This window comes from Populus alba, chromosome 17, assembly GCF_005239225.2.
Source record: "Populus alba chromosome 17, ASM523922v2, whole genome shotgun sequence".
NCBI lineage: Eukaryota > Viridiplantae > Streptophyta > Magnoliopsida > Malpighiales > Salicaceae > Populus > Populus alba.
In genome coordinates this window covers 15,728,874-15,800,962 of record NC_133300.1, presented here as the reverse complement: position 1 = coordinate 15,800,962, position 72,089 = coordinate 15,728,874, and the positions used below count along the sequence as shown (strand labels likewise).

Genomic DNA, 72,089 nt, shown 5'->3' with positions numbered 1-72,089 from the left:
AATTTGCCTTCCTTTGATGAAAGCATTTTGGTGGTCACTGATGACTTCAGGCAGAACTCGTTTCACTCTGGATGCTAGCAGTTTTGAGATAATTTTGTAGAGGCTGCCTACCAAGCTGATAGGCCTAAAATCCTGCAGCTTATTGGCTCCTTTTACCTTTGGGATAAGGGTGACAAAAGAGCTGTTGATGCCTGGAGGAAGAATATTAGTCCGGTAAAATTCATCCACCATTTGAACAATGTCCCCGCCAATGATGTTCCAAGATTTCTTGATGAAGAAGAAGTTGATACCATCGGGACCTGGTGCTTTGTTTCCTTCACAATCCCACACAGCAGTTTTGACCTCATCAGCAGAGAATGACAGTTCTAAAGCAGTCGAGGATGAGGGCTGAAGCTTTAGGAAATTCAGATTATTGCAGGAGGCTCTTGGTCTATCTGTAAAAGAGTACAACTTGCTGAAAAAATTGAATACAACCATCTTCACATCACCAGGTTTCGTCAAAGTGGCTCCTTCAACATCCAGAGAAAAGATCTGATTCTTTTTCTGGCGTGTTGTAGCAGATAAATGGAAGAAACGGGTGTTCCTATCTCCAAGTTTGCACCACTGCACTCTTGACTTTTGATGCCATGCAGACTCTTGCATTCTGTATAACGTTCTAAGATTGGCAGAGATTATGTTGCTTCGAAATAATTCATCAGCTGATAAGTCTCTACTCTCTCTTAGAGAATCTAGGACGTCTGCTTCAATTTCTAGAGATGAGATCTTGCTAGAAGTGTTGCCCACAACATCTCTGCTCCATTTCTTACATCTATCTTTTAATAACTTTAAGGCTACAGCCATACTTCGTTTGCCAGAGCTTGAATTTGAGGCTGTATTCCAGTAGAGCTGAACCATCTTCACAAATTCAGAGTTTAGCCACCAACAATTCATCATCCGAACAGGCTTTGGTCCCCAGTTTGTAGAGTCTACCAGCAAATGTAATGGTCTGTGATCTGAAAAATTCTTCGGGAGTCCATACAGAGTAGATGATGGAAGATGTTGCAGCCAATCGCCCGTCACAAACATTCTATCAATACGACTTGAAGCATTTCCTCTAGACCACGTAAACTTCTTCCCATTTAAGGGGAGTTCAATCAGACCACAACTGTCAACACACATCTTGAAACTTAGCATGGAGGATGAGATTTTAGAGCTACCTTTCCTATCTGATGGGGAGAGAGTTTCATTAAAGTCCCCTGCAAGACACCATGGTTTGCTAATGTTGTTTGTAAAAGACACAAGATAATCCCAGACCTCTTTCTTTAATAAACCATCATTTGGGGCGTAAACCAAAGAGACCATACATTCCAAATTGTACCGAGACAGTACCCCTTCAATATTTAGAATACGACCATTCATAGCCACTGAACAATTAGAAACACAGAAAGATGTTGTATTCCATATGCAGAGAATACCCCCGGAAAGGCCTAGAGAAGGCACTGCAAACCAGTCCCTAGAATGTCTACCCCAGATTGAGTTGATAGTGCAATCATCAATATTTTCAAGTTTTGTCTCCAGAATACCCAAAATATCTAGATTAAATTTTCTAACCAGAGACCTCGCACAACTTTTCTTATCTCTACCTCCTATACCACAGGAATTCCAAATAATAATACTACTCATCAAAAGGAATAATAACCATACCTTGGACAAGAACTGATTAGTGAGCTCACTATTTCTTCCTTCTAATCCACTCCTCCTGCTCTTTTTCAATAAAACCTTGTAGTGTCTGTGTCATGAGATGGCTGTCCTCATGACTTTGCAATATTGCTTTTCCCACCACCCAGCAAGAGTTCGCTTCATCCCTGGGGTCAGGATGCACAGTCTCAGGTGTTTGTTTGTTAGTTGATGAGGAAAAAAGAACTTGCACACTGCTTGCATCATCCTCTCTAGCTAGGTCCCTTCCAGATCGAATAATAGCATTTCTATTCATGATTCCATTATCGGATACTGAATACTCAGTGATTCCCATCTCAGCTTGTTTAGAGCTTCGATTTTCCATTTTGCGCGATTTTCTTCTTTTGAAGGATGAAGATTTACGAGGGGCAGTGGCGGAGGTGGAGGTGGTTGCCAGCTATATTTTCCCAGTTTCATTTACTTGAAGTGGTTGATAAGTCGAGGTATAAAATAAAAGTTATGATACCTTTCCAATGATCTCGATCCAGATGAAATCTCAACTTTACTAAGACTATACATCCATCTTTGTACCTTCTCCTCGTTTCCCCTGGAATTTTCTTCATTCTTATGAAAGGAAATTGTGCAACTCACTGTTTGATCATCTATCTTTGATTGTTTGACATGATAAGAAACTGGAAACACAGTGTCCGATCTCATATCATCAATGAATCCGACAATCTTGACAAGTTCTTCAAAGCACCAAGGTAAAGAAGCAAAATCTCTTGCAAATATAATAATTGACAGCCCTGATTCTTCAATGGCCTCTAGGAGTCTTGATCTAATTGCCATCACTTTCTCTAGTTCCTTGTCGTCTGGAATAATGACTCTCAGGGCTAGAGCTGTATTTAAATGGGTGAAATCATTGCTAGTGTCTGCACCTTTGAAGCTAAGGAAAAACTCTTCCATCCATTGACGGTAAGATGAAGACACCGATAAAGAAGCTTCATATGAAGAAGATGCTTCATTGCTTGCAAACAATAAAAATGGGCAGAAGATTTGAGATGATGGAGAATATAACAAACAAACACCACAATTCTTCACCTTTACTCCTGGCTGGGAAGAATGAAGTGACAACTCAATGTTGCTAAAGGATCCATGCTTCCATTCTTTAAGCTCTTTAAGGTAATCAAAAGATAGATAGAATAGCCAAATATGATCCGACACAACTTGGATAGAGTTACAACTAATACTCATCGGTGAAGGATAATTCTCTCTTCCATTGGCTTTGAAATGACAAAAAAGAGAAGGACTTTCACCATTCGCACTGAATGCAACACACGCAACAAACCCCATGCTCCAACTAGGCACTTGCAAACTAATTGAAGATCCCTTACTTTGATGGTTAAACCAGCCTGGAATTTCATTTCCTGGAACAGCGATACCAAATCCAGGTCTTGGATTAGACAAACCCTCTACCATGAAAAACCAAAATGTTAGATAGATAGTGGGAGAGGGAGAGAGATACAAAAAGGTTGGGGTATGATTAAGAGAAGACCTTTAGGTATCTTTCAAGCATGGTCAACCCCATGCTATCATGGCCATTATGATTGTACAATTCCCAGCACTTAAGACATATGAACTCTGAGATTTTGGAACTACTTAGCTTTATCGGATCTGGAATTTCTTTTAGGCTTATACAACCATTCAACTTTACTATTTGAACTTTAGATGGAACCTCAGGCAATGATTCAAGCATCGTGCAATCCTCCAAGACAAGCATTTCCAATTCAAAAAGCTGATTTATGCTTTGAGGCAGGCTAACAAAGTTATTCTGGCTCAGATCTAAAGACCTCAAAGAAGATAAGAAGCCAATATCTTTAGGAAGTGCCCCTTCTCTTAGATTGCAAGCGCACAAATCCAGTACTTCTAAAGAACACAAACCCGACAAAGAAGGCAACCTGTGATCCGTGGGATTCACAACTATTCTCTTGCATCCATCAAAAGATAATACTTCAAGACTCTTTAAAAGAAAAATGGATGCTGGCGGTTGTCTAATTGAAGTTCTACTTACATCGAACTCCTCCAAACTTTCAACTTTCCCCAAATTCTTTGGTATATTTTTAAGTTCAGAGCAGCCATACAGATCGAGTTTCTTAAGGGATTTCAAACAACCTATGCTACTCGGAATGATTTCAAGGTTCTTGTAGTTCTTCATGCTCAATAGACCTAAGCCAATCAAATGACGAATCGATGAAGATAGTTTTGTAATACCAGTCTTGTCCAAACGAAGCACCATCAAACAGTTCATGTTTCCTACTACATCTGGAAACTTCTCAAGTTTTGAGCAGCCATCAAGAGTGAAAACTTTAAGCGATTCCATTTCAAGGTTGCTTGGGAGAATCCTAATACTTTCGCAATTCACAAGATTCACATATTGAAGATTCTTGTGATTTCCAAGTGATGGATAAACCTCTGACAAACTTGTACAACCTTCAAGAATTAGACTCTCGAGATTTGGAATTCCAGTAAGATCTGGAGTCCTGGACAGGTTTAGTGAGTTGCTGAGATTGATGATTTTCAAATTAACTGCACTCTGCAATCAGGCAGGGGAGAAGAAATGTGGATGCTACTGTCATACATATATAGGAAAACGATAAAAATAAATACAAAGGCCTTTAAATTAGTTGATCTCACCTTACACCCATACCATAATTGCTCAATGCTACTGTTAGCCATGTGAAGTTCAACTAGCTCATCCACCTGTAAACCAGCTGGCAATGATTTTGAAGGGTAAGAATGCCATTCTTAGAAAATCGTAAAACTTCTTGGAAAGATCTTCAGGTCCTTTCAGAAAGCTGCACGTTGTTGATTTTGAGCAATCTCAGTTTGCTCATTTTAGAGAAGGCTTCCATGTTCCATCGTGCCTCTCTTATTCCAGGCATGTCCACGAAAATGGCTTCTATTTTTTCTTTTCCCTGTCAACCAAAATGGAATACAAGTAAAAAACAAATACAAAGTAAAGATGGAGCATAAATTAAAATAAACTTTATGAAATCTTTTGGATAATGTTCTCTATCAGCTACTCACTGTGTTGTCTATCAGTGCAAGGCTGACATCCTCGTATGTCCACAATCTACTGCGCCTTCCAGGCTCTTCAGGGGATTCACAACGAACAATTTCCTTACCTAATATCTGTAATATATTATGCATCCAGACTTGATCCCGAGAGACGCTTATGAGAGATCTCTCTATAAGAACTGGTATTCCAATACCTGCATGGAATCCACGGCTATCAAGTATCCTTGTTATTCGATCAATTTTAAACCCCTTCAGGAAACATGCAATGTCTAAAAATATTTTCTTATCTGATTCATGGAGACCATCAAAACTAATGCGAAGCACATCAATAATTTTTCCTTCAGGAATCTCATTCATTCTATTAATTGAACTTCTCCATTCATGGACACTTCCCCAACCCCCCCCACTCCCTCTCCATTTCCAGCCTTCACTTCGTTTCCATTTCCATTTTCCTTTCCCCCACCCCACCCCACTCATCTTCAATACTTAACTCAAGAAACACTAACCTTAATTGCTCAAGCCCCTTCGAAAACATAGTCACAAGATTTTGCTATATGTAAGAGAAGTGGAGGCAACAGAGCTTTGTATCAGATTTCAAGCCATTTGTGGAAAATTCAGAAGGTTTGGATTGCAGTTTTGGTAGGAAGGAAAGAGGATGTGGACTGTAGAGTATCTCTTATGATGAAGTTGTTTAGGCTTTGAGTGGTGGTGGTTGTGGTTCTTGGCTCTGCTGCCATTTTCTTGAATTTATTTGATTACGCTTGCAAAGAACAAATCCAGAAGCAAATCATAGAAGGGTCGGTATTGGTAGACATTAGTCATTATCAAAGGGAAGCGAGTGAACAATGATTATCAATCCGGTTTTTCTGGGTTTTTTAATTAAAAAACCAACTCGAACCGAACAAAACCGGTTCGGTTTGAACCGGTTCTCGGTTCGGTCCGGGTTGTTAATATAAAAAATACTATTTTTTGGTTTGGTTGTATTTTTTAGGTTAAAACGGACCGAATCGGACCGTGAACACCCCTACCGGGCACAACATTTGTTACCCCTAAATTATTATACAAGCTCCACTCACCATTAACTCATATTCATCCATGTAGGTTATGGTGAGCTGGACTCATCTTATACAGTAATGTTAACAATAAATCTTACCAGGTTAAAATTTGCAATGGTAATTTTTTTAAAAAAATTTACATGTTTTTTTTATCTTTCAACATTTCACTTCTTAAAGATTGAGTTTTATAATTCATTATTATTTTTTTATATAAAATTATTTTAGTTTTATGACCCGTATTGCGAGTTTAGCGAGTTGACCTATAGTTTTTTTTTATTTGTATTTTTTTTTAATTTTATCCTTTAATATTAAATTAATTATGAATTAAGTTTTTTTTCAAAAATTATAGTTTATGATAACACTTTATATCCTCACTAACACATGTAAAAAAATCCTACAAAAAATATCTAATTATTTACAAAATTATTATTATTTTTTAAACTAATAACTATAAAGCTTTTATTTTAGATATTATAAATTTTTTTCATTGAATTAAATAAAAAAAAACTTAGCCACCACATTCTTAACCAAACCGAAAAACAAAGAGAAATCCATAAATCGACATTAGAATCTCAAACTTCAATATTCCTAACGCAAACAACCCAACTTTAATGTTCCGATCAGAAACACTAATTCCTCTCCCATTGTAAATATTCAATCTCAAACCTTTGACTAGGGAGTGTTTATATAGTTAGACTCAATTATATTTTGGGTCTGGCCAGCGTCAAACTTAAAATACGTTGGCCTGGCACATTACCAAGCTCAATTATGGTTAGATTTGATTAGCGCTAGACCTAGCAAGATTTGGGTCTGGCGGTGGCTAGACCTAATCATTTCTTGGGTCTAGCTAGTGCTAGATCCACCGCGTCTAGGTTTGGCTAACATTAGACTCAATATATTTGGGCATGGCGCATTGCTATTTATAAACAAAGAAAGTTCAATTTTGGTGTAAATATTGATATTGATTATATATATTAATGTTTATGTATTTATGTGTTTATATAGTTGTAAATATAAATAATAAAAATTGTTGGCGCATATAAGTGAACTTGGAGCAATCCAACCACAAAAAGAAAATGACATAGGGGGAGGGTATGTACGTGACAAGACCAAAAGCTTGATGTCTTCTCCCAAGTGCAGGAGTGTCGAAGTAATAAATAACCCGGCAAGACCGGGGTCGAACCACAAAGAGGTTAATTGTATAAATTATAAAATAACAAGACAACAACAACAACAACACAACAACAACAACAACAACAACAATAATAATACTCAGTACGTGGCGTTGTTATACCTGAGAATGATCTAAAGATCGGGTCACAGGTTTCCAACCTATATACTGACTTTATGAAAAGATCAAAGATATATATTATATAGTATAAACAGAATGTAAATAATAATAATAATAACAATGATAATAATAATAATAAACAGAAGATGAAGAAATTAATGAGAACTTTGAGATAAAAGATTAACGTAAGGATTAAACAATGATAAAAACAAATGTCAAGGTTAGAGGATCCACTTATGGTACTTCAAAACAAGTATAAATATAAACTCTTATTACTCAATTGGAAACCACACATAAAGGAGGTTCCAATCAGATTATAAATTGTTAACATGATTACATTAATTATCTTATTCGAATAAAGCTAATACTTGTAAATGTTGGCAGGCATTCATGATTATAACTTATGTTAACAACAAATCAAGTTCCTTTCATAGCTCAGGTGTCGGTTAAACCATACAGTATGGGCTATGAAAGTGCCAAGTATTTGTTGTACCAAGTGTTACACAACATAAATCTAGATTAACCATTTAACAAGCAAAGTATTAAAGTGAACAAGATAACAAATATAAAACATGTTAGTATCCAACGTTAAGGTCCATGTTAAGTTTATATTATACTTGTTCTTACACCATTAGTGTACCCTTTTCACCTTGACATAATTAACTTAGCTAGACATAATAAAAGAAAGAAACATAAATGAGCAAGACAAGAACATAAATGAGAAAGAAGTTAACTAGACAAAGGAAAGGAAATGAAGTGCATAAACTTGATATTAATGAAAGCAAGACATAAGCAATACAAAGAGAGAAAGCAAGAGCATGATCTTGATCTGAACACCAAGATGCCTCAATACATGGTAAGTGCCTCCTTTTATAGAACAAAATTTGGAACTATTGATTTGTTGACTAATTGATGAGTGGGTGGCCACATCTTGACTAGATAACAATCCTTATCTTCTTGTCTGATCAAGACGTCATTGCTAACATCATAATTTTCCTAGAATCCTCAAGAATGTTCTAGGAAATTGTCTCAGCTTTCCAACAAAAAAAAGATGAGGTCATTTGGACTTCTAGAACTCAAGATATGGGCTGAACACTAAATAGTGTTTGGGCTGCAGGACAGCTTCGGACTTCTTCGTTGTTCCTTCAATTTGGACTTCAAAACGACCTTTTCAAATCTTGGGCTCCTCATAAAAGTTGTAGGCTTTTGTTTTACCTTTCCATCCATATAAAGTGGACCTAAATCCGAAATCTAGAGCTCCAGATATGATCCAATTACCGAGCAATGTTCCGGTTTGGACTGCACCGACATCTCTTTTCTAAGTTTGGCCATCTCTTTGTCCTTTAACTTTCAATGCTTAAACTCATCAATCAATCCTTTTATTTATGTGATAGTCCTGCATTTAAAATGAGCATTTACCATAAATTAAGGTATCTTATAATATCAAACTTGTTATTATAAAACATGCTTTAGTTAAGGAGTTATTGATACTTCAAGTGCAAAATGATGATATAAAACCTTGATAAACATGCACTTTTAAGTACTAATCACACCCCCCAACCAGCTTATTACTAGTCCCTAGTAATCTAAAGCGTTAAAATAGAGAAACAATTTGCAAGTTCCACAAAGCAAGGCATTCATCATTCAACTTCCATTAATCTATCCAGATAAACAAACTCTCATTAAATTTATATTCCTGCTTCATACTTCGTAAACAAGATATTAATAAACCTTCTTTTTGTGTGCTCAATGAAAACATAGATGATGGGGCTTTTGTTGGAAGAAAACAATATTATGTTCAAATGTTTAAGGTGAACTTCCTTGGGTTGGGATTTTTTTTTTCTTTTTTTATTTATATACACATACAACTTAAAACACAATGTATCTTTAACCCATGTAACGAGTTTTAGGCTAATGACTCCCAGACCAGTTGGTCTTAGGGCATTAGGTGTTGAGACACCCCTACGAGCTTAACAACTCGGGTTGCAGATACTGATACGTAGATAGTGCAATGTTTGATTCCCTTAAGCTTTTCTCCTTAACCCATGTAACAAGCTTTGGGCTAATAGCTCCCAAGTCAGTTGACTTTAGGATATTAGGTGTTAAAACACCCCTTCGGGCTTAATTGCTTAGGTTAGGGAGGCTACGAAACCAAACTTATCCACGTTTTATTATCATCAATACTATCTTCTTTTTTTTTTTTTCTCTTTTTTTTTTCTTTGCAAATTATATACTATCCTTTTCCCTTAGTTGTTACCTTCAACAAAAGAACATAATTAATGTAATAATCCAATGTGCAACCCACAATCATATGTTAAAGTGTGTGTGTGAAAATGAAGGTTTAATAATACTTGTTAAATGAGTATAGGAGCAGAATCAAGTGATAACAATGTGAGAGTTTGTAAACCTGAATATTTCAAGAAGTATTATGATAGACCTTGGTAATGAAACTTACTAAGATGCGTCTCTAGAGTCAATAAAATTGATTCCATACTCTGCCATCCTAATAACAATTTTGTCAAATGGTTTTAATAATAGCAAAAACAGTTAGCAAGTTAGTTTTTTTTTTTGAAGTACTACCCTCTCCCCCCAACCAAAACGAGACATTGTCCTCAATGTTCGAAGGTAGAAAGATAGAGTATAGAAGACATCACCTGAAACAGCGAACAATGACAAACCTGAAATACACTTAAACAAACATAAGAAGTGACAAAACAAAATAATATGCTATTAATAAAACCAAAAGACACAAGTTTTCACAGATGAAGGCTCAAATCTAATCTAAGCTTTTTACGGCTTTCCTTAGTTGACCAATCTAGGCGACTCATGCAGGGATCAATGATAGGGATGAAAGATTGTAGTTGGTCAATCAATTGTTCAGCAGTAGCAACAGAGATTATGATTTGTCGTGCCGAAGATGTTAGAAATTCCTGTTCCACAGCTTGATCAAGGAAAGACAGCAACTTATCATAAAAACCATTAACGTTTAACAAACCTATAGGTTTATGGTGAATGTGCAGTTGGGCCCAAGATGAAATATGAAAGATCTCTTCCAATTTGCCCAGACCACCTGGTAAGGCAATGAAGGCATCAGCATGGTTAAACATGGTATTCAGTCAATCAGACATTGTTGGGACCTGTAGTTCTTCTCCAATTGTTTTTCCAATGATGTCCCCATTTGCTAAAGCTTTGGGGACAACCCCCAAAACTTGACTGCCTCCCAAAAATGCAGCCATTGACACACCTCCCATTAACCCAAGGCTACCTCCCCCATACACTAAATGAATCTTTATCTCAGCTAGTACCCGACCAAGATGATTTGTTGATTCTAAAAACTCTTTTTCTTTCCCAGGACTGGATCCACCGAAAACACAAATATTTTTTATGTGATGACTTGAGGAACCTGCCATTTCTACACACTTCTATATTTGATGAATGTATGGGATGAGTAGAAATGAAGGGAAGGAAGAGAAGAATTTATAGATGAAAATTGAAAATGCAATCATACCACCTACATGTAGGCCAGCTGTAGTCTCACAAACTCTCTCTCTCTCTCTCTCTCTTTATTAATTATTTATTTTGAAAAAGCATGTGTATGTACAGGTAGTTGTGATTGTGGCTCACATCTTCCCTTGGTTTTACGTCCAAGAACGGCTTAAACGCCCTCTATGGGTCGAGGATAGGCTTCCCATCCAGTTTTCTTAAAAACTGGCAAACAGGGTCTTTTTTAGTCAGATTCCCAAGACTAAGTCGATCATGTTCTTTATGGAATTGTGGCCATAAATCATGAATTACACGATGCACATCTCCACTAGGATGCGTCTCAAGGGTCAACAAAAGATTATCTAAAGACCCCTTACTCAGGCCATCCTTAATGAATTGTATCTTATCTTCACGGTTTACAGATACCATTCCTAAAGAACGACATGTCGTTTTACAAGTCCATCTGGCACATCGATGACAGACTTTCAGTCGTTTTGCACGACGTTTCTTTGCAAAAGTGCTTTTACCTGTTCCAGGCATGTGTGAAATGAAAGAATTGGAGGACTCACCTGATAATCGGACCTTTGCTTCAATTATCCAACGGATATCTTCAGGAATTCCATGATTCATTAACAACCTCAATCTTGCACACCTAGCACGGTAAATTTTATTAATCGCATGTGGAGGCAAAGCGGGAAAATACCTTTTCAAGTTTTCAAGAGTGGTGTCCATTTTCAAAAGAGAATTAGAGAAGCGATTCAAAGAAGGAAGAAAGAGCTAAGAATTATACAAACATATACAGATATCAGTTATTTGGGAAACTGAAAGAACCGACTTATGTCACGGAGTACCGTTATCCGCCATTTGACCGGGGTGAGAGACTAGCAAAACAAAAGTCACACTAAAAAGCAACAAAAAAAAAATGTGAGAAAAACAAAATAATCAACCTTTATCAATAAGATTATTCAAACCAATGGATTCATTTTCACTAGGAAACTCATCAAAGTAAGCTTTTAAACGATGTTCATTTACCTTCAAAACATTGTCATTCTTTGGATTCTCAATATCAAAGGCCCTATAAGGATACACATGTTTCAAAATAAATGGACCGCTCCATCTTGATCTTAGTTTTTCAGGAAATAAATGGAGTTGAGAATTATAAAGCAAAACTTTTTGACCAGTATCAACTTTTTGACAATTTTCACATGTTTTGCAGAATGCATGTGTGTCCTTGAACATGGTGGGCCAATAAAATCCATTTTGTAAGATTTTTGAAGTCGTTTCTCTTGATGAGAATTGACTCCCACATGCTTCAGAATGACAAAGTTTAATGACATTACTTACCTCATTGTCGGGAATGCATTTTTGAAATATTTGATCAGGACAATTTTTGAATAAGTAAGGGTCATCTAAGTAAAAGTTCTTCATTTCGTTCAAAAAATTTCCTTTGTCTTCGGTACTTCAGTAAGCTGGCAAATCTCCTGTTGCAAGAAAATTGATATTTTTAGCAAACCAAGGCATTGAACTGAGAGAAAGTAAGGATTCTTCAGGAAAGTAATCATCGATTGGTGGGATGTCAAATGTCAAATCTGTTGTCACTTTTGACACAAGATCAGCATCAATATTTTTGGTGCCTTTTTCATCCGTGATTTCTTCCTGAGAATAAATCATTTGCAAATCTTCAGATTCATCCAACTCAATTTTACTCAAAGTAGATTCAAGTTGGTCATGAACTAATTCTTCAATAAGATCTACTTCTTGTAAATCACTATCATCTCCAGGTTGCTTGCAAATGTTGAAAATATTCATCTCCAATGTCATGTTTCCAAAAGATAGCTTCATCAGTCCATTCCTACAATTAATCAATGCATTAGAAGTGGCAAGAAATGGACGTCCTAAAATGACAGGAATTGAATTACATGCTTCAATAGGTTGTGTATCCAAGACAACAAAATCCATAGGATAAATGAATTTATCAACTTGTACTAACACATCCTCAATTATTCCTCTAGGCACTTTTACAGATCTATCGGCAAGTAAAAGAGTTACAGAGGTTGGTTTTAACTCACCTAGATTGAGACTTTGAAAGACTGAATATGGAAGTAAATTCACACTAGCTCCAAGATCAAGTAAGGCTCTTTCAATTTTATGTTCTCCAATAAAGCAAGAAATTGTAGGACAACCAGGGTCTTTATATTTCAAAGCATTATTGTTCTGAAGAATGACACTTACTTGTTCGGCTAAAAAGGCTTTCTTTTTCACATTCAGTTTTCTCTTCACAGTGCACAAATCTTTCAAAAATTTAGCATAGGAAGGAACCTGTTTAATAGCATCCAACAAAGGTATATTGATCCTTACCTGTTTGAAAATTTCAAAGATTTCAGAGTTGTGATTGACTTTCCTTTGTTTGGTCATGGCATGAGGAAATGGAAGTGCTGGCAGGGAATCAGCCTTTTCTTTGCAATGTTCAGGTTCAACCCCTTCCTTACCCTCAGAGATAGACTCATCATCTTTCTCACAAGGTTCAAGAATGGGTTTTTCAATAACCTTACCACTACGAAGAGTGATGACTGATTTGACTTGATCCATGTGTTGGCTTCCAGAACCACTTGCATTTGCATTGTATTGCCCCTTTGGATTTTGCTGTGGTTGAGAAGGAAACTTACCTTTCTCTTGGAAACTGAGAGCAGATGTTAATTTTGCAAGAGCATCTTTAAAATCGGTCATGCTTTGAGCAAGTTGAGTATTGATTGTCTCCTGCTTTTCAATGAATGCATGCAATGTTTCCTCAAAATTTCTTCTAGGAGGTGGAGCATAAGGAGGTGCATATCCATGAGAATTTTGGAAATTATGGTGTGCTTGAAACGGTGGCTGTGAAGTTTGTGTATTATTGTTGTCACTCTTCCAACTGAAATTTGGGTGATTTCTCCAACCAGGATTGTATGTTTGCGAGTATGGGTTATGGTTGGGCCTTTGGAAACTGTTTAAAGCATGGGCTTGTTGATGGAGGCATTCCTTGAAAGAAGGCAAAGTTGGACAATCATTTGTTAAGTGCTCCTTGGTTTCACAGATTTGACACACAATGTCTTGAACAGATTTTAATTGACCACTCTTTTTTAATTCTAGTGCCTCGACTTTTCTAGCTAAAGATGCAAACTTGGCTTGGAGGTCATGATCTTCCCTAAGGTTGTGCATACCTCCACTACATGTATGAGGTTGAGTTTTACTTGGTGCCTCATAAGTACCTGTGGTGTCCCAATTTTGAGCATTTTCGGCTAGCAAGTCTAGGTACTCCATTGCTTCATTAGGGTCTTTATCTTCGACAGTTCCATTGCACATCAATTCAACCATTTGCCTATCTCTAGGTGTTAAACCCTCATAAAAATGTGAAACCAATCTCCATGTTTCAAAACCATGATGTGGGCAAGTATTAAGCAAATCTCGATACCTATCCCAACATTGGTAAAATGTTTCTCCTGGCTTTTGAGTGAAAGTGATGATTTGTCTTTTGAAAGAGTTTGTTCTGTGAGATGGAAAAAACTTCTTTAAAAATTGTTGTTGCATATCATCCCAAGCATGAATGGATCCTGGTCTCAAATTTTGTAGCCATGTTTTAGCTTTATCTTTTAATGAAAAAGGAAAAAGCTTTAATCGAATGGTGTTCATGCTACAATTTGAGTCATTATAGGTATTACAGACCTCCTCAAATTCCCTTAAATGCAAGTATGGATTTTCTAAGTCTAAGCCATGAAAAGATGGTAAAAGTTGAATAATGCCTGGCTTAAAATTAAAATGAGATGCATCAGGAGGGAAAACTATGCATGAGGGTGCACTTGTTCTTGTGGGATTCATGTGGTCTCTAAGTGTTCTCATACGGTTATTCTCATTATTCTCATTATGAAGTGATTGATTATCTTCTTCGGCCATATTTTCTGAAAATAATGAGGATACCCTACAAAGTCTACCACTTAATGTACGTGACCAAACTCTCATGCACGTGTAAGAAGAGAATAAAAGCAAGAAAAGAAAATAGAAGAAAAAAGAAACAAAACAAAACAAAGGAAACAAAAATAGATAAAATGAAAAGTGAAAAGAGAAAATAAATTAAATATTATAATTTATACAAGAATTTACCTCCCCGGCAACGGCGCCAAAAACTTGACACGACCAAAAGCTTGATGTCTTCTCCCAAGTGCAGGAGTGTCGAAGTAATAAATAACCCGGCAAGACCGGGGTCGAACCACAGAGAGGTTAATTGTATAAATTATAAATAACAAGACAACAACAACAACAACAACAACAACAACAACAACAACAATAATAATACTCAGTACGTGGCGTTGTTATACCTGAGAATGATCTAAAGATCGGGTCACAGGTTTCCAGCCTATATACTGACTTTATGAAAAGATCAAAGATATATATTATATAGTATAAACAGAATGTAAATAATAATAATAATAACAATGATAATAATAATAATAACAGAAGATGAAGAAATTAATGAGAACTTTGAGATAAAAGATTAACGTAAGGATTAAACAATGATAAAAACAAATGTCAAGGTTAGAGGATCCACTTATGGTACTTCAAACAAGTATAATATAAACTCTTATTACTCAATTGGAAACCACACATAAAGGAGGTTCCAATCAGATTATAAATTGTTAACATGATTACATTAATTATCTTATTCGAATAAAGCTAATACTTGTAAATGTTGGCAGGCATTCATGATTATAACTTATGTTAACAACAAATCAAGTTCCTTTCATAGCTCAGGTGTCGGTTAAACCATACAGTATGGGCTATGAAAGTGCCAAGTATTTGTTGTACCAAGTGTTACACAACATAAATCTAGATTAACCATTTAACAAGCAAAGTATTAAAGTGAACAAGATAACAAATATAAAACATGTTAGTATCCAACGTTAAGGTCCATGTTAAGTTTATATTATACTTGTTCTTACACCATTAGTGTACCCTTTTCACCTTGACATAATTAACTTAGCTAGACATAATAAAAGAAAGAAACATAAATGAGCAAGACAAGAACATAAATGAGAAAGAAGTTAACTAGACAAAGGAAAGGAAATGAAGTGCATAAACTTGATATTAATGAAAGCAAGACATAAGCAATACAAAGAGAGAAAGCAAGAGCATGATCTTGATCTGAACACCAAGATGCCTCAATACATGGTAAGTGCCTCCTTTTATAGAACAAAATTTGGAACTATTGATTTGTTGACTAATTGATGAGTGGGTGGCCACATCTTGACTAGATAACAATCCTTATCTTCTTGTCTGATCAAGACGTCATTTCTAACATCATAATTTGCCCAGAATCCTCAAGAATGTTCTAGGAAATTGTCTCAGCTTTCCAACAAAAAAAAGATGAGGTCATTTGGACTTCTAGAACTCAAGATATGGGCTGAACACTAAATAGTGTTTGGGCTGCAGGACAGCTTCGGACTTCTTCGTTGTTCCTTCAATTTGGACTTCAAAACGACCTTTTCAAATCTTGGGCTCCTCATGAAAGTTGTAGGCTTTTGTTTTACCTTTCCATCCATATAAAGTGGACCTAAATCCGAAATCTAGAGCTCCAGATATGATCCAATTACCGAGCAATGTTCCGGTTTGGACTGCACCGACATCTCTTTTCTAAGTTTGGCCATCTCTTTGTCCTTTAACTTTCAATGCTTAAACTCATCAATCAATCCTTTTATTTATGTGATAGTCCTGCATTTAAAATGAGCATTTACCATAAATTAAGGTATCTTATAATATCAAACTTGTTATTATAAAACATGCTTTAGTTAAGGAGTTATTGATACTTCAAGTGCAAAATGATGATATAAAACCTTGATAAACATGCACTTTTAAGTACTAATCAGTACGTAGTGGGAGAAGCAACTAAATATAGGGGAAGCAAAAAACATTCAGCTTATTTACAAATCATTTTCAAAAGAAGGAAAATTGAAAAACTCTGTTTCTGGCCTCTCAGGTAAAGGAACCTGAATGAAGAGCTTAAACGAGGAAGGTTTTTTAATTGCTATAGACATCATGATCAAATCTTGGAACACAAAGATAAAGGTAAAGGAGTTTCTAAAAAAGAAAAATGAAAGATACTCACATCACTGTGGTCTACCAAATCAACAAGACAGCCTACATTACTCCATATTCTATCAACAACACTAAGTACCCTCTTATTTACCCTCCTAAGGTATACAAAATTATCAGTATGAGATTTTGTTAAAAGAACATCACATGTTAGTACCAAAAGATGATTTAGTTCAAACAATAAAATATGCATCAGTAACCATGCAAAGCATCTAATATGTACAGACCTCAAAAACTGGTTGTAGCTGCTTCCTAGGTGCCCTCTTAACTGCTTCACGTTGCTGTTTAGCACCATGTATCCGCATGACATCGGATGGTAAGAACAAGTGAGCTCCTTTATCATAACTGCAAAGGGCATTGAGGTTTGCTCGACACGAGTACGAGAGCTATGACACAATTATCTAAGAAGAGCTTAGAGCACACCAAAAAGCTACTTAAATGCCAGGTCTTGATTTGTTACTAGAAGCAATAGTGGTGTTAAGAGTTGCTACAACTACATGGGAACCAGAATCCTGTTGAATTAAACTCAATATCCAGAAAGTCAAGGAAGGCAACCACCACTTGCAGCCACCAGCCGCCACCTGCGACCAGCCGCCAGCCACCAGCTGCCACAGCCGCCAGCCGCCTTCACACTTGGAAAGTTTGAATTTTTGTATTCTGAATTCGTGTATAAATAGAGTGCTCAGCTTATGTTATTTTGTGTGGAGAGAATTGAGAGAAACACTTGAAAGAGAATAGAGAGAGAGAGGGCGTGTATTGTGAGCTTCTTTTGTTTTAATTTTAAGCTTGTTTCTTGTAATAAAACCTTGTGTTTTATCTCCTCTGAGTGTTTCAAAGCCACCACCAGTGGTTTCTCCCACCAACAATTGGTATCAGAGCCCCGTTCGTCAGAAAACAGAAGAGTTTTGGGGTATATCCGAATTTTCAAAGTTGTCAAAAACAAGTTTTGATCATTCCACAGTGTAGATCTCATCCATACGAGTTCACTAGTGCAAAGAATAGCCTGATCGGAGCAAGAGGTAGCCCACACGCGCCACCTGAAGATTCTGCACAGAAGACCACGCGCACCCACGCGCGCCAGAGGTTGAAGACGACTGACGTGCACGCGCGCCATATTTGAGCCATTTAAGCCGCCTAAGCCGAGCGTCAGCCGAGCCACAAGCCGAGTCCAGCCGAGCCACAAGCCGAGCCGTCCTCCGCGCCGTGCCGAGCCGCTTTCCCAGAATATTCCCAGAATATTCCCGGTTCGATCCCAGTGAACCGCCCGTCGTACAGAATTGGTTTTTTGACAGGTTCACCCATTTTCTGACCCGATTTCAACAAAGTCAGACTGGTTCCCTACTATTTGGACTATTCCGGATCGATCTACAGTGTCCGTTTGTCCAAATTCAGCTCCTAGAAAGGTGATATAGTCATTCAAAGAGCAAAATGACTACAAAAGGTACACATACACTCATCCCAAAGCTGACCAAAGACAACTATGATAGTTGGTGCATCAGATTAAAGGCATTCCTTGGTTCACAAGAGTGTTTGGAGATTGTACAACATGGTTATGATGAACCAGAGTCCACAGAAGTAGAAGATGCTTTACAAGAGGCACAGAAGCAAGCCCTCAAAGTCAACAGAAAGAAAGACAACAAAGCAAAGACCATTATCTATCAAGGTCTTGATGAAGATACATTCGAGATCATAGCTTCCGCTGAAACATCGAAAGACATATGGGAGGTGAATTCGAATTACTGAGAAAATTTTGAGATCCCTAGATCCAAAATTCGATTTTGTTGTTGTCGCAATTGAAGAGTCCAAAGAAGTGGACAAGTTAACAGTTGATGAGCTTATGAGTTCTTTGCAAGCTCATGAACAGAAGATTGTAAAGCGAAATGGAGATAAGGCCATTGAGCATGCCTTACAAGCAAAGTTGTCTCTCAAGGACATATATGAGCAAGGAGAGACTTCAACAAGTGGATACACCACTCAAGCAAGAAGTCAATAATCCAGAGGAGGATTTCAGCGATTCCAAGGAAGAGGATCTTGGAATACAAGCTTTAGAGGAAGAGGTGGTAGAAACACCACCAGAGGAGGTCGAGGACAACAAGCATTCACTCCTAGAGGAAGAGGAGGCGGTTACAATAACCGTGACAAGAGGAATATACAATGTTATAGTTGCAATCAATTTGGGCACTATAGCACTGAATGCCGAAGGAAAGCTCCGTTAGAGATACGAGAGCAAGCCAACTATGCAGAGAAGGATGATAGAGAAGAAACTACATTTCTTGTCCAACAAGAACTTGGTGAGAAACAGGAGAATATATGGTATCTAGATACTGGAGCCAGCAATCACATGTGCGGCTATCGAGAGTTATTTGGTGATCTAGATGAGACCAAGCAAGGTCTAGTTACTTTTGGAGATACCACAAAGGTTCAATACAAAGGTAAAGGCAGCATCCCAGTCAAGTTGAAGAATGGCGATTCCAGCTACATCGCCAATGTGTATTATGTCCTAGCCATAAAGCAGAACCTGATCAATTTAGGTCAACTTTTGGAGAGAGGATATACTTTTTACTCGAAGAATTGTCATCTGGCAATTAGAGACAACAATGGGAGATTAATGGCTTATGTGAAAATGTCCAAGAATAGGATGTTTCCTTTGAACATCCAGTATGATGCAACAAGGTGTTTGAGTGCCATCACCAACAGTGAAGAATGGCTTTGGCACCTGAGGCTTGGACATCTGAATTTCACAAGCCTGAAGATGCTAGCAAGCAAGAAGATGGTCAAGGGTTTGCCTCACATTGATCATCTAGATGAAGTCTGTGAGAGTTGTGTCCTCAGCAAACATCACAGATCCAGTTTTGCCAAAGAAGTCAACTGGAGAGCAAAGAGGCCACTGGAGTTAGTACACACAGATGTGTGTGGCCCAATAACACCTATGTCGACTGGACAAAATAGATACTTCCTCACTTTTATTGATGATTTTAGTAGAAAGACGTGGATATACTTTCTGAAGAGGAAGTCAGAAGTATTCAATTGTTTTAAAGATTTTAAAGCAATTGTGGAGAAGCAAACTGGTTACACGATCAGAACCGTGAGATCTGATCAAGGTGGAGAATATACAGCAAACGACTTTGAAGCCTATTGTACACAACAAGGCATCAGACATCAGACAACACCAGCTTATACACCACAGCTGAACGGTGTAGCTGAAAGGAAGAATTGAACGATTCTTGACATGGCAAGAAGTCTGCTCAAAGCAAAGAAATTGCCCAAGCAATACTGGGCTGAAGCTGTATCATATGCAGTGTATCTACTGAATCGCTGCCCAACCAGAAGTTTGCAAGGTGTCATTCCAGAAGAAGCATGGAGTGGTCACAAATCAAGTGTAACTCATCTACGAGTCTTTGGTTGTGTGGCATATGCAAAGATCCCAGATGCAAGAAGGAGAAAGCTCGATGACAAAAGCGAGAAATGCATCTTTGTCGGATATGGTGAAAGAAGGATGGGATACAAGCTGTATAATCCCATCACAAAGAAGGTGATTATGAGTAGAGATGTTATCTTTGAAGAAGATAAATCTTGGCAATGGAATGATGATCAAGAAGCAGTCAGATGGATCAACACTGATTTGATCCTTGAAGGTGAAGAAGTACCAACAGTACTTATAGAAGAATCGATTGTGCCAGCAGCTGAACCACAAAGTCCGGTGTTTATATCAGCAGCTGAACCACAAAGTCCGGCACACAGTTTCCCTGTATTCAACAGGAGGAACACACCAGGAGCATCATCATCAACACCACCATCAGCATCCTCATCAGAAGGACCAAGAAGGATGCGAAACCTTGAAGAGTTATACGATGCCACTCAAGTCATGGAAGATACAACTCTGTTTTGTTTCCATGCAGATAAGGACCCACCAGAAAAGAAGGAAGCAAAAGGTGTCAAAAGGGTCTACAAGAAGAAAGCCAAATTAGTGGATAAAGGCTACAAGCAGAGAGAAGGCATTGAAGGGAGAAGTATTCATGCTTGGCATGACATCCCTCAATTGAGTTTAAGGGGGAGATTTGTTGAATTAAACTCAATATCCAGAAGGTCAAGGAAGGCAACCACCACCTGCGACCAGCCGCCAGCCACCAGCCACCAGCTGCCATAGCCGCCAGCCGCCTTCACACTTGGAAAGTTTGAATTTTTGTATTCTGAATTCGTGTATAAATAGAGTGCTCAGCTTATGTTATTTTGTGTGGAGAGAATTGAGAGAAACACTTGAAAGAGAATAAAGAGAGAGAGGGCGTGTATTGTGAGCTTCTTTTGTTTTAATTTTAAGCTTGTTTCTTGTAATAAAACCTTGTGTTTTATCCCCTCTAAGTGTTTCAAAGCCACCACCAGTGGTTTCTCCCACCAACAAATCCAACCACAAACTCATTAAATTCCAGATTAAAGTAGCGCATGTATGAAGAATTTGTATCTTCCAAATTTGTATACGAGGATCTAAAATTAATTTTAGTGGGGACTATGCTAATGTGCCTCCTGCAACTTGCATGATGATTGAGTGAAAGAGCCAAGACCCATTACAAACTTGCTAGTAAACAAAGTGCTCTTTCCCCAACACCAACTCATGAAATGGTTTTCGTCTGATGCTCAATCTGATCAAATAAAGATATTCAGAGTGCAATCACTGGTTTAAATCTTTTGTTTTTGTAGATAGAAAGTGTGTCCAGAAATCTCAGTCCTAATGGGCAATTTACAACCAAAAGCGCTAGGGAGCTTATCAGATTTAAATGCAATAGGTTGAATGGCAGAAGCTGCCATAGAGGCCTCTTCATATTCCAAAGCATGTGTAGTTTTTCCAATGAGGATTGTGATCACCTATTCAAGAAAAACTTAACCAAAGTCCATGAAAAACTAAGTTGCCAAACAATAAGGTTCAAAAATCTCAGTTTGACTGTAGAGATCCGTCTGCGCCATTTCTCCCATGTAATCATCTGTTGTCTCCTTGCACTTTTGGCACATTTGAAATTTAAAATAAATACTAGCCCTATATGAATCATCACCTAAAGAAACTAAACTACTTCAATCAAGTTCTGTATGTACTATCCTAATCCTAAATTAACTACGTGTCTGACTTCACATGAAAACACCAACATTGGCATATAAAGAATCACCATGTGCCTAGCCTGTTTGGAGAAACAATATTTTTATGACTTCTTGTGCAAGAAAAAAGAATGAAAGACAAACATCTGCAACTTAAGAGGCACCATGGAAATTGCCTACAAATCTTATCTGTTTCAGCTCTAAAATCTAGAAACTAAACTATCTGCTTTGAAAGTATATGGCACCCGACACATGTTCATGTCATAAAGGATGATAAAATATGAAAACTAGATATCACTAGAAGAACAAAATTTGACAGGGTTACTCACAGTTTTCTCTAGGCCTTTGAGGACTAGTGGGTCACAATGAATAACACCATAAGCGAATTTCTGGTAGTGATTCATCCATCTTCGTTTCTTCTCTTCATTTTCCCTGAAATTTTCTTCATTTTTATCAAAGATAATTGTGTAACTCTCTGTTTGATCATCTATCTTTGATTGGTCGATGTCATAAGAAACTGGAAACACGTGTCCGATCTCATCTCATCCATGAATCCGACAATCTTGACAAGTTCGTCAAAGCACCAAGGTAAAGAAGTACAATCTCTTGAAAATATAACAATTGACAGCCCTGATTCTTGAATGGCCTCAAAGAGTCTTGATCTAATTGCCATTACTTTCTCTGGTTCCTTCTAGGCTGGCATAATGAATCTCAGGGCTAGATCTGACTTTAAATAGCTGAAAGAATTACTAATGTCAGCAACTCTGATGACAGGGAAAACTTTGGCCATCCATTAATGGTACGACGAAGAAAAAGCTAAAGAACTTTATATGAAGAAGCTGCTTGATTGCTTGTAACAATAAAATGGGCAGAAGATGGTTGTGGTGCTTGTTTGTTATCTATATCGAGAACATAACAAACATACACCAAAATTCTTCACCTTTACTCGTCGCTCGTAAGAATGAAATGACAACTCAATGTTGCTAAAGGATTCATTCTTCCATTCTTTAAGCTCTTTAAGGTAATCAAAAGATAGATAGAATAGCCAAAGATGATCTGACAGAACTTGGATAGAGTTACAACTAATACTCATTGGCGAAGGATAATTCTCTTTTCCATTGACTTTGAAATGACAAAAAAGAGAAGGACTTTCACCATTTACACTGAATGCAACACAAGCAGCAAACCCGATGCTCCAACTAGGCACTTGCACACTGATTGAAGATCCCTTACTTTGATGGTTAAACTAGCCTGGAATTTCATTTCCTGGAACAGCGATACCAAATCCAGGTCTTGGATGAGACCAACCCTATACCATAAAGAACCAAAATGTTAGATAGATAGAGGGAGATGGAGAGAGATAGAAAAAAGTTGGGGTATGATTAAGAGAAGACCTCGAGGTAACTTTCAAGCATGGTCAACCCCATGCTGTCTTGGCCATTATGATTGTACAATTCCCAGCAGTTAAGACATATGAAATCTGATCTTTTGGAACCCCTTAAATTTATCGGATATGGAATTGTTCTTAGGCTTATACAACCATTCAAATATACTGTTTGAACTTTATATGGAACCTGAGGCAATGATTCAAGCATCGTGCAGTCCTCCAAGACAAGCATTTCCAGTTTAGAAAGCCTAATTATGTTTTTAGGCAGGCTAACGAAGTTATTCTGGCTCAAATCTAAAGACCTCAATGAAGATAACCAGCCAATATCTTCAGGAAGTGCCCCTTCTCTTAGATTGCAAGAGCGTAAACCCAGTACTTCTAAAGAACATAGACTAGACAAAAAAGGCAGCACAACTATTCTTTTGCATCCATCCAAAGATAATACTTTAAGTTTCTTTGAAAGAAAAACGGATGCTGGCAATTGTCTTATTGAAGTTCCACTTACATCAAACTACTCCAAACTTTCAACTTTCCCCAAATTCTCTGGTATATATTTAAGTTCAGAGCAGCCAGACAGATCAAGTTTTTTAAGTGATTTCAAACAACCTATGCTACTTGGAATGCTTTTAAAGTTCTTGCAGCTGTTCATGCTCAATAGACCTAAGCCAATCAAATGATGAATCGATGAAGATAGTTTTGTAATACCAGTCTCGTCCAAACGTAGCACCATCAAACAGTTCATGTTTCCTACTATATCTGGAAACTTCTCAAGTTTTGAGCAGCCATCAAGAGTGCAAACTTTAAGTGATTCCATTTCTAGATTGTTTGGGAGAATCCTAATACTTACGCAATTCACAAGATTCACATATTGAATCTTCTTGTGACGTGCAAGTGATGGATGGACCTCAGACAAACTTGTACAACCTTCAAGAATCAGGCTCTCGAGATTTGGAATTCCAGTAAGATCTGGAGTCTTGGACAAGTTTAGTGAGTTGCTGAGATTGATGATTTTCAAATTAACTGCACTCTGCAATCAGGCAGGGGAGAAGAAATATGGAAGCTACTATCATAAATATATAGGAAAACAATAAAAAAAAAATACAAAGGCCCTTAAATTAGGTGATCTCACCTTACACCCATACCATAACTGCTCAATACTACTGTTAGCCATATGAAGTTCAACTAGCTCATCCACCTGTAAGCCAACTAGCAATGATTTTGAAGTGTATGAATGCCATTCAAGAAATTGTAGCTTATTGGAAAGATCTTTAGGTCCTTCAGAAAGCTGCACGTTGTCAATTTTGAGCAATCTTAGTTTGCTCATTTTAGAGAAGGCTTCCATGTTCCATTGTGCCTCTTTTATTCCAACCATGTCTGTTGCTATCTAATTTTTGACCCATGTTTTTGATATATTTTTAAAAAAATTCCAAAAAAAATAGAGAAAAACAAAGAAAATCCAAAAAAATATGTTTTTTAATATATTCTCATCATTTTAGCATTTTCAGCGTCTTCTAAAAAGAATTTAATTTTTCAAAAGATTTTCAAACGCGTTCGACTTTTCACGCGTCATTTTTAAAATCATTGATTTTCCTCATCGAGTCGACGTTGATATTGCTCGTTTTCAAACAAATACAAAAAAACAAGAAAAATCAAATTTTACAAAAAAAAGAAAGTTAAGGGACCAATTTTGTAAACTTGGCAATATTTTTTGCCTATAAATACTGGTTTCCAACACTTGCAAGAGGGGGTGTTATTTTGTAAAGGGGGAGAAACCACAAAAAGAAAACTCTAAACCTAAACTTAACGCTAGCCCCCACACACACAGGAGGCAGCCGCCCCCTTTCCTCCTAAAAATCCCAAACAGCCGTCGTTCCCTGGCTCAATCTTCAGCTCTTGGCCATCACAGCTCCTTCCCCTTCAGCCACGATTCCCCCCTCGTTCGTTGGTCCTCCTGTCAGCCAAAAACACACCAAACAGCACCCTTTGGTTTTGATTTTTTGTGCAACCGGCCGCGAGACAAGCCCTCCTCTTACAGCCGCCGCTCCTCATCTCCTTCCCCTTGGTTCTGATTTTTCAGACCAAGCGACCATCTCTGCTCTTCTCTCTCAGCCGGCCATTTTTCCTTCTTATTTGCCCAGCCAGCCGCCGGCCAAACCTCTCCATCGTCCTCTCCTTTCTCAGTCGACCGCAAGCAGCACCACAGAAATGGCCTCCCCCAAGCCACGCAGCCGCAGGTGATCTCCTTCACTGCCTGCCGGCCAGCTCACCAAGGCCGGATCAGAGCTGCCCGATAGCAGCCCGGAAATGGCACCCACAGATCCCAAACTGGTCCGTTTTCTTCCTCCAACAGCAGCGCCGTCCACCGATTCACCATCAGCCATCAGCGTCGTCCGATCTACAACCCGAAACAGAGGAGAAGAAGACTAATCGGTCGCCGGCGACAGAGAAGGGAGGAGGCATAGCAACGAGGCAGATCAAGAAAAGAAAAGGAAAACCGATGCAGATCTGAAAAAGAACAAAAACAGATTTGAAAATCAAAGAAAAAATAAAATCGACTGCTGTGTGTGTTTATTTCCTTGTTCTGCAGGTCACCGATGGTTTAGGAAGACAGAAGAAGAAGAAGCTGTTCTGGATCGGCTGTTTGCAAGCTCCTTCTTCACGCGCCGCCAGTGGCGGAGGCGCGTGGGAAGACGCGCCGCCACTGCTTCTCTGCACCAGAAGCCTCCCAGCACTGTTCTCGTGCACTGTTCCTGCATGTTCTAGAAGCCTTAGGATGTTTTAGGGGCTGTTTTGTAATTTTAAATTGTTTGATGTATTTTTTTTTATTTAGTTTTGGATTTTTTATTTGTATATTGTAAATGTGGATGTAACAAGGAAAAGAAAAGAAAGAACAAAAAAAATAGTGAATGTGTGTGATTGTATTTGTTTTATTTTTTTATATATTTTCTATGATGAAATTGCAAGGACTAAAGAAGAATTTAATATTTTGATTGGATCACGGTATAGATTTATTAACTTATACGTAAGTTGTATTTCTAACATCCGATGAAAAGACAAAATTTTAAAACTTCTTTAACACGTCAAAAATCACGAAGCAGCTTACCTCAGGTAGGGTGCGTTAGGGGTGTTAATACCTTCGCTAACCACAACCAGTCCCTTACCCGCGAATCTCTGACAAGACCAGTACATCCGGTTTCCTAGTAGCCCGCAATCAATTACTAGGTGGCGACTCCAACAAATCAAATTCAAGCAAACACATTAACAACAACGAGAAAAATCGCCAGCCAATGCCGCGCGGGGATTTTTCCAACGTGCGACAGAATGGCGACTCCACTGGGGAAGGTATTGTTTTTGACATTATTGGACTAAGCTTTATGTATTTGATGTGTTTAAGCTTTTGCAATTTTATCTTTATTTTTTTAATATTTTTTTCATGCATTTTATAGAATTGTTTCATGCATCACTTGTTTTAATTTTGAAAGCACACACAAACTTCTAGGTTAGGTGGGGAACTAGCGATCTGCCCTAAGATTATTGGTCAGGGTTCAGATGCGTGAAACACCCAACTCATATCTGAGTGCCTGCTTGGTAATTGTGGGTATACGTGCCTTAACTATTCCATGCAACGCCCCCATACTGTCTTTACGAAGAACGTCACTGGGCAAATATGAGACCTTTTGAGACCAGATAGAAAACCAACCCATGTTCACATAATGAATAGAACATGTCCTTAAGTTGTATGTGCTACTGTTATTTGCATCAGGGCAAACCCTTCTTGAAGCATCTTGAACTCAAGACTTGTGAGTGACACATTGGCCGTCACTTCGAAAATATTCATTGTAGAGTTTGGGCAAAAATCACGATTCTTGTTCCATCATACAAGAGTTACGACCATATTGTCACCCCTCGAAGGGCGAGTTCATCATATAGATTACATGTTCATACATTTATCATGCATGTACCGGGTTGAAAGGTAGGTCCCCTGTACAAGCTGTGCTGCACGTGATTGAAGAAAGATGAGGGAAGTGAACAAAGAAGTCAGATAGAGGCTCATTATCAGATTGAGGTTGAGAGCATCAAAGGTGAAGTAGCTGGACTCAGATCTGCTCGAACAAGTGTTGAGCATCAAATGGAAAGAGAGTGTTTGCACAGTCTTCTGTGGGAACATTGCTTGTTTACGTCCAATTGAAGTTGTATCTCTCCTTTTCAATCATGAACAACAACAACAATGCCTTCAGTCATCAACTAATGACAACTCTGATTCTTGTCCAATTGCACTATTAAGTGTTCATCGCCTCCACATCATCTAATGGAACCAAACGACTACTAGCCTCCTGTACATGGTGCATTAGTCTTCTTTGAAGTTACCCCAATTATGAGCTCAATTCCAGTTCAGCAGCACAAGATGTTGGTCTGAGAAACCATGATTAGACACTGAACTTCGACGTGGTAGAGCTCTCTCTGTAGAGAATTATTGGTGGATCTGCCAATGGAAAATGCAAAAGGGGTGTATTAATTACATATGCTTTTGTAACTTTTTCCCACCAGTGGCACGAGCAAAACATTGTAGTAGACAGAGGAGTCAGGCCTGGTCTGAGAATATGAGTAGTCATCGAACTTCAACGTGGTAGAGCTCTCTCTACAAAAATCTGTTTATGATGCCGCAAGTTGAGAGTGCAAGAGGGGATTTACTAATTGCATATGCTACAAATATTTCTCTCACCAGTTTCAGCACGAAGATACTGTAGTAGGCTGAAGAGCTAGACTTGGTTTAAGAAACATGAGCAGATATCAAACTTCAACATAGCAGAGCTCTCTCAGCAGGAATCTGTTTGTGGATCCGCAAATGGGAAATCCAAGAAGGAATACAGTGGTTTCAAATCATCTATGATTTTCCTTCAACAGTGTCAGTATTAAAATGCAAAAGTAGAGAGAAGAGACATGCCTAGACTGAAAAACATGAAGAAGACTGAAACTTCCACAGAGCAGAACTCCCTCTATTGGTGCTTGTTTGTTGCACCGTTTGAGAGAAATCAAAGAAGAAATAGAGGAGATTCATGTCCATCATTTTCTCCCATAGAAGAGATAAGGCATGATTCCATTTGTCGGTAGCGGTGGTGTTGTGCGCTACCAAGATTACCTAGCTTGTGGAAGTTTTCCAACAACCCTCAACCAACCACAACAACATTGGAAGATTGACATGATGTTGTGAAGATCTTCGAAACAATTGAGCGAGCTATGAAGAAGTGAAGGATTGAAGGTTTTGTTATGGATTCCAGAACCGTGAAGAGAGTTGAATCAGAAGATGACTCTCGATTGAGAAACCTCAGTTATTTTGCCTAGTCAAGTCTCGCTCAAGCATTAATTGCTCAAATGTCTTTGCCAAGATTGACATTCCTCTGCCACTTAAGTTTGTCGACCAACATCTGCTAGATTCCAGAATTTTGCTGGACTCCGACAAATCCTATGTAACCACTATTTTCCAGGTGGTTCAATCTGGACAAGAGATGTGTTCTCATGGTGGGGGTCCTCGGCCATTTTAGTTAAACAGATGCAAGAGTTTCAAGAGTCGAGCTCAATTTGCGAAAGATGATGTCATCAATCATTTTCAGAATGACAAGTGATCGGAATTGCTTGGCAAAACATAGATATTGCCAGAGGAGCTGATCCAAGAAGGAGTTAAACTGTCAAGCATTTTTGTTATGGATTTTTTCCATCTTGCATTTTGTTTTGGGGATCATATCTCATCCTTTACTGAAACATGTCTTTTCTTTTTCTTGTTGTTGTTTTGAAATCAAGAGATACTTCTTTCAAAGGGTATTTTGAAAAAATATTTTGATCAAACTCCAACATGTAAAATTAAGGATAATCAATCCTGAAGATTAAAATTATTTTGATTGCAGAAATGACTCGATGCTTGAAAATGACATGAGGTGACCAAACAATTTTGAACTCATACCTTTTGAAACTGAACCACACATCATATAGCTAAGTTTTAGCAGTATGCATAATGACAGGTAGTGGATTCAATAGTTATGGACTCGTGAATCATGATTCTTGCAAGTCCAAATCATTACACTAGATGAGGTCAAAATTTATCGGTTCTAACCGACCTTGCTTGAAATGAGAAAAGGCCATCTTTGTTATCCTTTCACGTCTCTTGAAATATTATCCCTTGTAGTCCCATTTTGAGCCTGGTGAAATATTTTCTTTCAAAAAGAAACCCTGACTAGGATCACACCCCACACTGGGGGCAAATGAAAAATATTTTGGAGACACTGATAAAATCAATGGATCAAAGAAAAGCTTAGAACAAAAGTCCAATGTTTGAGAAAGGGCTAGAAGAAGAAAATCCATAGATTGAGGGCCATCCAAGAAAAAACTTTGAGGAAGGCTATGAAAAAGAAAAAAGAATGGGAGGAGAATGCCTATCAGTTCTAAGAGGGGCAAAAGAAGTTTCAATTAAAGAAAGACACAACAAATGCCAAAAGTCAACACTAGAAAAAAAATCGAGCTTCATATCTTTTGGTGTGTCTCGGATAGAGCCTCTAATGTCTTCAAAGTTAGATTAGTTATTCATCAAAGAAAAAGTTGGATTTGCATTATGACCTATATTAAGAGAAGTCTGATCTTTGAGGTTAACAAGGTTCTATGTCGTTTCCTCTACAAAGACAACAATAGAAAATGAGTTGATGAATAATTGATGTTGATCCTAGGTTTTTGAAACCCTCAAACACCTTTTGAGCCTTTGAAATTCTTTTCTTTCATAGCCATGAACCAAAGCCTGCATTACGTGCTTTTAAAAGCCCTTTTTAATCAAGCAAGCAACTTGAACTGATAAATGGCGCTCTCAAAATGTGAAGAGTTTTTCCATAAAGGTCGTGACTTCATGAATTAAGCTACTGGTTATTATGCATGCTGATAAAATGAATACTGAGAAAAGAAACAACCTTTCTTGATCAAGCCTGAGCATCTAGCCATTTGAAATTCACAAAAATATCACCTCATCACAAACCATCAAAAAAAGGTATACCCAAAATCAGAGTTTAAAGTGGACGGAAAGAACCATGGGAAAGACCATTTTAATCTTACGAGTCGATTTCTATTTTCAAAATACAAGACAATCGAAGGACTATATTGAATGACATGTATTGGGTCTTTGACCAAAGAAGCTTGAATTTCAAAAATACTTTTCAAACACTGATATCTCTCTGATTTCATTTCAACAATTAGACTTGAATAGACATGACCTTTGAAGTATGAGATTTGATTCTAGAACAAGAAAGATTGTCAAACAAAGAAGAACTCTCATTGAGTTTGCGGAATCCTTGACATGAAATGACATCAACTCTTCTCAAAAGTCCTTGAGACGTTGACTACCTGGGGGCAATTCAGTGGACCTTAAGAAGGAAAACATACAGTATCCAGATCAGCTGGGGGCAAAGAAAGAATCAGATGACGAGTCATCATAGTACAGGAAAGTTATGTTCAACATCTGACAATGACAAAGGAAAACCTTCTTGAGTATAAACTGATGAACGAGCATTCATATCATATTAGGGGCAATGTTTGTTCAGAGACAGTCTGTGATTTAGTGAACTTCAGCAGCAATTGATGAGCAACGCTGCACTTGAAGGGCATTTTATTATCATCAGCTTAGGTTACCCTCTGAAACATGGCTATGACTCCTGAATGATGTTATCGGGTGAGTGCATTTGAATGAACATTGAACATATGCATACCACCAAGACCGACTGTGGGACCATCTATTCTGAAGCTCAAATGCGCACTTCACCGTATGACTATGGGTGATGAAGATCATTGCTAATTCCAATACATTTCTTTGCACGATCTGATTAGACGAGTTGGAAGGAATTCATAGAGAAGAACATCAAGCTTACAATGAGGAGCTTTTTACTGCAAAGCATGAGTCCATGTCTAGATGACTTGGCAGTTTCCAAGAAGGTTGATGATAACATGTACTTGAATAGTATTTGTTTGAACTGGAGCCAAGTTCATGATTGGCTGACAATCTTTATAGGTGTTGGCATGATGCACACAATCAATCAGAGTCAAGCAGCACCACACTTGGGGGCAGAGTCAAGCTTGATGAACGATGCAAGCAGTAATTGTCGAAGACAGCCCGGGATGGGCATTGCATTTACAGCTGAGTGGATGGCTAGCACATGAATGAGCCAATGCATCGGAAGAACAAAGAAAGCTTCGGGATACAAACAAGGGCACCCTATGACGATGGAGCATCAAAGAAGGGGGGACCTATATTTCAAATCAGGTAAGGATGCATGCATATCATCTAACCTCAAAAAAAAAAAAAAAACATTTGCACATATTTTTGAATTGTTACAGGAAAATCCTTAATGAGGTCCAGCAAGATGGTGGAAAAAGAAAGAAGCATTGTGGTGATGATAATAAAGAATCGGTTTTGATCATGGAATAAAAAGATGATGGGATGAACCCTACCATTAGGAAAATCCCAAAGAAATGAATAGATCAGCCTTGCAATCGGGAAGCCTCAAGTTTTCAACCCCTGCAGTCAAGAAACACCGAGTTTTCAAATCCTATGATCGGGAATTATCAGGAAGCACCAAGTTTTCCAGCCCTTCTTCTGTCATCCCCTCAGGACTTCGCCAGGTAAGTCCTATTTTTCACACTTATCATATCACATTTTTTCCATCTGGGTAGGTCGCCCATCATAATAAGACCGTTTATCATATTTTTTCCATTTTGGGTAGGTCACCCATTACAATGAGACCGCACTTCACATTCTTTCTATTTGGGTAGGTCGCCCATCACAACGAGACCGCTTTTTCATATTCTTTCCACACGGGTAGGTCGCCCATCACAACGAGACCACACTTCATATTCTTTCCACATGGGTAGGTCACCCATCATAATGAGACCGTTTTTTTCATATTCTTTCCACCTGGGTAGGTCACCCATTACAATGAGATCATTTTTTACACATTCTTTTGTTTTGGTTAAATGAGGTCGCTAGATGGGATCTCATGTAGCTTTGGTTAAAGGGAATCGCCAGATGGGATTTCAGGTTAACCTAGTTACACATATTTCGTTCCAATTGAATGAGGTCGCCAGATGGGATCTCATGTAGCTTTGGTTAAAGGGAATCGCCAGATGGGATTTCAGGTTAACCGAGTTACACATATTTCTGTTCCAATTGAATGAGGTCGCCAGATGGGATCTCATGTAGCTTTGGTTAAAGGGAATTGCCAGATGGGATTTCAGGTTAACCGAGCTACACACAGTTTTTAGTTCCAGTTGAATGAGGTCGCCAGATGGGATCTCATGTAGCTTTGGTTAAAGGGAATCGCCAGATGGGATTTCAGGTTAACCGAGTTACACATATTTCTGTTCCAGTTGAATGAGGTCGCCAGATGGGATCTCATGTAGCTTTGGTTAAAGGGAATTACCAGATGGGATTTCAGGTTAACCGAGTTACACATATTTTCGTTCTAGTTGAATGAGGTCGCCAGATGGGATCTCATGTAGCTTTGGTTAAAGGGAATCGCCAAATGGGATTTAACCGAGCTACACACCAATTTTTGTTCTTGTTAGATCGCCAGATGGGATCTCAGGTAAACCCAATCAAAAGGGAAGGTCGCCCGTGAAAATAGACCAGTGTGAGAGTGTGGGCCGGTCGCCCCTGAAAATAGACTAGAGTGAGTATGTGTGGGTAGGTCGCTCGTGAAAACAGACCAGTGTGAGAGTGTGGGCTGGTCGCCCCTGAAAATAGACCAGTGTGAGTGTGTGGGCAGGTCGCCCGTGAAAACAGACCAGTGTGAGTGTGTGGGCAGGTCGCCCCTGAAAACAGACTAGTGTGAGTGTGTGGGCAGGTCGCCCCTGAAAACAGACCAGAGTGAGTGTGGGTGGGCCGGTCGCCCTTGAAAATAGACCAATTTGAGTATGTGTGGGCAAGTCGCCCAAGATAATGAAATCATTTTCCTTTTGTTTTTTTTTACAAAGCTTACTATGCAAAACACCGAGGATTTTTGCTTCGTAAGCATTGTAAAGAGGGGGCATCTGTTGCTACCCAATTTTTGACCCATGTTTTTGATATATTTTCAAAAAATTCCAAAAAAATAGAGAAAAACAAAGAAAATCCAAAAAATATGTTTTTTAATATATTCTCGTCATTTTAGCATTTTCAGCGTCGTCTAAAAAGAATTTAATTTTTCAAAAGATTTTCAAACGCGTTCGACTTTTCACGCGTTGTTTTTAAAATCATTGATTTTCCTCATCGAGTCGACGTTGATATTGCTCGTTTTCAAACAAATACAAAAAAATAAGAAAAATCAAATTTTACAAAAAAAAGAAAGTTAAGGGACCAATTTTGAAAACTTGGCAATATTTTTTGCCTATAAATACTGGTTTCCAACACTTGCAAGAGGGGGGGTAATTTTGTAAAGGGGGAGAAACCACAAAAAGAAAACTCTAAACCTAAACTTAACGCTAGCCCCCACACACACAGGAGGCAGCCGCCCCCTTTCCTCCTAAAAATCCCAAACACCTGCCAAACAACCGCCGTTCCCTGGCTCAATCTTCAGCTCTTGGCCATCACAACTCCTTCCCCTTCAGCCACGATTCCCCCCTCCGTTCGTTGGTCCTCCTGTCAGCCAAAAACACACCAAACAGCACCCCTCGGTCTTGATTTTTTGTGCAACCGGCCGCGAGACAAGCCATCCTCTTGCAGCCGCCGCTCCTCATCTCCTTCCCCTTGGTTCTGATTTTTCAGACCAAGCGACCATCTCTGCTCTTCTCTCTCAGCCGGCCATTTTTCCTTCTTATTTCCCCAGCCAGCCGCCGGCCAGACCTCTCCATCGTCCTCTCCTTTCTCAGCTGACCGCAAGCAGCACCACAGAAACGGCCTCCCCCAAGCCACGCAGCCGTAGGTGATCTCCTTCACTGCCAGCCGGCCAGCTCACCAAGGTCGGATCAGAGCACCCGATAGCAGCCCGGAAACGGCACCCACAGATCCCAAACTGGTCCGTTTTCTTCCTCCAGCAGCAGCGCCGTCCACCGATTCACCATCAGCCATCAGCGCCGCCCGATCTACAACCCGAAATAGAGGAGAAGAAGACTAATCGGTCGTCGGCGACAGAGAAAGGAGGAGGCAGAGCAACGGGGCAGATCAAGAAAAGAAAAGGAAAACCGATGCAGATCTGAAAAAGAACAAAAACATATTTGAAAATCAAAGAAAAAATAAAATCGACTACTGTGTGTGTTTATTTCCTTGTTCTGCAGGTCACCGATGGTTTAGGAAGACAGAAGAAGAAGAAGCTGTTCTGGATCGGCTGTTTGCAAGCTCCTTCTTCACGCGTCGCCAGTGGCGGAGGTGTGTGGGAAGACGTGCCGCCACTGCTTCTCTGCACCAGAAGCCTCCCAGCACTGTTCCCGTGCACTGTTCCTGCATGTTCTAGAAGCCTTAAGATGTTTTAAGGGCTGTTTTGTAATTTTTAATTGTTTGATGTATTTTTTTTATTTAGTTTTGGATTTTTTATTTGTATATTGTAAATGTGGATGTAACAAGGAAAAGAAAAGAAAGAACAAAAAAAATAGTGAATGTGTGTGATTGTATTTTTTTTATTTTTTTATATATTTTCTATGATGAAATTGCAAGGACTAAAGAAGAATTTAATATATTTTGATTGGATCACGGTATATAGATTTATTAACTTATACGTAAGTTGTATTTCTAACATCCGATGAAAAGACAAAATTTTAAAACTTCTTTAACACGTCAAAAATCACGAAGCAGCTTACCTCAGGTAGGGTGCGTTAGGGGTGCTAATACCTTCCCTAACCACAACCAGTCCCTTACCCGCGAATCTCTGACAAGACCAGTACATCCGGTTTCCTAGTAGCCCGCAATCAATTACTAGGTGGCGATTCCAACAAACCAAATTCAAGCAAACGCATTAACAACGCAACAACAACGAGAAAAATCGACAGCCGATGCCGCGCGGGGATTTTTCCAACGTGCGACAATGTCCAAGAATATGGCTTCTATTTTTTCTTTTCCCTGTCAACCAAAAAGGAATACAAGTAACAAAAAAATACAATGTAGAGATTTGTAGAGATGGAGCGTAAATTAAAATAAACTTCATGAAATCTCATGGATAATGTTCTCTATCAGCTACTCACTGAGTTGTCCATCAGTGCAAGGCAGACATCCTCGTATGTCCACAATCTACTACGCCTTCCAAGCTCTTCAGGGGATTCACAACGAACAATTTCCTTACCCATTATCTGTAATAAATTATGCATCCACACTTGATCCCACATTTTTTATGTTGCTAAAAATATAAAATCCGATGTTAAAATACCCGGCTTTCGTCAAAACTTTCAAAAAATATATATATAAAAAAAAAATTGTTTTTTGTGCATACGGCCAAGTATCTCAAAACTAAAAAATCATATTTGTGTTTTTTATATACACCAAAAATCAATATTTAGCATGCATTTTGGCTTTAATAACCAGTTTATTAAAGTCAAGAGAACATTGGCCAAAATTTCAAAAAAAAAAAAAAAAAAAATTATTTTGTTTATCTCTGAGTATCCGGGGCATGAAATTACACGTAATGCGTATTCTGGATATTTAATTCTTTTTTTCGGACAATAGAACCCGGGGTATGACATTACATGTAATGCATATTCTGAACAATAAGAAACCACAACATGACTTAGATTTTATTAGACAAAACAATGCAACCTACCTTAGGTAGGGCGTAGTTGGGGTGCTAACACCTTCCCTTTACGCAACCAGTCTCCGTACCTGATCTCTAAAGACCAGTAAGGGTTCCTAGTAACCAGAATACTAGGTGGCGACTCCCGGTCCATTTTTTTTACTGCTTAGAGACAAAGAATTCCTTGTCTCACTTTTTTTCCACAATAGATAGATAAATACCACACCCTCATGAAGGGTTGGTGGTGGGCGATCGCCGCAGCGTCGTACATGTGCGACAATGATGTAGTTTAGTCATTTTATCTCTATTGTTTTTTTGAAATAATAGTTTTTGATAACATTTTATGTACTTCCTATCACATGTAAAAATATCAATAAAAAAAATTAATTATTTACAAAATTATTATTGTTTTCAAACTAATAAATATAAAGCTTTTATATTAAATATTATAAATTTTTCATTGATTTTTTTTTAAAAACTTAGCTATCACCCTCTTGACCGAATCTAATTATCAAAAAAGAAAAAGAAATCCATATTAAACTGAGTTTGGAATCTCAAACTTTAATATTCCTATCACAAACAATTCAATTTTAAAGTTCCGATCACAAACACTAATTCCTCTTTCATTGTCAATATCTCATCTCAAACGTTTGATTAGGGGGTGTTTATGAGTCCAATAGTGATTATTTTTTAAAATATTTTTTTATTTGAAAATACATTAAAATAATATTTTATTTTTAAAAAAAATATTTTTGACATAAATACATCAAAAAGATAAAAAATAAACATAAAAAAAATAATCTTAAACAAAAAAAATATTCAAATTTCCAAATAGATCTAGAACTTCTTTCTCAACCAACTTACTCTATCATATCCAATAATGAACCTCCTTTTGCTTTCAAAAATTCTGTTTGTGTGGAAATAAATCTCTTTATGCACTCTGCAACACAAAACCATTAGGATTATACTTGAGATGCCAACACTACTTTTATAGAAGGGCCTTATTGAAATACTCAATTTCTTTAAAACTCATGCCTTCACAAGCTTAGTTTGTTTTATTAGTTTCAATTTGGTCCTAACTTTTTTTTATTTCTAATTTTTTTAGTTGACCCTTTTATGACAATTTTGTTTTCAATTTCAACATTCAATTCAAGTTTATTTTGTTTTATTATTTTCAATTTGATCCTCAATTTTTTTTGTTTCCTTTTGTCCTTTGCCCTTTTGTGTAAGTGTTATTTATTTTCAATTTAGTCCTTTGATTTTGATTTTTCATATATTCCTGATCAACTAGAAGGCAGAAAAGAAAGACAGACCTCCTGTTTAGATGAAGGCATGCAGCTTTTATCCTCGGAAAGATTTCTGTTAAACGCTTAATAACTTGAACGACAGAATAATTGAATGAAGAAACAAATATAGGTGGCGACTCCAAACGACCCCCTCCGCGCGTCCACGTGCGACAGCATTGGTGAGGAAAGGGCCAATGATATGGATGCACTACTAGAACAATGGTTGGGTAGATAAATCTCACAGATGAGAGACCTTATTAATACAAAATCAATAACATAAGAACTCTAAGCTCATTAACCCTGGTCCAGCTGACTGAATCCGCCAACGCCAAACTGCAAGTTTTCAACAGGTTGCACGGTCTCGGAGAAAATAGGCTGTGGACCAAGGAGATCAATTTCCAGGAAATCCATTTCATTTAATTGGGGTTCCTGCAGAACAAGGATATCAATTTCCCAGAAATCCATTTCATTTTAATTCGGTTCCTGTTCATAGTTAGGGGTGAATGCGAATGCAACGCCATGTGCCTGATGTGATTGCAATTTTGAGATAGCTGGAAGCCAAGATGATTATTAATTAGGGGTGTTTATTGTCCGGTTCCATTTCTTCAGAAAATGATCCGGAACGAACTGAAAATCAATTCAAATTGAACAGTTCAGCTCGGTTCATTCAAAATCTTAAGGTTGTGGGAGCTTTATACATTGCCTGGAGTTTTTGTTTCATTTAGGACTAGGCTGTGGGCTGTGAACAGGTTTAATAACTAAAAGTTTATGTATTCTTGAAATTTTGAATTCTCACTTTCTTTGTTGTTGTCATGGGCTTTGATCAGGTTAATGTTGCTGCAATTTGTGCCTTGATCAGGTTTATTGTGGGTTTCTTTAGCAAAACATGTGTTTCAGTTTTCTCTTTTTTGATCCACGAAAGGTTTTTTCCCTGCCTATAAGGAGTGTTTGTTGTTTCTCATTAACATTTCATTTTGGTATTACTCTTAAGGTTATATATGGTTTGCATGCAACCATGGAATTGGGTGTTGCCTTTTTACTTCTTAGGGCCAATGTTGTGTTTGTTTTTTAGGTGCATTAAGAGTGCTTGGCAGGTTTGATTGTTTGTGGCTCATGTCACAGCTTTTTCCCCTTGCAATTGGTTTGTTTGGTTTTGTCGATTGTGTTGGTTGATGGGAGGTTGCTGTGCTGTTTTCTGCAATAATCTCTGTATTTGCTAGACTTTTTTGGGTTGGAATTCCTCGGTTTTTTTTGGACAATCTGTTGCTTTTTTGGGATCCCTTCCATCCTAGGTGCAGTTGGCATGTTTGGGTTTTATTTTCAATGGCCCATGGGGTTCTGTTTTTGTTTCATGGCTTTCTAAGGTTTCTGCCTCTCTTTTTCCTGCTGCTCTTAAAAACTGATGCATGCCTTTCATCATTTTGATTAGGCCTTTTGATATTCAGGTTTTCATGCTTTCCAAGAGTTTGCCTCTTCAATTTGGGTTATTTTGTTGTCTCATTTATTGCTGACAAGCATCATGTTAATGGGTTCTTTTACAATTGAATATGTGATAGAACCGATTTTGAAATTTCTTTTCTGTTTTTTTAAAATGGGGCTTTGAAAGTTCCGTCGACACTACGATTCATTTGTTAATGTTTTTGCTTGAATGTATGGTATGCTGAAATTTTTTTAAACACTTTGAAAGTGCAATCAACTCTTAGATTTTGAAACACTGTTGCCATTTATTAAAAGCAATGAGCTTGGGTACGCAAAGTTTTGAAAATTTGCAATGTTATGGCCCGATATAATTGTTGCATCTGTCATTCAAGTGTTCTTGGGTTTGTTAATCAATTTTTATTGGTTGGGTATGTGCAGATAGACATGCAGGGCAGAATAGTTAGTCTTTAAGTTCTTTTAACTTGGAAGATTTCTGGCCTTTTTGTTTTTTGTTAATCAATTTTTCAATAATCTCTTGCATCAGCCTAGAAAATTTAAACCACCACTGCCAGTTTTTAAAAGGGGTGCTCTGCCCATTTTTTAAACTCTCCTCCACTCGTACTGTTCATAAATATATGACCATTTACATTCATGCTTTATTTTTTGTTGCAGGAACAGTGAGAGGCCAAGAAGACAATATCCTGCACAATGATCATTTTGTTAAATGTTATCTCTTTAATTAGTTTGATAGGCTTCCATGCAACGTTGTATTCTCAGAATAAAAAACGTTTTATAATATTGTTGTGGCTTGCTCTGTTTACATGGACTTGCTGCTTTATATTTAAAAATTTATTATGTTTGAATGCTTTATATATATATATATATATATATATCTGCAGAAAATAATTATCCATGTCCACCGCTGAGCGTGGGCAACAAAGCTAGTAGACAATCTATATATACAGGGATTGCAGGAACATAATTGTGAGTGTTTGGTTTTCATGGGAAAGAAATATAATAGAAAATATGCATGTCTTTTTTTCTGTTTTACTTTACTTCTTTTATTTTTTATTTTTTTAATGTGAATTGATTATATTGTTAATTTTATGCTTTTATTAGTTTAATCTCTGAAAGTATCAGTAATTACTTGTGACGGAAAAGAATCATTTTTTTGATAGTAGGACTTAATTTGTGAAATTTTACATTTTTTTCCACTTTTTTTGGTTAACCGAATAGACTGTGGACCAAGGATATCAATTTCCACTTTCTCTATAAAGGTTGTAAAGCTCATCTGAAGAGTTATAACCTTTAACGGTTATTGTCAGGATGTAACTTTTTATCTTTTCTTCTTATATTACTTTATTAATATAAATAATATTACCCAAATCCATTTTTTCCTTCATTTACACTGACAAGAGTTTTAGTATTAATTAAGAGTTTTATTGTGACTTTTTAGCATTTATTAGGAATTATTTTGCAGGACACTCTTACCACCTAGCATATCATGTTTTAGAAAGGCTTTTGACAATCGACATTTAAAATCTGAATATCAACTCCTACTGCTCTCCTCCCCACATTCTTCAACACTATTCTCCTCCTTCATCTATTATCTCCCTCGTCTTCTTTCCTATTCTACATCAATAGAAAAACTGACTAGTTCAAACACAAATATGAAAAATTGCAGCCTCAGTGGAGAAGCGTAATCTCTTGAAAATATAATGACAGAAAACCTTGATTCTTCGATTGCCTTCCAGAGAGCAGGTTCGATGCTCTTTCCTCTCTCGAGCTCCCTATCATCCATGTATACATCGATGCCTCTCTGTTTCAGATTAGAATATAGATGACTAGTAAAGTTGTCCCGGGTGTCTTTGCCTCTAAAACTAAGGAACACATCATGCATATATAGTGGAGGAGGAGAAGATGAAGATGAAGATGAGGTTATTCCTTGCACGCTGGTGGAAGCCATGAAAATCCCTATAGCGATAAACTAGAACCGATCCCTTCTGGCCTCAACTAGCTCGCTTGGTTTAGCAATTGCTTTCCACGCTATTTTGTATAAGGCCTGCTCCTGTGATCAAACACGAAACAGAAGGTAAGATCAAGAAATTTGGCAATTAAATCTACCAAATAGCAATTTCAAGCTTGGACATGTACAATTCTACTTATAAATCAGAAAACACCAAATTTCTACGAGTATTTCACGAATCTAGACGAAACAAACCGTGTGGTAAGTGTTGGCTAAAGGGCACAATATCCAGCCAAGCCCAATATTTTTTCTTGTTCTGGTATCTTAGTAACCAACTTCCAAAGCCCTTTTCTTTCTTTTTATTCCAATGACTTCGAACTTTTTCCGGTTTCTTGAGGTCAAGAACTCGTACTGGTAAGTTTCCAATGATTTTCTTACACTGTAAAGAAGATGGAGTTTCGGTGGAGAAAAAACAAAAAGAGAAAAGTATTGGGCAGCAGAGGCACCTTCCTGTCAAGAGCAGGGGTTGGGCCACACACATCGCAGTTGAAAAGTATTTTTTTAATGAATTTTCGAACTAATAACTACAAAACTCTTACATTAAATATTATAAATTACCATTGATTTTTTTAAAAAAATAAACTTAGCCACCACCCGATGAACTGGAACTAATTAACGAAAAAAAAAAAAAAAATCATATTTTATTGAGTTTAGAATCTCCAACTTTAATATTTTTATCACAAACAACCCAACTTTTAATTCCTCTCCTATCCCAAATACCACTTCTTCTCCCATTCCCAATATCTCATCTCAAACCTTTTAACAACGATGCTTGGAGATATTATAGCAGCTATTTTTTAAAAATAATTTTTTTTAAAAATAATTTTGATTTAAGTATGTTAAAACAATTTAAAAATATAAAAAAATTATTTAAAAAAAAAAATCAAATTTCCAAACGGTCTGAAACCGCTTTCCCAATCCAACTTTTTGGAATATTGATTCGAATCTCTTTAAGCACTCTGCTATACAAATCATTAGGATTATTCTTGAGGTGCCAACACTACTTTTATAGAAAGGCCTTATTGAAATAATCAAATTCTTTAAAACTTATGTCGTCATAAGCTTTGATTATTACGGATATTTCCAACTTCTCTAGTGCACCTTTCAATTTTCCATAGATTTATAAGTTTCCAATTAAAAACTGGTAAGGAATAAGATACACAATTTGCTGACGCCATCGTTTTCAATACACTTCCCTTGGTGATGCCATTTTTTGATTTCAAGATTGGAGTTTTTCTACATTTCTATCAATACAAAAACCTCAATTCTTGATCGCCCTCACCTTGTCAGAAACCTTAACCAATGAACTAGCCCCTCTGTCATCGTTGCAACAACTCCACTCCTTCACTCCAACCCAAATAGCCATATCAAACCACCACAACATCCACCACCCATACCAGTAGCCCCAACAACCACTCTACAATCACCTCTTTCCCTCTCGTCAACAATTCAATAATTATAGCTTTGTTGTTAGTAGGTCTTTTCTTTTTATTGCTCCCCCAAAAATTACATATTGGTTTTTTTGTTTTTTGTATTTTTGTTTTGGTCCTTTTTCTTTTGATTTTTTATTTTCATCATTGAGCCTTTAATAAAAGTTTTATTTCTTTTTTAATTTAGTCCTTCAATTCTAATTTATAATATATTATACTTTTTAATTTGGTCCTCAATTTATATTTTTGTTTCCTTTTGCCTTTTTGTATAAGTGTTATTTCTTTTCAATTAAGTCCTTTGATTTTGAATTTTCACATATTCTTTTTTTTCTTTTTTTTATTTGGTCTATATTCTTTGGATTTTTTTCCCTTAACTTTTTTATAAAAATTTTATTGGCTTTTAATCTCACTATTCAATCCAAATTTATAGTGTATTATTTTTTTCAATTTTATTCTTCTTATTTTTTTTATTTATTTTTTGCTCAAGTTATTTTTCTTTTCAGTTAACCCTTTAATTCAATTGAAAAAATTTAGTTATACTCTAATTTATTTTATAATTTGATTTTTATTCTCATTTTTTTATTACTATTTTAAATTTTTTTTAATATATTAGTGCTTGTTTAACAAAACTGAATCCAACCTCTAGGATAATGTAGCCACCATAGCTTGAACACCAAATGCGAACTCATAAAAATGGTTCTCCGTCCAATAATGAAAATTCTTAATTACGCCACTATGTCAAAATTAAGGCCGCTATTCATGAATGAATCCCAGCCACTCATCTCCCGACACTTTCTACCCGTAATTAAGATAGCATAGACGAAGACTCCAAGAGATAATCCAATATTTCTTCCTGCTGAAGCACCATTAATTGCCTGCCTCAACTGTATTGCGGTTGATATTAATTGCCTGCCTCAACTGTAATGCGGTTGATATTAATTGCAGCACCATTAAATACTCACAAGGAGGAAGAGAACCAACCATCAGCAGCATCACCCTCTTCGCGACCTTTATCACAAGGAGGAATAAATTTTGATTTTTGCCTTTCTGCACAACCTTTTTATTACTGCATGATTACATAAAAAATATACATTCATGGCATAATTATAAAACCATTAATTAATTTTTTTTATGACTGTCATAACTTTTTTTTTCTTCAAAAAATAAACATTCTGATAAATAAATTTAAAAAATCACAATAATAGTATAAAAAGGATTTAATTAAGAATATGTGTTTTTTTAATGGTTATTTCAGATATTTAGAGTCTATTGGATATTTAGTGTGTGTTTAATATTGTGATACAAAGTTCTTTTTAAAAGTGATTTTTTTAAAAGCATAAAATATTATTTTAGATTTTTTATAAGAGAACATTAAAAAACACTCAAAAAACATTAATTTGATATTTTTACAAGACAAATATACTTTTAAAATGTATTCAAACGTAAGGTGGAAAAACAATATCAAACACAAACATATTTTTGATTGACAATTAATAATAAAAAAGGATACTGGGAAATTATTTTATGTTGATAGAACTTAGATTGTTAATTTTTTGGTTACATGAAATCATACATTTTTGAACCGTATTTATCACCTAGTTTCTTGATTTATTCTTTGATTTGCATTTTCATATTTTTTTATTGTATATAATTTTGATTGCTTTGATTAAAAACATGCGTCAGCTCTTTTAATTCACAAAAAAAAAAAATTCTTCAACTTTATTTTAAATTTTAATAAAAAAAAATTTCTTCAACAATAAAAACATGCTAGATCTGACTAGCGTCAGACTTGACAGGTTTTTATTGGGGGCATGTTTATATTCCTGAAAATTTAAACTTATAGATCTTTCTTGATTTTTTATAAAAAACATACAAATAAAATCTTAATTCATCACTTTCAAACTCAGCTTTTGGATGTTCATTATTTTACTTGGTTCCACACATTCTTTGATTGATGTATGAATAGAGCATCCTCTGTTTTTTTTGTTCTTTTTATTTATTTAGCTCTCCATCTCAATTTACACATCATTTTTAATTTTTTACCATCAACGATATTCATGGTGTACTTGCATGCTTTGTTTTGAGTTTTGATTATGATTGATGAATTATTTGCTTTAATAAGATCTAACTACTGTCCATGTAACAAAAAAGGAAAAGAAATCCATGACCTATATTGCTTCCCCCCCCCCCCGGCCCCCTTTTTAAATAGAGGAAAAAGTTTGAAAATTGTTGTTTTTTCTTCTTTTTAGATATTCAAACATATAAAGATTTGATATTTGAGGGTTTTGTTCAGGTTTTTAAGTGACTGTATCAGTTATTGGGATTCTCAATGAATTTTTGATGAGGTTAGAGGAAAATAATTTCATGAGAACAACTGGACAGTATTGTGCTTCTTATAATGATTCAGGAGTTGCTTAGAGTTCTTGAAAATGGGCATTTCTTGCTTTGATGGATGTCTGCTGCACATTTGTTTATGCCTTTTTATTCTTTTGTGTGAATAGCCCCCTTATTCATAAAAGCCTTACGTAATGTTGAATTAATATGCATATCAAACGATGCGATTCATTGCATTTATGAGTGTTTGATCGCTGTCTTTGACCTTGTAAACCTTCATCTCGACTTCATTTTTTTCAGGTCACAACAATCTTTTTGTTATCTAAAACACTGAGTCTGAATTATCCAGAAAACTATGACCAGATCTGGAGATGAGTGGCCTTGGTTAATTTTGTAGTCAAGTAGATTCATAGAACCCTTTATTGATCAATTAGCCAATTCACCCGAGCTATACTGTGGGTATGATTCCTACTATGTTTTCTAAGCGACACTTCGATAGCTAGAAAATCGAGGATATCCAATATGCTATTTTCAATCATTTTCAGCATAAAAACCTCAAACCCATACTAATAGTTTCTATAGACCCATTTTTAACTTCAAAATCAATTCTAATCCACTTTAAATAGTTTTAAATTGAACTTAAAGTTTCAAAACAAAAAACATATATATCATTACCTATCACACTCACCTCTAAAACTCAACTACTCCAATACATGATAACATAACTAACAACTTCATAGCGAGCAAGATCAAATATTATTTTTTATAGTAATATGTGGTGCAGCAGTTATTTGTTTAATAATTTTCTGAGACTAATTCATGCCTCATCAACTGTTACAGGTGCTAGATGTGTGGCTACTTTACTGCATGAGATGAAGCAACGTGGCAGGGACTGTCGCTTCGGGGTGGTGTCAATGTGCATAGGTATTCTTCTTCTCCCTCTCTCTTTGGCTAACTGCTGTCACTAATTAAATGATGGCTGTGATGAGCTATGCAGCGGCGGTCGGAAAGTCGAAAGCAACAATCTCTTATCACGTTTAGTATTTAAATTAAATATAGTCGTATTTGATGGGCACATCGCAGAAGCTTCCAATAAATGCAGTTTGATGAGCATTTGATGTGCAGCGTTATATTTAACTCCCACTCTTATCACGTTTAGTATTTAATTTAAATATAAATATATAAGTTCTTATAATTGATGCTGCTATCCACTCAGAGATTACTATGAAAAGAAAAGAAATTAAAGCTCGTCGTATTAAAGAAATATTGTGCACAGCATCTGTTACCCATAAATTATTATACAGGCTCGACTCACCATTAACTCATATTCATCCATGTAGGTTATGGTGAGCTGGACTTATCAAATATAGTAATATTAACACAAAATCTTACCAAGTTAAAATTTGCAATGTTTTTTTTTTAAAAAAAAATTTACATGTTTTTTTTTTTTTTTAATCTTTCAACATTTCCCTTCTTAAAGATTAAGTTTTATAATTTATTGATATATTTTTTTATAAGATTATTTTAGTTTTATGACCTGGATTGCAATTTTAGCCGGTATTGCGATTTTCACAGGTTGACTTAGGGGTTTTTTTTTTTTAATTTTATCTTTTAATATTGGATTGATTATGAATTAAGCTTCATGATTTAATTCAATTTATTTTCTATATTTTTCAAAAATTATAGTTTACGATAACACTTTATATCCTCACTAACACATGTAAGAAAGTCCCACAAAAATATCTAATTATTTACAAAATAATAATTATTATTAAACTAATAACTATAAAGCTCTTATTTTAAATATTATAAATTTTTCATTGAATAAAAAAAAACCTTAGCCACCACCCTCTTAACCAAACCGAAAACAAAGAGAAATCCATAAATGAATTTAGAATCTCAAACTTCAATATTCCTATCACAAACACTAATTCCTCTCCCATTGCAAATATTTCATCTCAAACCTTTGACTTTGACTAGGGAGTGTTTAAGGTGTTAGACTCAATTATCTCTTGGATCTAGCTAGCGCCAGACCCAACACATGTTGGCCTAACATATTACCAAACTCAATCATGGTTGGGTCCGACTAGCGCTAGACCTAGCAAGATTTAAGTCTCGCGGTGACCAGACCTAATCGTTTCTTGGGTCTAGCTAGTGCTAGATCCACCACGCCTACTTTTAGCTAACACCATATTCAATATGTTTGGGCTAGGCGCATTGCCATTTATAAACAAAGCAAGTTAAATTTTGGTGTAAATATTGATATTGATTATATATATTAATGTTTATGTATTTATGTGTTTATATAGTTGTAAATATAAATAATAAAGATTGTTGGCGCATCTAAGAGAAAATTATAGAAGTTTATTAATTAATAAAAAAAATACCTTCCGAAATTCATATTCTATTTCAAAGCATGCCTACCAAAGCGACAATTTGTTTGGCTTAAAAAAAAAACTATTACTAAATTAATATTTTTGTTATGGTATGGATATTGTGTATTCATATTCACATGTATGTTGTGTTTGTTTAGTATTTTGAATATAAAAAAGATAAAAAATATATTTAACTAAAAAGATAAAAAGAAAATTATAGAATTCAAAACATAAAATTATATTGTGATATATTTCTGTGTTTTTTTTTATTGAATTTAAAAATAATGAGTGAACTTGGAGGAATCCAACCACAAAAAAGAAAATGACATAGGGGGAGGGTATGTAGTGGGAGAAGCAACTAAATATAGGGGAAGAAAAAAAACATTCAGCTTATTTACAAATCATTTCAAAAGAAGGAAAATTGAGAAACTCTGTTTCTGGCCTCTCAGGTAAAGGAACCTGAATGAAGAAATTAAACGAGAAAGGTTTTTCAATTGCTATAGACATCATGATCAATTCTTGGAACACAAAGGTAAAGGTAAAGGAGCTCTTAAAAAAAGACACGAGTTACATTGAGGAAAGTTAGAAAAGATAACTCACATCACTGTGGTCTACCAAATCAGCAAGACAGCACCCATTACTCCATATTCTATCAAGAACACTAAGTACCCTCTTATTTACACTCCATTTGGTATTCCCTAGTGTATCCAGGGCCTGGAAAATTAATTCAAACAAAAGAGAATCCTTGTTAAACCAGAAGCTAAGCTGGTAAAATCTACACATGTGATAGCATGTGAGGGTATACAAAATTATCAGTATGAGATTTTGTTCAAAGAACATCACATATTAGCACCAAAAGATGATTTAGTTCAAACAATAAAATATGCATCAGTAACCATGCAATGCATCTAATATGTACAGACCTCACATGCTCTGACACAATTATCTAAGAAGAACTTAGAACACACCAAAATGCTACTTAAATGCTAGGTCCTGATTTGTTACTAGAAGCAATAGTGGTGTTAAGAGTTGCAACAACTACATGGGAACCAGAATCCAACCACAAACTCATTAAATTCCAGATTAAAGTAGCGCATGTAAGGAGCATGTATGAAGAATTTGTATCTTCCAAATTTGTATACAAGGATCTAAAATTAATTTTATTGGGGACTATGCTAATGTGCCTCCTGCAACTTGCATGATGATTGAGTGAAAGCGCCAAGAGCCAAGACCCACTATAAACTTGCTAGTAAACAAAGTGCTCTTTCCCCAACGCCAACTCATGAAATGGTTTTCGTCTGATGCTCAATCTGATCAAATTAAGATATTCAGAGTGAAATCACTGGTTTAAATCTTTTCTTTTTGTAGATAGAAAGTGTGTCCAGGAATCTCCATCCTAATGGGCAATTTACAACCAAAAGCGCTTGGGAGCTTATCAGATTTAAAGGCAATAGGTTGAATGGCAGAAGCTGCTATAGAGGCCTCTTCATATTCCAAAGCATGTGTAGTTTTTCCAATGAGGATTGTGATCACCTATTCATGAAAAGCTTAACCAAAGTCCATGAAAAACATATCCTAACTAACTTACCAAACAATAAGGTTTAAAAAATCTCAGTTTGACTGCAGAGATCCGTCTGTGCCATTTCTCCCATGTAATCATCTGTTGTCTCCTTGCTCTTCTGGCACATTTGAAATTTGAAATAAATACCTATATATGAATCATCACCTACAGAAACTAAACTACTTCAATCAAGTTCTCTATGTACTATCCTAATCCTAAATTAACTACGTGTCTGACTTCACATGAAAACAACAATTCGATACTCTTATCTTTTCTTGCGCTAAAATAATCCACCACAGCATCCTTGTAGAAAACCTTCCATCTCATAGCTCACATTCACCATCTTTTCAATAAACACCTGCAAGACAATTAGTTTCCCTTCCAATGGAGGTTACAGAAATGGAGAGGCAGAGCCTTGAAACATGCTGAAATGTTAATTTCGATTAACTGAAATTGGGATTGGAATTCCAGCCTTTATAATCAGAGATTCATCCCTTCATCTATTATACCATTTTAACATTTAACTTGACATGAAAATTGAAAACAGCTCCAGGCATCAGGCAGAAGTAACCAAAACACGATGTTAATATTTCTGAACTTGGAATATATGCAACTAAAAAATATAAAATTAAAACAAGACAATCGTGGCAAAACTGTAAATATAAAACAAGTTAACATACCCTCTCCATCTAAGTGGTGGCACCAACATTGGCATATAAGTTAACATACCCTCTCCATCTAATCACCATGTGCCTAGCCTGTTTGGAGAAACAACATTTTTATGACTTCTTGTGGAAGAAAAAAGAATGAAAGACAAACATCTGCAGCTTAAGAGGCACCATGGAAATTGCCTGCAAATCTTATCTGTTTCAGCTCTAAAATCTAGAAACTAACCTATCTGCTTTGAAAGTATATGGCACCCCAACACAAGTTCATGTCATAAAGGATGATAAAATATGAAAACTAGATATCACTAGAAGAATAAAATATGACAGGGTTACTCACAGTTTTCTCTAGGCCTTTGAGGACTATTGGGTCACATTGAATAACACCATATTTTTTGGCGACCTTCCTGTTTAAGAAAAGGCCATTGTGCATCAGTTAGAAGCAAATACAAGGAAGAAAAGATAAATTGAGCTCATCGAGTCAATTAAAGAATGACCTCATACTTATTTTCATATGACACAGTTCGGAATGTATGTACAAATGCAGGTCGGGGTTCAGATGGACTATCAGCTAACCGATCACAGGGAGGCTGTATATAAGCTGTTTGTAACAGCAAGCAATTCAATTAGACGGCTTCCAACCTTCAAAGTGCAAGGACAGAAATCAAATTTGTACACTATACATTTGTTCAAGAAAATTAGCTTTTATCAATGATTACAAGCACACAAACCTTAGCCCTAGCATCTGCATTCCATGGTTTTGAATCATCCTTCCCCTTCACAATCTTCCTCAAAGAACTATCTAAATCCAATAACCTAAACCTGATAGGTAAGGTCATCCTTAAGTGAAAGCCCTTTAAATTTGAAACTTTCACATATTCATATTATTATGTGATGATGAAAAAAATAATAACCCAATTTTTGACCATTTTTATTATTATTATTATTATTATTATTTTATTTATTGAAAAGGATAAAAAAATCGATGAAAAACATAATGATGATGATGAGAAAACAAGTAAAATGAAATAAATGAAGAATGAATTAATTTTTGGGTTAAGGGCAATATGAATGGAAGTTTTGGGATTTAATTAAACTTTGGAATTAATCTAATTAAGTTTGGAATTAATTTGTTTAATTAAGGGTTTAATTGGAGAATTGATAAAGTTTTGAGATTTAATTAAGCTTGAAATTAATTTAATTCATCCAATCATGGATTTAATTGGAGAATTGATAAGTTTTGAGACTTAATTAAGCTTGGAATTGATTTAATTAATCCAATTAAGAGTTTAATTGGATAATTGATAAGTTTTAGACTTAATTGGACTTGAATTTAATTAAATTAACTTATTCAGGGGCTTAATTGAAGAACTATTAAGGTTTGGGGTCCAAATTTCGAAATTAAAATCCAAGGACTACATTGGAAAAGCGCTGAAATAAAGGGGTCCAAATTTACATTTTATCCAGGGGCTTGATTGCACGATTTCAGAACTTCAAGGACCAAAATGCAAATGGCCATTAAACGCAGCACTGTTCATCTTCTTCAACGCTTCAGCTGCCGGCCGCCACCATTACTCCTGCAATAACAGTCGATTGATTACCTGGTAACGGTGGAATTCTGTGGCTATAAAACGGGAAGAAAACACAGAACCGAGGGGAAGACAATAGAGTATAAATCCAGAGAAATAATACGCAGAGATAGTGGGAGAGCAAGACAGAGCGAAGAAAACCCAGGAGAGGGGAAGAAAATCACAGAACAAAGCAGAAAAATAACCAGGGAAAAGGGGCAGAAACGAGGGAAAGAAAAACAAGAGTAGAGCCGAGGAGCACGAAAAAAGCCAGGGGAACCGGCAGGAGAGATAGAGAGCGACTGAGAATAAAAAAAAACTGAGGGGAAGAACACGAAAGAAGTAAACAGAGAGCACAAACGAAAACAGAAAGGGGACAAAAAAAACAGAGAAGCAAGGAAAATAACACAGCAAAACAAGGAAAAGGGACGTAGAGAGGAGGACGTTGAAAGAAGAAACCCACTGACTGCCTCTTCTCCAGCACCAGCTTCCAAAACCAGAGGAAAAGACTGAAAAAAAAAGAAGAGGAACGAGCAGCTGACAGAAGAGAACACCGACAGAAGGGGAACGAATGAACGCAGGGATCTTGAGGCAAGGATAGACGACCAAGAAAGACTGAAAAATCCGGATCGCCACTTCCAGCACTAGGTAAGTTGCGATTTCCCTTCTTCTGGCAATTTAATTACATGCTCCTATAGCGGGCGTGCGTGAATTGTTCACGCACGCCTGCTGGTAAAAAAAAAAAACAATGGCCAGCCGGGTCAAGCCTGTGACCCGGCTAGGCCTGCTGGGTCCAGCCCAACCCATGTGGGTTGCGCTGGACCCAGCCAAAAAAATAATAAAAAATAGAAAACAATAGAAAAACAAAAAATAAAAACAGAAAAAATAAAAAAATAAAAGTAAAAAAATATGTATGCATGAATAAAAATAATGTAAATTTATTGGTTTATTCACTGACGCCAGAGTCAGGAATAAAAATACCAGTTTAAATTTATATTATTTTTATTCGTTGTATTTTTATTTTGTTTAGCTAGAAAAATAAAAAATATGTGCATGCATAAAAATAAATTTATTTTTATTTATTTACTGGCGCTAGAGTAGGGAATAAGAAATATATTGATCTAATTTTTTTCGTAGTTATGAATTTTTACCAACGCCAGAGTTGGAATTATTCGAGCTCGAATATTCACTGGCGCCAGAGTCAGGAATATTATAAACAAATCATCACATCATAAATTAATAAATATTTAGAAATTTAAGACAAAACCAACAATGCAGTCTGCCTTAGACAGAACGTTTAAGGGGTGGTAATATCTTCCCTTTTACGTAACCAATCCCGAGTCATAGAATCTCTGTTGACCGGTTAGGGTTCCTAGTGACCATAATACTAGGTGGCGACTCCTCAAACGAGACATTTTTCCTTAAAAGAAACCTGTTCTTTTTCCGTAATTAATTCGAGATAATTATTTTTAGGGCCGCTGCGATGTCGGGTGCGATAGGTAAGGTCATCCTTAAGTGAAAGCCCTTTAAATTTGAAACTTTCACATATTCATATTACCTTGTGCTTTAATGCTTATCAAATAAATGAGAATAGTGAGATTTAAACTTATGACTTTATACCACATCAAAGAACCAATTCAATTTAATGAAATCTTAAAATATAATTTATATTATTTTCTAATAAAAGTAACATTTCCAAAATAATGGTTGAAATTTTCCAAGGATAGGCTTTCTGCAATGTAAAAGTTTTAGAGATTGTTTAATATGGAAACAATCCTTCCATCCGCAAACATGGGATTATCCTAAATTTAAGAAGAAAATCCATACAAAGTAAAATGTGAATCTAATTACCCCAAACAAAATCCATGATAAAAAACTACCGAAGATCTTCAAGCTAAAGCAAGTTAAATTCCTAACCAAAACCCGGGGAGCTGTGGCTTCTCCACTGCTGGAGCAGCTGCTCCAGCCGCTGCAGCTCCAGCTGCTTCTGCTGCAGCTGCCGCGGCAGCCGCTGCGTCCGCTGCAGCTGCTACTCCTGCTGCAGCTGCAGCAGCTCTTGCTGCAGCCGCTCCTGCTGCAAGGGCACCTGCTGCCGATGCTCCACAAGCGCCTTCTGTTGCTGCCGGAGCTCCTGCAGCCGCTGATCGAGGTGCTGCCACCACCGCTGCAGGAGCACCTGCTCTGGCTCTCGGATCACCTCCCAATGCTCATTGAGGTGCTGCAGCCGCCGCTCATCGTTGTGCTGCTGTGGCAGCTCATCGTGGTGATGTTGCCGCCACTGCTGGAGCACCTGCTGCATCTCAGGTATAGTGAAACTGTACATGGAATCGATGTTACATGTTTTGTTGGGTGTTAAAAAAAAATTTATAGATATATTTTTTCAACATGGGTTTTGTATTTAAAAAATTCTAAGTGAAAAAAAAAAATTATACATAATATATAATCAAATAAATTAACAATTATGTGTGTTCTTATGTGTGTTAATAAAAAAAAAAAAACTATAAACTATAACTAAAAATAAAGTGAAAAAATCGAGAAATAAGTATAAATTAAAATATTTAATTTCAAAAGACGAGATATTTACGTGATTATATTTACTAAATTTATTAATTAAAACAAGTTTTTTATTCAATCCAATGATAATAAAAATAGACATACACATCAAATTGATTGAATAAAATAATAAAAAATATGCAAGGCTGCACATATTAGAAATATTATTTAAAAATAAAAAATTTTATTTTCAAGAATAAAGTTCATCTGTATAAAAAGTTAAAAAATTATAAATGAATCAGAAAAACTTTCTCAAAAATTAAATACATAACTAAAAAATGAACCATCATTTCAAAGAGGATCTCTAAACAATATAAAAAAAAAAAGAGAAAGGATGTTAATCTAAATATAAAATAAAAAAAAACATATAAAAGGAAAAACAGAAGAAGAAGCAAAGATCATTGGTTGTTAGGACTACTAAGTTAAGCTAGTTCAATTGCCACATTTTGTTAGGGCCCCGCACACTAACTTTTTTTTTTTTGTTGCAAGATGTTTGTGAAAAAAAAAAGATGGTCTTTTATAGACCATATATTTTTTTTCTCTTACAAAAAAATTGTGCATGCATGTTTTTTTCGATGCAAATTTATACATAAAAAAATTTAAACTGTAAATTAAAAAGTTCATGCATACATGCAATCAAATAAATTGATAATTATGTGAATTAATAATAATAATAATATATTAACAATAAATAAAAATAAAATTTAAAAAAATTCAAATGTGTTAATAAATGGAACATTTACCTAGTTATATTTTTGAATTTTTTAATTAAAATTAATTTTTTTATTCAATCAAATGATATTAAAAAAAACACACATGTATTAAATTGATTAAATAAAATAAAAATAGAAAACATATTATGCAAGGTTGTTGTATATATTATGTTATTTGAAAATAATTTTTTTATACAAAAAGATAAAAAAAAAAATTATTGATGAATCATAATAAGTTTTTTTAAAAATTAAATACGAACAACACCATAAAAAAATAATATCTATCCAAAAATAAATAAATAAATAAAATAATAATTACAGATGAGGAATATTAATTGAAACATAAATTTAAATTTTTTAAAAATATATATATATAAAAAAAAAGAATTAATTATTACCTTTTCAATTCATATGAAATCTCAATTTCAATAAGAATATCCATCCATCTTTGTACCTTCTCCTCGTTTTCCCTGAAATGTTCTTCATTCTTATCAAAGACAATTGTGTAACTCTTTGCTTTATATCTATGTTTGATTGTTCGACATCATAAGAAACTGGAAACACACTCTCCGATCTCATCTCATCCATGAATCGAAAAATCTTGACAAGTTTGTCAAAGCACCAAGGTAAAGAAGCACAATCTCTTGCAAATATAATAATTGATAGCCCTGATTCTTCAATAGCCTCAAAGAGTCTTGATCTAATTGCCATTACTTTCTCTAATTCCTTGTCGTCTGGGATAATGACTCTCATGGCTAGAGCTGTATTTGAATGGGTGAAATCATTGCTAGTGTCTGCACCTCTGAAGCTAAGAAAAAGATCTTGCATCCATTGACGGTAAGATGAAGTACTCAATAAAAAAGCTTTATATGAAGAAGATGCTTCTATGCTTACAACAATAAAATGGACAGAAGATTGAGATGATGGAGAAGGTAACAAACAGACACCACAATTCTTCACTTTTACTCCTGGCCGGCAAGAATGAAATAACAACTCAATGTTGTTAAAGGATTCATGCTTCCATTCTTTAATCTCTTTAAGATGATCAAAAGATAGATAGAATAGCCAAATATGATCTGACAGAACTTGGATAAAGTTACAACTAATACAAATCGACGAAGGATAATTCTCTCTTCCATTGGCTTTGAAATGACAAAAAAGAGAAGGACTTTCACCATTTGCATTGAATGCAACACACGCAATAAACCCCATGCTCCAACTAGGCACTTGCACACTAATTGAAGATCCCTTACTTTGATGGTTAAACCAGCATGGAATTTCATATCCTGGAACAGCGATACCAAATCCAGGTCTTGGATTAGACAAACCCTGTACCATGAAGAAGCAAAATGTTAGATAGATAAAGGGAGAGGGAGAGAGATAAAAAAAAGGTTGGGATATGATTAAGAGAAGACCTGGAGGTATCTTTCAAGCATGGTCAACCCTATGCTGTCTTGGCCATTATGATTGTACAATTCCCAGCAGTTAAGACATATGAACTCTGATCTTTTGGAACTGCTTAGCTTTATCGGATCTGGAATTGTTTTTAGGCTTATACAACCATTCAAATTTACTGTTTGAACTTTTGATGGAACCTCAGGCAATGATTCAAGCATCCTACAATCCTCCAAGACAAGTGTTTCAAGTCCAGAAAGCTTATTTATGCTTTTAGGCAGGCTAACAAAGTTATTCTGGCTCAGATCTAAAGACATCAATGAAGATAAGCAGCCAATATCTTCAGGAAGTGCACCTTCTCTTAGATTACAAGCGCTTAAATCCAGTACTTCTAAAGAATACAGACCCGACAAAGAAGGCAACCTTTGATCCGTGAGATTCACAGCTATTCTTTTGCATCCATCAAAAGATAATACTTTAAGACTCTTTAAAAGAAAAATGATTCTTTTGCATCCATCAAAAGATAATACTTTAAGACTCTTTAAAAGAAAAATGGATGCTGGCAATTGTCTTATTGAAGTTCCATTTACATCAAACTCCTCCAAACTTTCAACTTTTCCCAAATTCTCTTGTATATTTTCAAGTTCAGAGCAGCCAGACAGTTCGAGTTTTTTAAGGGATTTTAAGCAACCTATACTACTCGGAAGTCTTTCAAGGTTCTTGCAATTGTTCATTCTCAATACTTCTAAGCCAATCAAATGATGAATTGATGAAGATAGTTCAGCAATACCAGTCCCGTCCAAACAAAGCTCCATCAAAAAGTTCATGTTTCCCACTATATTTGGAAACTTCTCAAGTTTTGAGCAGCCATGAAGAGTGAAAAATTTTAGCGATTCCATTTCAATGTTGCGTGGGAGAATCCTAAGACTTTTGCAATTCATAAGATTCACATATTGAAGCTTCTTGTGACATCCAAGTGAAAGATGGACTTCAAACAAACTTGTACAACCTTTAAGAATCAGACTCTCGAGATTTGGAATTCTAGTAAGATCTGGAGTCTTGGACAGTTTTAGTGAGTTGCTAAGATCGATGACTTTCAAATTAACAGCACTCTGCAATATGGACACTACTATCATACATATATAGGAAAATGTTAAAAAGAAATACAAAGGCCCTTAAATTAGGTGATCTCACCTTACACCCATACCATAATTGCTCAAGATTACTGTTAGCCATGTGAAGTTCAACTAGCTCATCCATTTGAAAACGAGCTGGCAATGATTTTGAAGGGTAAGAATGCCATTCAAGAAATCGCAACTGATTGGAAAGATCTGCAGGTCCTTTAGAAAGCTGCACATTGTTGATTTTGAGCAATCTTAGTCTGCTCATTTTAGAGAAGGCTTTCATGTTCCATTGTGCCTCTTTTATTCCAGGCATGCCCAAAAAAATGGCTTCTATTTTTTCTTTTCCCTGTCAACCAAAAGGGAATACAAGTAAAAAGAAAAAACAAAGTAGAGATGGATCGTAAATTAAAATAAACTTTATGAAATCTTATGGATCGTAAATTAAAATAAACTTTATGAAATCTTATGGATAATGTTCTCAATCAGCTACTCACTGTGTTATCCATCATTGCAAGGCAGACATCCTCGTATGTACACAGTCTACTGCGCCTTCCACGCTCTTCAGGGGATTCACAACGAACAATTTCCTTACCCATTTTTTGTAATAAATTATGCATCCAGACTTGATCCCGAGAGACACTTATAAGAGATTTCTCAATAAGAACTTGTGTTCCAATATGTGCATGGAATCCACAGCTGTCAAGTATCCTTATTATTCGATCTTTTTTAAACCCCTTCAGGAAACAAGCAATGTCTAAAAATATTTTCTTCTCTAATTCATGGAGGCCATCAAAACTAATGCGAAGCACATCAATAATTTTTTTTTCAGGAATCTCATTCAGTCTATTAATCGCACTTTTCCATTGAAGGACACTTCTTCCATGCAAAAACAAACCTATAACTTCAAGAGCTAGTGGAAGGCCATTAGCATAACCCACAACTTGCTTGGATAGTTCCACGAAATCTTCAGCAGGCTGGTCATTTCTGAAAGCTTTCTGGCTGAATAACATAAGAGCATCATCATCATTCAATTTTTCAGCCTCATAAATTTTAGTATCATCATTTCCAGTTAACACATTTGTATCTCTGCTTGTTATGATAATTTTGCTCCCTGGACCAAACCATCCAGGCTCCGCAGCCAAGAATTCTAGTTGTTTTTTGTCATCTACATCATCAAGGATAAGAAGAATCTTTTTAAGTCGTAACCTCCGCTTTATCATCTCAATCCATCTAGAAGAATCACATAAAGAAGCACGTTGCATTAAGATTTCAGAAAAAAGTTGTTCCTGCAAACGACATCGTCCATCTTTCTCAGCAAAAACTTCTCTGACATTTGCTAAGAAGCAGCTACCTTCAAATTGCCAACGAATCCTATCATATAGTACCCTTGCAATAGTCGTCTTACCTATGCCACCCATTCCGCAAATCCCTATGAAGATTGTTTTGCCTACTTCTTCACCTATATAGCCATTTAATTCCGCTACACGAGAATTTATTCCAACGAATATTGTGCTAATTGTTGGCAGAGCGACGCTTAGTTTGTATGATATGTATTCAACAATTATTTTAATTGATCCCGACTCATTCCTGCATAGGAGAGTGCAAAACATTAATCATGCAGTGTAGAAATCAAATCAAATAGTGATAATGGGAAAATAAACATTAGCATATTGTAGCTCGGAAATGTATGGTTGTTAGCAGGAAATTAATACACCAACCTTGGAGAAAGATAGGTCCCTGATAATAGATAGCTTCAAGAACAAAGAGGAAAAGGAAAGAATAAACTGTAAACAGAACTAGGATTTTATTGATGCTAAGAATGATCTGTACAATAGCTATCTTATTGCCTATAGAATCACACAATTACTACAGAAGCATGCATACAAGAACAAAAGATATGAAATAAAATATCTATTAAGTTTGGTTTTAACATACCAAAAGGCAAAAGGAGTTCTATCATATTTTTTGTCAACCACTAAGTTATTTTTATAGTTATTTTTAACAAAAATTTTAATTATCTTGCGTGATAATTTTTTTTTTAAAAAAACAACTTTAAATTTATTAATTTTCAAGTTTTTTTCTCATACTCGCATAGCCCGAAAATAATTTCCTAGACTAATATAGTTTAATTAGTTTTGCAAATCCAATCCACGCACCTTGAGATGCACATGTATCAAAATATGCGTCTTACAACTCAAAATTTCTCTCTTTTACTTTGATTATTGTTTCAACCCATTTCTTCATGTTTCTTCTCTATTTAATTTTTTATTTGGTCTTTCAATTTTTATACAATCTTAATAGTAATTTCAATATAATGACCATTTCATTAAAATAAACTTATTTTTATTTAAGTTGGGCAAAAACATAACAATATTTTAGGCAAAAGTTAACTCGTTTTTAGCGATTGCATTTGAAATAACTATTAACTTTAATTCATATATTTTTTGTGTGCAAAAGAAAGATGAAATGATCATACTAATGGAACTAAAGTTAACTAAATATAAAAATTGAGGGACCATCCAACAAAAAAAGAAAGGAAGATTTTGACATGTGAGACCTGCATGTGTCAAGTTGCGCGCGCGTGTGTATATATTATCTGTCATGCCTTGAAAACTGAACCATACATAGTAAGCTATTAAAAATATTAAATAACCCTTCACTAATTATATAATGATAAGTTGCTGAAAACTTCACTTGTTCTTTAACTAGATTTTTGGCTTCGCTGTGCTGTGTTGTAGGTTAGATTATTGTTTTTAATTTTTAAAAAATATATAAATTTATTATGACGTGAAAAGTGAAATTTTAAAAAAGCTTCTAAACTATTTTTTTTGTTTGTTTTTTAACGACAACTATGTAATTATATGTAATTACACCATATAGAAAATTTAAAAAATATCAAATTAAAAACAATAATCTAACCTCCAAATAGTTTATTTTCTATAATGATCATAAAAGACCCTATTATCCCTAATAAATAGTTTATTTTTTTGAGAGTGAAAAAATAGTAAATTCATTTTTCCGTTTCATGGTAAATCAAGATATTTTTTACTGTATTTTTTTCGCATGAGCTTTAAGTTTTTTGTTAATACAATTGATATAATTGTCTTATTCAAAAAATAGATTCAGAAAATACTAAAAATTTCTTTGTAATATTGATATTTTTATAAAGATGCCACACTAAACTCAATTAAATAATAGAACAAGATAATTTTACATTAATTTTATTTAAAAAAAAAAAAGACACCTATCAAATTTTAATTCCACATTAAAAGAAAAAAATAAAAATAAAAAATTTTCACAAAAGATAAAAAAAATTATAAATAAAGTTCTCTTTTATTTTTTAAATAGTTGGAATTTTTTAATTCATAATGGAAAATCTTTTTATTTTATTTTGAAAAGCTAAAACCAATATATCAAAAACTTTAGTCAATGTTTTATTTCTTATGATGAATATGTTGTCATTTCTTTCACAATTTTTATTTTTTTAAGCTAATTTTTTATTTGTTCATGCTAGATTTGTTTTTCAACTTGTTTTTGACATTTTCATTTTTCTATCTAATATTTTTTTTTATTTTAAAAATATAAAGAAAAACCTAAGAAAAGAAAGAAATTTTATGTAAAATTAGAATGCTTGATCACGTAAGATCAATATTTCATAAAAATTAAATTAAAAAAAATCATGCATATGAAAAAATATACATTTACTACCAAGTGTTTCATCAACAAATCCACAATTTTTTCATTCATTGAATATTATTTTACCATCTTTTGTTAACAAAACTCAAAGAACACTAAAGCATTTGCTAGAAAAAAAAATATAATAAATTGAAAAATAATTTTTCTAGTGTAAACAAAACATTCAAAAAGAAATAAAAAACGATTTTCATTGGTAAATAAATGAAAAATTAGGAAAAAGTTAAAGAATTTTGTTTAATTTGTATTCAATTTTTATTTCCTAAAAAACTGTAATAATTGAAATTTTGAAACGTGTGCTCCTCTTTTATTTTAAAAGTCAAAATTAAAGAAAAATTAGTTTGATCATAGACAAAAGGGTCGTTAAATAGCTATTTAGTGGATTAAAAATATATACTAACAATTATTTATTCAAGAATTAGTTTTGATATTCTTGTTTTATTGTGATTATTTTGATATTTAATCACACGTTTCAATTGAAAAACATTAAAAAAAAAAAAAAGAAGCTATGTTCAGCATTGAAACAATACAGGGAGGATTTGAGAATAAGTATAAAAGTAGATGGATGATTTACCTATCCCGCACGTCCCAGCCTGATTGATTGGCCACCGTAGCGAGACAATCTTTCCAGTTCCGGACCTTCTCCAAATTTTCCTTGAAATTTTGTTCATGCTCACCGAAGGCTTTCTCATAGTGCCCTTTCTGCTCGGCTACCTCTGAGGGATCCACATCATAAAAAACTGGCAGAGCAGTGTGCCCCATCTCTTTCATGCACTGAACAATCTTGACAAGTTCCTCCAAGCACCATGGTGAAGAAGCGTAATCTCTTGAAAATATAATGACAGAAAACCTTGATACTTCGATGGCCTTCCAGAGAGCAGGTTCGATGGTCTTTCCTCTCTCGAGCTTCTTATCATCCTTGTATACATCGATGCCTCTCTGTACCAGATTAGAATATAGATGACTAGTAAAGGTTTTCCGGGTGTCTTTGCCTCTAAAACTAAGGAACACATCATGCTTATATAGTGGAGGAGGAGAAGATGAAGATGAGGTTCTTCCTTGCACGCTGGTGGAAGCCATGAAAATCCCTATAGCGATAAACTAGTACCGATCCCTTCTGGCCTCAACTAGCTCGCTTGGTTCAGCAATTGCTTTCCACGCTATTTTGTATAAGGCCCGCTCCTGTGGTCAAACATGAAACAGAAGGTGAGATCAAGAAATTCGGCAATTAAATCTACCAAATAGCAATTTCAAGCTGGAACATGTATAATTCTACTTAGAAATCAGAAAACACCAAATTTCTACGAGTATTTCACGAATCTAGACCAAACAAACCGAGTGGTAAGTGTTGGCTAAAGAGGCACAAGATCCAGCCAAGCCCAATATTTTTTCTTCATCTGGTATCTTAGTAACCAGCTTCCAAAGCCCTTTTCTTTCTTTTTATTCCAATGACTTCGAATTTCTTCCGGTTTCCTTAGATCAAGAACTGGTAAGTTTCCTGGATTTTCTTACTCATCTTTTTCTTACACTGTAAAGAAGATGGAGTTTCGGTGGAGAAAAAGCAAAAAGAGAAATGAAAGGGATATCGAAATTTGAGTTGCACTGGGCGGCAGAGGCACCTTCCTGTCAAGAGGAGGGGTTGGGCCACACACATCACAATTAAAAAGTATTTTTTAATGAATTTTCAAACTATGAACTATAAAACTTAAAAAAATTTCTTCAACTTAAAAAAAAGTTGACAGTGCTCACACTTTTTTTTTTTTCCCATTGAAAAGTAACTTTTAATCCGATCCACAACAAGAAGTAGAAAAGGACACGTTATTTATTGGAAGAACATGCATGTGCAGAAAATCAAGGGCCACCACCCATGTGCATCCTAACACCTTTTTTCTTCATTTCCAGTCAAAACAAATCCTCAAGAGATATCGAACGCGCATTGGGCAGCAGAGGCACCTTCCTGTCAAGAGCAGGGGTTGGCCCCACACATCACAATTGAAAAGTATTTTTTAATGCATTTTCAAACTATTAACTATAAGACTCTCATATTAAATATTATAAATTCCAATTGATTTTAAAAAAAAATAAACTTAGCCACCACCCTATTAACTGTAACTAATTAACGAAAACACACACACAAAAAAAATCATATTGAATTGTGTTTAGAATCTCAAACTTTAATATTTTTATCACTAACAGCCCAACTTTGATTTTTCCAAATCCCAAACACCAATTCTTCTCCCATTAAAAATTATTTTTAATATAAAACATATCAAAACAATTTAAAAACATAAAAAAATTAATTTTTTAAAAAATCAAATTTTTTAAACGGGTCATGAACTGTTTTCCAGCCAAATTTTTGGGATATTGATTCCAATCTCTTTTGCTTTTAAAAATTATGCTGTGTGTAAATAAATCTCTTTAAGCACACTGCTACACAAATCATTCGGTTTATTCTTGGTATGTCGATTGTCGACACTACTTTTATAGAAGGGCTTTATTGAAAGACTCAATTTCTTTAAAAACTTTTATAGAGTCTATTCGATATTTAGTGCATCCTTAGCTAGTATATCATGGTGCAAAGTTATTTTTAAAAGTGATTTTTTTAAAATATATTAAAATATTTTTTAATTTAATGCTTTTATAAGGCAAACACACATTGATCGGTCTTAAATTGAAATCAATTTTTTGAAACAAAAATATATCTAGGCTTCGATCTATCTATCAATTTGGTCTTTTATTTCTTTATTAATTTTAATCTTAATAAATAATAATAATAATAATAATAATAATGTTGTTGTTATTAATTTATAATTTCTAACATACTAGCTACTAGCTAGTGCTTGTATAACAAAACTGAATCCAACCTCTTGGATAATGTAGCCACCATAGCTTGAACACTAAGTGCAACCTCATAAACATGGTTCTCCGTCTGTCCATTGACACAGTCTTTATTGTTAAAATAATTTAATTAACATAAAAATAAATACAAATATAAAAAAGAAGAAAGTTAGAATTCTCATCATTTCCAGTACTTGCTTTAACCTAAATACAAAGAGCTACAAGATCAATAAATATAATATTTAACATTTAAGATTTAGATAATTACTCACCCAAATCAATCTAAACGAATGAATATATTAATAAAAATTCAAATAGTAAATAAAAAAAAATTAAAACAACATAAAAAATGGATTCTTTTTAATTATCCAAAAACAAGAGAATTTGGGCTAGTGAGTTGTGAGGGGTTAATGAGTTTGAGGGATCGTATACTATTGATTTTGGTTTGATGAGGTCCCTTGTCTTTGAAAGTTTTTTAGTCCAATCATTATACTATTTTTGTCCACACCTTTGATCTCTCCGTGGCTAACAATCTTATGTGCCCAATAACTTTAAAACATTCTTTGGAATATACTTTTATACTTAAAAAAATAATAAAAAAATAAAGAATTGATTAAGAGTTAAGAAAGGCTTTAAACAACAAATAAAAAAGATAAAACCAAAAAAATAAAATTCAAACCGACAGGTCCAACCAATTTTTTCTTTCCTTAATTTATAATTACATGTTTATTAATTAAAAACTATGCAACAAAAATTTAATTATGAGATTGAGTAAAATAAAAATAAAAAACACAGTATACATAATTATAAGGGTACTGTTCAAAAAAAATCGATGAACTGATTAAACCGAAAAAACTGAAAAAACCAAAAAACAATTAACCGCAAAAACCGAACCGATAGAAAAAATCGAATAAACCGATTAAAAAATAAAAAAACCACCAAGTCCGGTTCGGTTCCAGTTTAAAAAAGTTTAAACCGATTGAACCGGATCAAATCGAACCGGTTAAAAAAAATATAAACAAAATAATTCCTAACCCTAAATCACTTTTTCCCTTTCCAGCTGCCAACCCCTCCAACCTCCTCCTTTTCCCCTTTCAGAACCCTAAATTACTTTTTTCCTTTCCAGCTGCCATCCCTCCCCCCTCAAGCCTTCCCTTCCTTTCCCTTTCTCCTTTCCCAGCCTTTCCCTTCCAGTTTCACAATCTAGATACGAGGGAACCATTATTTAAAAAATCCTGCCTTTGATAATTATACGGTATAACTTATACTAGTTCCATCGTTATACTTACACTAGTTCCATCCTTGTGATGAGTGGAGGTAAGCTTTGAGATTCTTTACATACCCCAAAAGAAAAGGCTTTGCTAAAGCCAATACAACATTCAGAGTTGGCGAAAGAGCCTAAAACCCAAGAAAATGTATAGTCAATCAGCTCTCTAGGGGACCTCCCTTCCCCTTCCCCCCTTCTTAGCCTTCCCCTTCCCACCCCCTATATGGGAAGACTTTGATTGTTGGTTGTATTTTTTTGTTGTTGAATTTTTAAGTGGTTGATGTGATTAATAGCTTAGATTGATATTTGATGTCAAATTTTTCTTCGATTTAGCTCAGTGATGAAGATTAGTCTGATTTTTCTGGTTTTTATGTTAAAAAATTGACCCAAACTGAACAAAATCAGTTCGGGTTGAACCGGTTCTCGGTTCGGTTCGGGTTATATTAATAAGGAATACTATTTTCCGGTTCGATTGAATTTTTGAGTTAAAACCGGACCGAACTGGACCATGAACACCCCTACATAATTATATATACATAAAAGTCCTCGGTACTGCAACTACTACATCAGCGGCATCACCCTCTTTGGGATCTGATTTTCATCGGATTAGCACACAACACATCAAGTTGGCTGGAAAGGACTGCCAAGGTGTGATTCTGAATAATTATTTTGCTATGCATCAAATAATTGTGGCTGCAGCTGATAATCCACCTGGTTTGACATCAAATGATAATTCACATCGTTTTTTGATGAATTGTGCTGCAAGTGGTAGCCGACTTGGTTAACCGAATAGGATGTGGACCAAGGAGATCAATTTCCAGGAATCCATTTCATTTGATTTGGGTGCCTGCAGGCCAAGGATATATGCTGTGGACCAAGGGATCATTTTCCAAGAAATCCATTTCATTTAATTGGGGTTCCTGTTCATAGTCAGGGATTGAAAGCGAATGCAACGATGAATGCAACCATGTGCCTGATGTGATTGTAATTTTGTTTTTATTATTAACGTGAGTATTGGAGCAGTTTGCGTGTAATATAATTTCAATTCACAAAAGAAAAAAAAAGGGTCATCTCAGTGGAACAACATAAAGAAGCAAAAGAAAGTTTTTTCAAAAGTGAATGAATGATCAATGTTAATTTTTCTTTTCAAAAGCTTCAATGTAGAAAAATCTATAGAATAATAAATAACAATGGGAATATAATAAAAAATACTACTCTATATATAACTTGATCTGGTTCCATCGGTTTTAGAATTTTAAAACTAAAATTAAACCGGACCAAAGATTTTTTATTTTCTAATTAGTTTTTTATTTTCATACAAAAGAACAAAAAAAGGTCTGCTCAGTGGGACAGCATAAAAAAGCAAAAGAAAAATTTGGTCAAAAGTGCATAAATGAATTGACACAAACATGGGTAAATTCAGGGGTTTTGCATTGTGTCGGTGGTGGAAACAGTTTTTGGTGCTTGTAAATCTGCTCAAGACTTGTATAGAGCATCACTTTTGAGTTGTGTACGGTGATCTTTGTGATAGCTATCCATTAATATATGGTTTTTAATTTTCGAGATGATAAAATTAAAATAATTATAATTATAATATTATATATTATTTTAAATAAAATAAATAATAATTAAAAGAATAATTTGATAGATAAAAAATTTCAATTAAAAAAATAAAAAAAAAAGTAAATAACAATCATAAAAATAAGGATCAAAGTTAATATAAAAATCAAATTAAATTAAATTTTAAGGGATGAAATTGAAAAAAAAAATCAAACAAAATATATAGCAATCAAAAGTTTGAACATCAAATTTGACATATCAGCAAGTAATATGATATTTTTAAATTTTTCACAACTTCTGTAAAGTGTTTTCCGCTCAAAATAAAAGAAAAACACTTTCTTAGAAATCAAGTTAAATTTTTCTTTGATTAAAAAGTATTTTCCATTGATCGGAAAATGTTTTTTGTTGATCAACTTTTTTTAATGATAAATAAACACATAAAAGTTTAAAAATTGATTTTTCAAAAACCACTTTCCAATAAACAAACACACCCTATATAAACAACTCATTTTAGATGTTATCTATGCATAATATATCTGTTGTTGCACTCTTTCCAAGCTAATTTCATGTGATATGAGATATATAAATATTTAAGATTACTAAGTAACAAACATACACAAATAACAATTCAAAATCACACCCATGAACAATCACACAATACACTCTTTTAAGTTCTTCTTTTCATTGTTATACATTATTTTAAGCAACAATCTCTTATCCAGGGATTTACTATAGTCGTATTTGATGGGCACATCGCAAAAGCTTCCAATAAATGCAGTTTGGAGTTATTTTATTATTCATAATAATAAAGTGTAACAAGGTGGCTCTATATTCAGTTAAACAAATAGAACGCAGAAGGTGATAAATGTTAATATTTCATTTCAAAAGCTTCAATGTAGATTTTTTTTTTCAAGAGCATTTGATGTGCAGCGTTATATTTAACCCCCACTCTTATCACGTTTAATTAGTATTTAAATTAAATATAAATATAGAAGTTCTTATGATTGATTCTGCTATCCACTGAGAGATTACTATGAAAAGAAAAGAAATTAAACCTCGTCGTATTATAGAAATACTGGGCACAACTTTTGTTACCCCTAAATTATTATACAAGCTCGACTCACCATTGCCTCATATTCATCCATGTAGGTTATGGTGAGCTGGACTCATCTAATATAGTAATATTAACATAAAATCTTACCAAGTTAAAATTTGCAACGGTATTTTTTTTAAAAAAAATCTACATGTTTTTTTATCTTATTTTATATATTATAAATTTTTCATTAAAAAAAAAAAAACTTAGCCACCACCCTCTTAACCAAACCAAAAAAACAAAGAGAAATCCATAAATCGAGTTTAGAATCTCAAACTTCAATATTCCTATCACAAACAGCCAACTTTGATGTTCCGATCACAAACACTAATTCCTCTCCCATTGCAATTAGTTAAACTCAATTATCTCTTGGGTCTAGCCAACATCAGATCCAACACGTGTTGGCTTGGATCTGATGTTGGCTTGACACATTACCAATTAAGCTCAATAATGGTTAGGTCTAATTAACGCTAGACCTAGCAAGATTTGGATATAGCGGTGGCTAGACCTAGTCATTTCTTGAGTCTAGCTAGTGCTAGATCCACTGCGCCTAGATCTGGCTAACACCAGACTCAATATGTTTGGGCTTGGCGCATTACTATTTATAAACGAAGCAAGTTCAATTTTGGTGTAAATATTGATGTTGATTATATATATTAATGTTTATGTATTTATTTGTTTATATAGTTGTAAATATAAATAATAAAAATTGTTGGGCGCATCTAAGAGAAAAGTATAGAAGTTTATTAATTAATTAAAAAAAAATACCTTCCGAAATTCATATTCTATTTCACAGCATGCCTACCAAAGCGACAATTTGTTAGGCTTATAAAAAACAAACTATTACTAAATTAATATTTTTGTTAGGGTATGGATATTGTGTATTAATATTTACATGTATGTTGTGTTTTGTTTAGTATTTTGAATATAAAAAATGTTAAAAATATATTTAACTAAAAAGATAAAAAGAAAATTATAGAATTCAAAACATAAATTATATTGTGATATATTTTCTGTCTTTTTTTTATTGAAATTTAAAAATAATGAGTGAACTTCGAGCAATCCAACCACAAAAAGAAAATGACATAGGGGGAGGGTATGTACGTAGTGGGAGAAGCAACTAAATATAGGGAAGAAAAAAACATTCAGCTTATTTACAAATCATTTTCAAAAGAAGGAAAATTGAAAAACTCTGTTTCTGGCCTCTCAGGTAAAGGAACCTGAATGAAGAAATTAAACGAGGAAGGTTTTTTAATTTTCCTGAAGAGAGAGAGAGAGAGAGAGAAACCTGAAGAGAGGAAATTAGGGATAAGGGATTTGGAAGCATTGGTTTTTTTTTTTTTTTTTTTTGATTAATGGAGGAATATATTTTTAAAAAATGACTTGTCGTTTGAGCTTAACGGTAAGATAAGTGGGTGCCAGCTAACAGATTCGCACAATCTCCTTTATTATAGAATGGGAAGGGCAACATTATAATAAGAGGAAAAAAAATGGAACTTTTTGGATTAAGAGTCATTCTTGGAGGTCTTGGAGTTGCTAGTTTTTTTTTTTTTTTCCAGCTCTTTTTTAGGTTGAATTTAGAATTTGGATATAGACTGTTTTTTAAAATTTATTTTTTATTTTTTTATATTAATAATAAATTAAAAATATATATAATTTTTTTTCAATAAACATTTCTATTTCTTCCCATGCATACGAAACCTTAATTTTAAATGTAAAGTAGACGAAGTTGCTAAGCTCATCCAACTCAGCTCACTAAAGTATTAATGAAGTATTTGAAAGTATGGTTTGATGTATATTTCAAATTTTTTGATTTTTGTTTATTTTAAATAACATTTTTTAATTGTTTTAATAATTTATATAAAAAATAATTAAAAAAAAACATTATTAAAAGTCTAGCTAATCAATCATAAGTCATAACTTCAAAAGTGCAACGCAAAAATTAGAGCAATTTAATTATAGGCTCAAATTGTACGTAAAAAATTAATCATTTTCGGCTATTTTAGCTTGTGACCAACAGTACTACTAGCAGCATCATATTATAGGTTCAATATTTTTTGAAGCATCTGCCTGTCCCATAAATCTCAAGAACATGAACAAAAGCCATGAACCTGGCTGCCTGCAGACAGGAATGTTTCTGTATCTGTTGGTATATATTTAGCAAACTTATCTGTCGATATAGACTTTGTTACGCTCTAGTTTGTAAGTTTATATAAATTGCTGCAAACTTCCTGTTCTCATTTCCATCTCCAAAGCCACGAGCCGCTCAACAACATTGTAATCATTTTGCTCTCTCTTGTGAGACTGCTATTGCTAAAAGAATTATCAATAAATATCTTCCGAGAAGAAGTGGTTTACAGAGATGGACTTTCTTCCTCTTCTTCTGTTTACTCTTTCCCTTTCATTTTTTCCCTTCCTACCAAGTAGATAGGTGTTTAACTCGAAGATCATGAGGGTTATTTTACGCCCGAATCGTGTACAGTATTTGTGAAGCTTATTTAATTTCTTAGCGAACTATATTGTTTTTCTTTTTTGTTTCTAGCTGTATGGTTATGGTGATTATGTCGCTTTCCATGTCATAGAATCCGTGGATATCTGGGAAAATCTCATTCATTGGGACTTCAAGCATGCAGTTGTTGACAGCTTCCTTGATTGTAGATGCTGGGGAACGTTGTTTAACTATTTGTTCTCTCTTTCCCAGTTCTCCAGTTCAAAAGAAATGGAGATGCCTATCTTTATGACCTCGGCAGCACGCATGGCATCTTTATTAACAAGAACCAGGTCAGCAAAAATACGATTTTTATATTTAAATTGTATGCATTTCTTAAAAGGTCTGATGCAAGTGATTCACTGATACTGTGGAGGGAACTTGTGATGTGTGAACCATCACATGTTATTCAATATATATCCGGCTATATAAGTCATCTACTCATCTAGAAATCTTTGATTTATTGTTTGATTGGATGATATTTTCGAACTAAAGGAGGATCTGGTCATCTATGTGGGACAGGATCTAGTCCAAATAAACTCATATAGCGAATTATATGCTTATTTGATACCAAGGAAATCATCGAGGACTGAAATATAAGCACAATACAAAAGAAAAGGCAACTTGGTGAGAATGTAATGTGCTTTACACCAGACATGTTCGTGCCAACAGACCTGGATCCTGAAGAAGGAATTAAAAGAAAAGCAAGGTAAGATGACAGTTTGAAGAAACTTCCAAACGATTGATTGCTAGCCTCTCCTGTTTTACAATCTCAATATAACTTCAAGAGGCAGAAAATGTATTCTAATTGGGACTCTGAGTACTCTGATTGCTAAACAAAAGAAATCCTAACAAAAAAAATTAAGTACACTGCATAGGATGCTCTAAATACTAGTGACTTATTGGACAAGGATTCCAATTCTGAGCAAACATTTTCAATGGCCAACCAACATTTTTCCCAGTAACATCCACTCTGGCTAGTTGAAAGAATCTTTTCTTGTCATGTCTGCTCAGTTGATCTAGAGTCTTCTAGCAGAAAGAATCCTAACCTTCAAGGCTAATTCATCCAGCTGATTAACCATGTCATATTTAAGTCTTTTCATGTTTTTAACACGAAATGACAAAAACTAGCTCTGGCTTATCATCGGCCAAATTAGCCAAGTTTACGTTCTTCAATTTTCATGAATTTAGCATTTGGTTGCATGGATTTAATCTTCTACTCTATAGTTTTGATTTGAATCTGAAGTTGTCCTGTGCCAGGACCCAAGGAAGGGAGGAGTTGACCCCATAAAACGAATTGCGTATTTATTAGCTGACAATCTTGTAGAAGAAAGCCTTTCTCTCAGGTAGTGAAGGAGTGTGCAGGATAGCTTCTTCCTTTGAAATTTCCTGCTTAAAAGATTTATGTAGAATATGTTTGTGTATTTTAATGATGTGCTGCTGCTAAAAAAATTTCCTTCCAGTTGGTGATGCTTTTTTGTTGCATTCTTAGCTGCTTTTCCTTTTTCTGTATCCCAGGCGGAGAAGAGAGTTTATGTGGCATTGCATGTTGGCGATGTTATTCGATTTGGCCAGTGAGTAACTTTTTTCCTTGATTCCTCGACTTATCCATTCTTCTGTATATTTCATTCCTCTGGTATTTCCTCCCGACTGTTCATCACCTGGCATCATTGTCTGCTTCACTTAACACCACTGTAACTTGTGATGTTGAGCCACAATTCATAATGCATATTGGGGCCATTGGCCACAGACTGTAACTAGGATTCATGGTCAAAGTCTTTAATAAGCTTTGGTTCACATATTCTTTTTTCGATATATACTAAGATTGTTTCAGCGTGTCTTACATATAGTGTTACATTATGAGTGTTATTGTTTGAAAAGACATGAATTAGGAACGCATGCAACTGTTTCTGCATTATTGTCCTTGCATATTTATGAAATTTCCTCTTGTGTTCTTTCCTTGCACAGTTCATCTCAATTGTACATTTTTCAAGGACCATCTGACTTGATGCCACTGGTAAGATTGCTGTCACCACACACACATAAATAGTGCTCGATAGATATCTTAGATTTTGTGTACTTGGACATCACTCCTTGTTTCTTTCCTTTTTTTTTAATTGACCTTATTCTGAATAAAGTTTGTACGTGCAGGTGTTACAACTTTATGTCTGTAATGTTCTATAAATTGTTCCCAAAGTCGTCTGGTGTTTGCATGCATGCGGGTTTGCCAGGTTGTTTTAAAAAATAAACACGTTAAGAGTTTTTAGTTTCGAAGATTAAATGAGCATAACAAATCTATTCTCTTGCAAATATTTGTTAGTAGTCTGTCATACAGTTATGTAATCTTGCTTGAATAGCAAGGACGCATCAATTGCTGTAATGTATCATGTGTTGTAGGGCTGTCCGGAAAATTCTTAGAGATGCTAAGATTCGGCAAGCCTCACTCCAACGAGCAAGGTTGGGAGCAGCTCTTGCTGATGGTATCTCATGGGACATGGGAGAAGTAGTTGCTATTGAAGAAGCTGAGGTTATTGTCAGTCCATACATTTTCTGGATGTAATCTTGTGAGAATTATTGTTTTTGACTTTTTATTACTGTCAGCAGATACGACTTCTCTTTTGTCCACATTTTTCCCTAATCTGCTTTGCAATAAATATAGAACATGTGAGATTACGTTTGTATGCACTTTTGTGTAAAGAGAATTGCTTAAAACTATTATTTGTTCTGTATGAAGCATGCATGTTGGACAATAGTAGTGTTTATTTATAGTTGTCAACACTCTGTCAGCCTTACCTCCTTGTTTCCTCCTTGTACAGAAATGATG

The 72,089-nt window shown here is 35.2% G+C and overlaps 3 protein-coding genes and 2 pseudogenes across 3 annotated transcripts; all 5 read right to left on the bottom strand.

Moving 5' to 3' along the window:
* LOC140954795 (TMV resistance protein N-like) overlaps positions 1–5,211 on the bottom strand; it is a 9,943-nt pseudogene extending 4,732 nt beyond the window's left edge.
* Positions 5,212–16,511: 11,300 nt separating this feature from the next.
* On the bottom strand, positions 16,512–49,812 carry LOC140954794 (DNA-directed RNA polymerase 2, chloroplastic/mitochondrial-like; annotated as a pseudogene).
* LOC140954882 (probable disease resistance protein At4g19530) lies at positions 21,358–41,089 on the bottom strand. Its single transcript, XM_073405866.1, is given in 5 exon segments — positions 21,358–21,543; positions 22,098–22,313; positions 22,316–22,358; positions 40,274–40,462; positions 40,881–41,089. Coding segments are annotated over 5 exon segments (843 nt in total).
* Positions 49,813–52,445: 2,633 nt separating the features above from the next.
* On the bottom strand, positions 52,446–52,864 carry LOC140954793 (uncharacterized). The gene is made up of 2 exons (XM_073405555.1): positions 52,815–52,864; positions 52,446–52,728 (listed from the first exon to the last, which is right to left on the bottom strand). The coding sequence occupies exons 1-2, from the start codon at positions 52,862–52,864 to the stop codon at positions 52,446–52,448; spliced, it is 333 nt and encodes a 110-aa protein (XP_073261656.1).
* Positions 52,865–54,201: 1,337 nt separating this feature from the next.
* LOC118036125 (TMV resistance protein N-like) lies at positions 54,202–61,663 on the bottom strand. The gene is given in 7 exon segments (XM_073405836.1): positions 54,202–54,329; positions 54,332–55,136; positions 55,223–56,314; positions 56,397–56,672; positions 56,821–57,913; positions 60,594–61,201; positions 61,355–61,663. Coding segments are annotated over 6 exon segments (3,900 nt in total). The 5' UTR covers positions 61,100–61,201; positions 61,355–61,663.
* Between the last annotated feature and the right edge of the window lie 10,426 nt (positions 61,664–72,089).

Bases quoted from the DNA above. Each gene is read 5' to 3' on its own strand.
- LOC140954793 (XM_073405555.1), bottom strand. From the start codon at position 52,864: ATGTACAGTTTCACTATACCTGAGATGCAGCAGGTGCTCCAGCAGTGG. The intron at 52,729-52,814 runs GCAACATCACCA...AGGTGATCCGAG, and splicing joins CAGGTGCTCCAGCAGTGGCG to AGCCAGAGCAGGTGCTCCTG.